This window comes from Orcinus orca, chromosome 15, assembly GCF_937001465.1.
Source record: "Orcinus orca chromosome 15, mOrcOrc1.1, whole genome shotgun sequence".
NCBI classification, from domain to species: domain Eukaryota; kingdom Metazoa; phylum Chordata; class Mammalia; order Artiodactyla; family Delphinidae; genus Orcinus; species Orcinus orca.
This window is the reverse complement of record NC_064573.1, coordinates 37,377,036-37,449,124: the sequence shown is the minus strand read 5'-3', so window position 1 is coordinate 37,449,124 and position 72,089 is coordinate 37,377,036.

Here is a 72,089-nt window from a genome sequence, read left to right as displayed (position 1 = left end):
AGCGGTATTTTAGCTGGGCAGGGGGCATCGTTGCCCTGAATAAAAACTGGACTCTATTACCAAGAAGAAAGGGGAGGATGGCTATTGAGGGGCGTCATAGCCTTGTAGACCCAAGCACCTGATGCTATCAAAAGTCAAAAGATGACCTCTCCTCCTCTGCATCCCAGATTCTTTTGAAACCTGAGCAAAATAAGAGATGGCCATAAGTATTGTAAAGGTAAAATTCTTGCTCAAACATGGCTTAGAGGGGAGGCTGGGGCACTCTCAGACCTGTAATAGGAAGTCTGGCAACATGGTGCACTGATCCAGGAATGAATTTTGAAAGTTGACTTGTAGAAATTTCAAGGGTCTAAAGAAAAGACATTGTCCAGACCTGGTATTTCTGTTTACCTCTGCTCCAGCCACTGAGGGAGAAACTTCTGCTCTGTGTCAAAAGGAAGACAGATGTCAGTTTGAAAAGGAAAGAAGCAGAGGGCCAGTTGCCACCTCTCACCAGGACCCAATTCACACTCAGGGAACATTTGATCCTCTGGGCTCTGAGGGAAGTTTAATTGAAATGCAAAACCCAAAGGTCAAAACCATGTAAAATTTAAAGGCCATTTTTACTATTTGACAAGGAACAAATTGTAACTTTATATTGCTTTTAGATGCAATTTTGCTCAGTGAAATTAGATTATGCTCAACTAAAGCACCTTCTTTAGAGCTTTTAGATTAAATATTAGAACTTATTAGAAGGACCTTGATTTCCTCGGTAAATACCAAGGAAAATATTTGGTGGGAAATGCGGCTGCCTAATTTGCATTAACACAAACGAGAACTATTAAGCTTAGTTGATTAGCATATTCATATGTACTGTAGTCCCCATGTATTTAAAATAGATTCTGCTAGATTCTGATTATAAACTCAGTGTATGTATAACGCTGTGAACCAGAGCCTTGGCAATAGATTGCATACTGACTGAGGGTGAGGGCGCCAGTGGGAGGTAAATTTCGAACAGAATACTGGTCTCAAGATTGTTTTCATAACCTGATACCATGCAGAGCCAGCCCCATCCTGAAGGCTCTAAGTAGCAAATGAACTGATGGATTGTAACCCAGGATAGAGCCTAGGGGAGCAAAATATGTCCAAATAGATATTTGTGAGTACATGCGTATTTCATTTATTTACTTGTTTGTTCCTTCACTAACTCAACACCTATTTATTATGTGCCCATCACACTCCAGGCACTGGTGCTGGTGCTGGGGTGACTGCTGAGAACAAGGCCCACCCTAAGAACAGGGTTCATTTCTTCAAGGAGCTCCAGGAAAGTACTGCTGGCTTGCCAGATCTGGAGCGGATCTTCTGTCTTCCCACCTGATTCTGTGACCTGGTCCTTTCACAGCTGGGGGTGGGAGGGGCCCGGGGAGACAGGGGCAAGGCAGACTACAGCATGTGGCTGCTCCTGTGCTGGGGGCCTGCAGATGGTGCCCAAGCTACCACTGCCCTAGGAGGAAAAGGCCCAGCCCGAGGAAACTGGGGAGCGGGCCATTTGAACCTGGCCTTGAAGGATGGACAGGATTCCAGAGGCCTCTCAGTGGGAACGAGGGAAGAACGTAAGCATAGGCGTGGGGAGAGAGCACAGAGTCCGGGCTGGGGGCTGCAGTGAAGGAGGGACTGGAAAGAGAAAAATGCCTGTTGGCACCAGAGATTGGCCCATGTCCCTTCCTGCCAGCTCCCTGCTGCTGGGGTCTGATTCGGTTACTTGAAAATCAGTTTATTCTTAGTTTGTGTAAACTGATTTTTTTTCTTTTGCAAATAAATTAATAATCTCCCTTGGACTTAAAATTTAATTCTAAGATGATTTAATTTTATTTCTGATAGATCTTTTAGGATCTCTGTTCCCACCCCCATTCATATCCAGTGGTTATTATATATATTATAAATATCCTGTATACATAGAACATATAACAAAATATATAATAATATTTTATAGAATAAATAATCATGCCCAATCCCTGATCTGGCATTTCCATCAAGTTTCCGAGAGCAGAGAACAAGGTTAGGCCTCCAGGAAACCTAGGACTGTGGTGGGTGTGACACTGGGTAGGCGTCCTGGGCTAGCTCTTTCATCTCTTCCCCTGCCCAGGCACATTCCCCATGACATATGGGACCCATGCAGTTTGGGACCTTATTCCCCCCCAGGAAGGTCACTTTGTGTTCTCTGTTCCCCCAAATGCATTTCTTCTGCGTTTCCTGTTTCAAGGTTATGACTTGAGGTGATGTTGTTGGTCAGTGAGCAGCTAGTACACTTAAATATGTTGATACATACAGCTCACAAATAAGGTCACTGCCCATTAACATATAAAGGTCAGAGCCCTCTGGGGAGGACAGCACTCTAAAGGACGTTGGCACTTCCTTGTCCCTGTGTCTGTCCTGGTCCCAGGGCTTCCAGAGCACGCATGTGTCAGGTAACACCTTCTGAGATAGTGGGTAATGCTGGGAGCACACAGCAGGGCAAGAAGGTAGCAATCATCACTCTCCTGATGATTCCATTTATTTTCTCTTCTCTTTTGTGCTGTCACATTTCTGGGACCCAACCTGTGGAATTCTGGGACCCACCTGTGGATTTTTGGTGCCAGAAACAATTTTAGACATTTTATTCTACAGATGAAGAAGCAAAGGCTCAGGGAGTCCTGAGATGCACCTCAGTGATACAGTCCACCCAAATGTCACATCTGCTCAACCTCAGCCCAGAATGAGTTACTGATGATGCCCGGCCTTTACTTGGTTTACGTTGATCTAAGCTGCCCTGTGTGCATCGTAACGAGAAGTAACAAGTTTTAAAGCGTCCACAGGAAGAGAAAAGCTCCACAGTTTGTGACTTGCCTTGATTCTGGACATTCGTTCATCCACTCATTCCTTTATTCTTCTAACAATACTTACTAAGCACTTCCCATGTTCTAGGTTCCAGAGATGAAGCCATGAGCAGAAAGAAAAAGCCCTGGGCTCGGCAAGCTTACCTTCTAATGAGTGAAGCAAGGCAATACAAAGGTAGCTGCCAGGTGAGGATAACTGCTCTGAGGAAGGATCCAGAAAGATAAGGACGGTGGACGGTGAGCAGGATGTTGTCCTGAGAGGGGGGTGTACAAGGCATTATTAGGAAGCATCTGAAGGTAATGAGGAAGGAGACATAAGGCTACCTGGGGAGAGAGGGTTTCAGATAGAGGCAGAAGACACAGCTGGTGGGGCAGGGACAACTAGGCCGGGGGAGGGGAGAGAAGGAGGACAGAGGGCACCAAGGAACAAGGACCAGATCACGGACGTGCATGTTGGGGGGACAACACATGATGCATTATCCAGTGGGTGCCTTTTGATAGTGAAAGGGTGTGGTGTTTGGAATCACACAAGGACAGACATAAACGATAGGGTCCTGGGCAGGCTGGGGTGCACGGCATCTGCTGTGAAGATCGGTGTGAGGCCCTGGCTCCTGCTGTGGGTGCATGAGGAACTGCCATCCTGACAACATGCTGAGGAGGGGCGGGGGCAGAGGCAGGGAGAGTCAGGATCATTGCAGTGATTCAGGAGGGAGATGAGGGGCTGGGAGCAGACGGGGCATGGAGGGGGAAGAGTGGTTGGATTTCAGGTACATGTAGATGGTGGGGCTGATGGGATTTACTGGCAGGTTGATGGAGGGTGGGAGAGAAAGGAAGAGTCAGGAATGACTTCATGCCTGAGTGACTGAAAAGACAGTTGCCTCTACTGAGATGCTAGGATACTGTCCAAAAATCAGGCTTGAGGAGAAATGAAGAGGTTGGCTTTCTCCAATGCAGCAGACTGAATATTTGCATTCCCTCAAAATTCCTATGTTGAAACCTAATCCCAAATGTGCCAGTATTAACAGGTCTTTGGGAGGTGATTAGGTTGTGAGGGTGGAGCCCTCATGCATGGCATTAGTGCCCTTTTACAGGGTCCCAGAGAGTTCCCTAATCCCTTACACAATGTGAGTTTACAGCAAAAAGACAGCTGTCTATGAACCAGTAAGCAGGCTTTCATCGGACACCGAATCTTCCAGTGCCCTGATCTTGGACTTCCTGCTTCCAGAACTGTGAGCAATAAGTTTTTGTTGTTTGTAAACCAGCCAGGCTGTGGTATTCTGTTACAGCAGCCTGAATGGATTAAGACAACCATATTATCTTTGATGCAACATCAAAGTGAAGGTGTCATATGTAGTAGAGGTAGGAGGCATCAGGATATATATTTGGTATTGGAAGTCCCCAGGGACTGGATGATGTCCCTGGGAGAGTGAGTCTAGACAGGAAGAGAGGAAGGACTGGGCCTGGGCTCTGCAAAGTTTACAGGTTGGGAGAACCAGGGAGCCCCAGGAAAAAAAAGGCTGAGAAGGAACAGACAGAGGGGTAAGTAGGAAGCAGGGGATGTGTGTCCTAAAGTCAAGTGAGGAAAACACTTCTGGTTTCCATCCTTATCTACTCACTATGGCATTGCTGTCACTGGGACAGTGACTTGGGGGCAGGATTTAGTTTTAGGAAGAGGAAAGCAGCGAGAGGTCAGCCCTGAGGCCTGAGCCATTGGCCATCCTGAGAGGACAGTGACTGCTGTGTCATGAGCAATGTGTACATCGCGGGGAGGGAGGATGGAATAAGAGAAAGTGCCTTGAGCTAACTTCTCCTGGGGGAGCAGGAGTGGTGGGTGTGGAATGTTCCATCTGGTTGACCAGGTTGCAAACATTCCTTGTTCTGTGGACCACTAGCATGCTATGATCTGACCCGAGTTGCACCTGTAAAGTGTGCCTGGCGGAGAATGAGAGCTTGTGAGTAAGAGGCCAGACAGACATCAGGCCCCTAACTCTCTGGAATAAAAGAGTGGAGGAGAGATGGTGTCAGGCCTATAGGGGCAGGGCTAAGAAACAGCACTGGGAATTACGGGCAAGCACCAAGACCAGGAACTTATAAAATAAGGAGAATATGGGGTTCAGATTCGAGGACCAGATCTAGCTTTGCCACGTCCTATTTTGGCCTTTCTGAGCCTTTGTCCCTTTGTCTCTAGAACTGGGTATATTCCTGCCTCATCTGGGTTTCTGTAAGAGTTAAATGGAATAAATTATGCTAAAATCAATCTATGTACACCCAATTCATTATAAAAATACAATCATTCATCTTCTTTGTCATTGTAATTTGTGTTACCTCTTTCTGTTTAAATTGAAACAGATGTGGGGGCTTGTTTTCTAAGGGGAAAAAGAAAACAAGCAACGGGGGAAGTAGTCGTTGGTTGGTGGGTAATGGAATCTCAGGGGAAGAAAAGGAAAGTGATTACAACTCCAGTAAGATCACTTCCAGTGCAGGGTTGACAGTGGTGGTGAAGATGTCATATTTATACGTAGCTTTGTGGCTGTCAACAGGCTCCTTTACACTCTGTCTCATTAAAGGAGGCCGGCTCTAATACGCCCTTCCAGAGAGCCTGTGATGGAAATAATGGTGGGGCCCGAAGCTAGAACAGCTTGCCGAGCAGAAGTCTAGTTCATTCCCCCATGCTTAAGAGGGTCGCCTAGACGCCCCCATCTCCCTCCTTCTCTCATGACACCATCTGAGGCTGCCTATGAGAGGTGATGGCTCTGGGAGCCCCAGCCCTGCCTTCCATTCTCACGTAGGGGTGGGAGGGGGCACAGCCTATGAAGTGAGCAAGCCCTCAATCCCAGGGAGCGTATGCCCAAACGCAGGGACACGGTGGAATGATGGACTTCCCACGTGTTAGAGGATGGCACGTAGCCCTCTTTGGACTCTACCACTAACCCACCCTCAGATCCTGCGGCCTTTGACACCAGCAGGGTCTCTAAGGAATATGATAACCAAGGTGACGTTCTGACTCAGGAAGGCTTAAGTAGGGGCATCAGCCTGACCCAAATCCCCACCCTGGGGGTCCAGGGCAGGGGTGTTTCACTGTGGGCAGCAGGGAGGGGACTTGGTGGTGGACTCAGACTCTGGAGTGTACAGCCTAATAAGGCCTAAACAGGAAGGTCAGAAAGGTCAGGCTTGTAACAATGGGCCTCCCAGGATGGTGGCTGAAGCGAGTTTTCTCTGACTAGCGCCTGCCTTGCACATGGCAGTGCCCCGAGGCCTAGGTTTCCCTATGAGCACAGGGTTCTCCTTTGGTCCTTCTTGCTGGAGCTGTATGATGCTCACAGCCTGCAGTGTGCTCTCCCAGGGCTGGCCTTGAAACCCCTTCTGGTGCAAAATTCTGCATGGCTTCTCCCACATGTGCAGTGATCTCCTGGGTCAAACTCGTCTCTTCCAGCTCCAGAGGCAACAGGTGTGTCTCCCCTTCCCGGTGTGCGTCTCCCAGCAAGTCTGGCTCAGGGTGCAGGAAGCATCCAGGAACGTGAAACCCTGAGGCAAGGTGGTGAGGCTCCACTGTGACAGCTCCAGCAACAGCGAGCAGGTGGTGATGGTGCCAGGAGAAGAGGGGATTTTAGGTTCCACTGTGTCAGAAATCGGCCCTCGTGGACCCCTCCTCCCTTCTCCACCTATGGCCCAGGGGCCTTGTGTTCGCTCGGGGCTGGATAAAGCCCAGTCGGGAAAGAGACTGGTCCCCTTCCCAGACAAGACCACCAGGGGGCAGTGGAGCACACTCGCAGACAGCCTGCAGCCGCGGGACCAGGAACCGGGAAGGTCCGCAGAAGCTTCTGACACAGGGGAGACAGGCCTGGCAACCCGGCGGTCAGAAACCATCCTCAGAGCACACTGACCCCTCTCAGAGAATGGGAAAACTGTGCTTTGGCTTCAAATCAACCAGCTTCTGTTTTACACAGAAACTGGCCATCCTTAGTAACCTCATCATCATTTTGCTCTGGACCGTCACCCTTATTTCCTTGCCGTGAAGAGCCCAGAGAGGTTGTGTAACTAAACTGAAGACACACAGCTATGAAAACTCGGTTTTTCACGGTGAGACTTTGATCCCCCGGGACCTTCCTTATTGCTTCCCAAAGATGAATCCAGTCCTCACCTGGGAATCAGATGAGGTGATTTATACCTATTTATACCTCTACCAGAATCTCTTGGTGGGAGGGAATGGTTGCCTGGAATCTGCATTTTTTTTTTTTTTTTTTTTTTTTTTTTTTGCGGTACGCGGGCCTCTCACCGCTGTGGCCTCTCCCGTTGTGGAGCACAGGCTCCGGACGTGCAGGCTCAGCGGCCATGGCTCACGGGCCCAGCCGCTACGTGGCATGTGGGATCTTCCCGGACCGGGGCATGAACCTGTGTCCCCTGCATCGGCAGGTGGACGCTCAACCACTGCGCCACCAGGGAAGCCCTGGAATCCGCATTTTTAACAAGCTCTCCAAATGATTCTGATAAACATGCTAAACGGAACCCTGCCCTTGTGGGGAGACCTGACCTGAACCAAATCGTAAAGAAAGTGAATTTTTCCTTTAGTCTCCCTGCACCCCCTCCCCACTCATGCAGCGCTTACTGTCACCCTGCTCCCGCCAGCCCAGGGTGGCAACTGCTCACCTCTGAAATCCCCCTCCGCCAAGGGCTTGTCTCCACCACTCCCGGCGTCTCTCCCCACCCCCCGCCCCCACCAAGGCTGATGGTGAGCCGCCTTTTACCACCATCCCTTCCAAAGTGACAATAAGTTAATCTGTTTAGAAAACTCAATTCTAGTGGGATTAAGATAGAAAGTGGCCCCAACAACTGGTCAATACCAGTTATCATGGGAATTTAAAGCAGGGCTTTCTGGACAGAACATCACAGTCTGGGCTCTTAATCCGGAAGTGCTGGATTACATACAGTAATACAATAAGGATGGGAATTTTGGGGATGCGTAGAGATGCATTCTGAAAGATAGAGATTCTTGACATGGGGGTCGGTGTTTGAAGGGTGTTTTACCTACCTTGTGGAGGCAACTTTTGTTGAAAAGAGTATGTATTGCTTTTTTCATTACAGAGATAATATATGTGCACGCAAAATAGCCACACAACATAGAAAATTATAAAGAGAAAATTAAATAACAATTGCTATCATCCAGCTGGGTTAAGATATGAGACAACATCTGTCCAGATGTCTCTCTATAAATGTGGACATGATGACAATAGCTGGACCACTTTGAGCACCTACTATGTCAGAAATTGTGTTAGGTGCTTTCCATGCATTCTATTATCTAATCCTCACATGGCCCAGGGGCTGGAGGTGACAGTTTTATTTTTAATGGATGAAGAAACTAGAAATAGAGGAGTTGTCTAATCTCTCCATGTTGCACTATTATGTGACAGGGCAGGAACCTAACCCAGGCTTCCTTCACTCCTGAGCCCAGGTACTTATTCACCTTCTGATCTTACTACCTAGGCAGGCACCTGCACACCCTGTAGACACACACATAGAACTTGCACAACCTGGCAGATACACATGCAGGTCTCATACACACACCCTGCAGACAACCCTGCCCCCCGCAAGAGACACACAGAACTCACATGCAGATATACCACACATGCACACACAGAACTCACACACCCCACAGACATGCCCCACAGACACACAAACACACCCTGCAGATACACACATACCACACACAGCAGTCCCTTACACCCTGCAGACACACAGAGAATTTACACACAGACACTCCCGACACATACAGAACTCACACACATGCACAAGATACACACACACGCACACACTGCAGACACACATAGATCTCTCATACACATACTGAAGGTATGCATGCAGAACTCACACACATGAACCCATTGCAGATAATCACAGAAAACTCACGTACACCACAAATATACACACAGGACACACACAATGCAGACATACACGCCACACAGACACACCCACACCAGACATAGTCACATCCACACAGAGATGCATAGACCCACAATACACACACAAGCTCTTCTGAAATCTGTGGGGTTTTTTGATATTCAATATGTATATAGATATTTTATTCTTTTGAAAGCCTGCATAGTATTCCATTGCATAGGTCTACCATAATTCTGATCAAATCCTATTGATGGCTATCCACATATAGGACAAATATTTGAATTCCAATAAGCGGACAATAATGAAAAGTTACTGAGTTTTCATTATGTGTCAGATTACATGCATTATATTGTCTAATCTCCACAACAAACCTGTCTGTAACCCCATTTTGCAGATGCAAAAATGAGTTTCAGAGGGTTTTAGAGCTTCTAAGTGACAGAGCAGGAACCAGAGCTAGAAAATATCTCCAGACTTACCCACAATATGAGTTGGCTTTCAATGAATATCCTTGTTCATACATGTCCCTGTTGGAAAAATTCCTAGAGGAGGAACTCCAGGTCCAGGGTTGTATGCATTCTCCATTTTATACACGTTGCTAAATTGACCTTCAGAGAAGTGTACCAATGAGTAAACTCCTTAAGCCCGTGTGCAAATGCTTTATTTTCCTTTAATCTTGCCAGGACTGGGCATTTTTAATCTTTGTCTATTTGTTAGGTGAAAAGTTATGTCTAAGTAACAGACAAATCCTTTTAGGGAATCGGGTTTTGACTGACACGGTCAGAGAAGTGGAGGAACAATGTGTGGGCATTGAAAGAGGAGTATTCTTTTATTTGGAGACAGGGACAGTGGAATTAGCTAATACTGTACGGTTCTTAGTGGTCTCAGGGCTTCGAATGTGTTGAGTTGCACGTAGAGGCTCTTGAAGCTTTCTTGTTATAGTGACACTCTGTCCTGAGGCTCAGTGTTTGGAAGTTTGCATCCTGTAGACATAGACCCAGTGAGTTGTAGGAGGTGGAGGAGAGCATGTGAAGGTGCCGCCCACCTCATCTGTGACACTGTACCCGGAGGTCTCCTGGACACATGGAGGGTGACATAAGAAGCCACCTCAAAGGCACATTGGTGGTGATTTTGGACTCTGGGTGTGGACCATTTATTCTTGGCTGCTTCTCAGGCTCCCTTGTAAAGCAGGCATTACCAGAGCAGCTCCATGGTACTAACTGCTTTTGCCCTCCAGCCTGAGCTGGTTGCTGCCAGCAGATTCCATCTTGCTGTGTGTTTCAGGCCTGCACCTCACACAGGTAGCTGCTCGCTACTCAGGTTTTACTAGACCATGATAGAATGGTATAGGCAGCTTTGGAGGTACAGCTGGGTCTGTGTCACATCCCCAGCCTTCCCCTTGCCTCCTCTTTGGAAGGTGCCTGTACTAGCCTTGCCCTGTCTTCATCACCACCTGCCAACCTCTTTAGCTCAATTCAGCACCCCTAGAGCTGGGCAGTGCCAGGCAGCTCCCAGAGTTCGCTCAGCGGTTGCAGGTTTGACCCACAATCGAAATTGCAGCTATTGCCGTCTCAAATTCGACCTTGCTGAGCTTTACTTGCAGCTTTTTCTTCTAGATTTTTCCTGCCCAAGAGATTGGATTTTCTGCTTCTGTTGTAAATTACTTCTAAGCGGGTTCCTTTGCTGTGGTGGAAGAGAGAGCAGAAAGGAAAGTAAATGCCACCAGGGAACCGTCCCTTCCATAGTCCAGGTGGCCTGAAGACTTGCATTTCTACAGAGAGAGGCTTTTGTCCCAAGATCTGGAGCCCCAGAAAAGAAGCTGAATTACAGCCAGGAGAGAAAGCATAAATTCTTTCTCCAGTGTCTGAAAAAATATGTCAAGGACTCCAGAGAAGTAGGCAGCAGGAGTAGATTAGTTAGCTTTCCTTTCTCCTTGGGCTTGTCTTAGGAGGGGCTCTGCAGCCCTTGACTCCAGGGGTTGATCAGGGCTTCACATTGTCCAGCCTGGGTGCTGAGAGTGGCTATGTCTGGTGCACTTCTGGCCACCCTGGTAGTTCCATAGGAAGGGGGGGGGCGGTCCCAGAAAGCATGGAGTTCAATATTTTTCTTAAATACAATGGACTCTCTTCATTCACATGAATGTTATTCCCAATTTCTCTTTCATATCTTTTGTATTATTTTTATCATACATTTTACTTTAACATATGTTGTAACACAATTCATTGCTACTACTTTTGCTTTAAACAGTTATCTTTTAGAGCTATTAAAACAAGAATAAAGAAAAATTTATTTTACTTTATTAATTCCATTTTCATCCCTCTTCATTTTATCTTGTGTTGAGTCCAGTTTCTGTGTGGTATCATATTCCTTCTGCCTTTACAAATTTCTTTGATCTTTCTTCAAATATAGGTGTTCTAACAATGAGTTTTCTGTTTTGCTTTGAGAAATATTTGTCTCATTCATTTTTAAAAGACTTTTTCTTTGGGTGAGTATAATGAATTGACAGTTTTTTTCAGTACTTTAAAATGCCATTTTATTTTCTTCTGGTTTGTGTGGTTCTGATGAAAAGTCTATTACTGTTCTTTTCTTTTTTGATTTGATTTTATTTATTTTTTTACACAGCAGGTTCTTATTAGTTATCCATTTTATACATATAGTGTATATATGTCAATCCCAGTCTCCCAATTCATCACACCCGCCCCCCCCCACCCCGCTTTCCCCCCTTGGTAGCCACAGGTTTGTTCTTTACATTTGTGTCTCTATTTCTGCTTGCAAACCAGTTCATCTGTAATATTTTTCTAGATTTCACATATATGAATTAATATACGATATTTGTTTTTCTCTTTCTGACTTACTTCACTCTGTATGACAGTCTCTAGGTCCATCCAGGTCTCTACAAATGACAAAATTTTTTCCTTTTTATGACTGAGTAATATTCTATTGTATATATGTACCACTTCTTCTTTAACCATTCGTCTGTCTATGGGCATTTAGGTTGCTTCCATGTCCTGGCTATTGTAAATAGTGCTGCAATGAACATTGGGGTGCATGTGTCTTTCTGAATTATGATTTTCTCTGGGTATATGCCCAGTAGTGGGATTGCTGGGTCATATGGTCTGCCCATTTTTGGATTGGGTTGGTTTTTTAATATTGAGCTGCATGAGCTGTTTATATATTTTGGATATTAATCCTCTGCCCATTGATTCGTTTGCAAATATTTTCTCCCATTCTGGGGGTGGTCTTTTTGGTAGGTTTTTTAAGGGATTATTTTTAGGTCTTGTCAGCAACATCAAAAGCAAAAGCTTTTAAGTTTCATTAGGTCCCATTTGTTTATTTTTGTTTTTATTTCCATTACTCTAGGAGGTGGATAAAAAAAGACCTTGTGGTGATTTATGTCAAGAGTGTTCTTCCTATGTTTTCCTCTAAGAGTTTTATAGTGTCCAGTCTCACATTTAGGTCTCTAATCGATTTTGAGTTTATTTTTGTGTATGGTGTTAAGGAGTGTTCTAATTTCATTCTTTTACACATAACTGTCCAGTTTTCCCAGCACCACTTATTGGAGAGACTGTCTTTTCTCCATTGTATATCCTTGTCTCCTTTGTCATAGATTAGTTGACCATAGGGGCATGGGTTTATGTCTGGGCTTTCTATCCTGTTCCATTGATCTATATTTCTGTTTTTATGCCAGTACCATATTGTCTTCATTACTGTAGCTTTGTAATATAGCCTGAAGTCAGGGAGTCTGATTCCCCCTGCTCTGTTTTTTTCCCCTCAAGACCACTTTGGCTATTTGGGGTCTTTTGTGTCTCCATACACATTTTAAGATTTTCTGTTCTAGTTCTGTAAAAAATGCCATTGGTGGGGTTCCCTGGTGGCACAGTGGTTGAGAGTCCACCTGCCGATGCAGGGGACACGGGTTCGCTCCCCGGTCTGGGAAGATCCCACATGCCGTGGAGTGGCTAGGCCCGTGAGCCATGGCACTGAGCCTGCACGTCCGGAGCCTGTGCTCCACAATGGGAGAGGCCACAACAGTGAGAGGCCCGCGTACCACAAAAAAAAAAAAAAAAAAAAAAAAAAAAACCATTGGTAATTTGATAGGGATTGCACTGAATCTCTACATTGCTTTGGGTAGTAGAGTCATTTTCACAATGTTGATTTTTCCAATCCAAGTACATGGTATATCGCTCCACCTGTTTGTATCATATTTAATTTCTTTCAGCAGGGTCTTATAGTTTTCTACATACAGGTCTTTTCTCTCCCTAGGTAGGTTTATTCCTAGGTATTTTATTCTTTTTGTTGCAATGGTAAATGGGAGTGTTTCCTTAATTTCTCTTTCAGATTTTTGATCATTACTGTATAGGAATGCAAGAGATTTCTGTGCATTAATTTTGTATCCTGCAACTTTACCAAATTCATTGATTAGCTCTAGTAGTTTTCTGGTGGCATCTTTAGGATTCTCTAAGTATAGTGTCATGTCATCTGCAAACAGTGAGTTTTACTTCTTCTTTTCCAATTTGTATTCCTTTTATTTCTTTTTCTTCTTTGATTGCCATGTCTGGGACTTCCAAATCTACATTGAATAATAGTGGTGAGAATGGACATCCTTGTCTTGTTTCTGATCTTAGAGGAAATGCTTTCAGTTTTTCACCATTGAGAATGATGTTTGCTGTGGGTTTGTCATATGTGGCCTTTATTATGTTGAGGTATGTTCCCTCTATGCCCACTTTCTGCAAAGTTTGTATCATAATTCGGTATTGAATTTTGTCAAAAAATTTTTCTGCATCTATTGAGATGATCATATGGTTTTTCTTCTTCAATTTGTTAATAAGGTGTATCACATTGATTGATTTGTGTATATGGAAGAATCCTTGCATGCCTGGGATAAATCCCACTTGATCATGGTGTATGATCCTTTTAATGTGTTGTTGGCTTCTGTTTGCTAGTATTTTGTTGAGGATTTTTGCATCTATATTCATCAGTGATATTGGCCTGTAATTTTTTTTTGTAGTATCTTTGTCTGGTTTTGGTATCAGGGTGATGGTGGCCTCATAGAATGAGTTTGGGAGTGTTCCTTCCTCTGCAATGTTTTGGAAGTGTTTGAGAAGGATGGATGTTAGCTCATCTCTAAATGTTTGTTAGAATTCACCTGTGAAGCCGTCTAGTCCTGGACTTGTGTTTGTTGGAAGATTTTTTTTTTTTTTTTTTTTTTTTTTTTTTCGGTACGCGGGCCTCTCACTGTTGTGGTCTCTCCCATTGTGGAGCACAGGCTCCGGACGCGCATGCTCAGTGGCCATGGCTCACGGGCCCAGCCGCTCCGCGGCATGCGGGATCTTCCCAGACCGGGGCATGAACCCGTGTCCCCTGCATCGTGTTGGAAGATTTTTAATCACAGTTTCAATTTCATTACTAGTGATTAGTCTGTTCATATTTTCTATTTCTTCCTGGTTCAGTCTTGGAAGCTTATACCTTTCTAAGAATTTGTCCATTTCTTGCAGCTTGTCCATTTTATTGGCATAGAGTTGCTTGTAGTAGTCCCTTAGGATGCTTTGTATTTCTGCGTTGTCTGTTGTAACTTCTCCGCTTTCATTTCTAATTGTATTGATTTGAGTCCTCTCTCTCTTTTCCTTGATGAGTCTGGCTGATGGCTTATCAATTTTGTTTATCTTCTCAAAGAAGCAGCTTTTAGTTTTATTGATCTTTACTATTGTCTTCTTTGTTTCTATTTCATTTATTTCTGCTCTGATCTTTATGATTGCTTTCCTTCTGCTAACTTTGGGTTTTGTTTGTTCTTCTTTATCTAATTCCTTTAGGCTTAAGGTTAGGTTGTTTATTTGAGACGTTTGTTGTTTCTTGAGGTAGGATTTTATTGCTATAAACTTCCCTCTCAGAACTGCTTTTGCTGCATCCCATAGGTTTTGGATCATCTTGTTTTCATTGTCATTTGTCTCTAGGCATTTCTGATTTCCTCTTTGATTCCTTCAGTGATCTCTAGGTTATTCAGTAATGTATTGTTTAGTCTCCATGTGTTTGTGTTTTTTTATGGTTTTTTCCCTGTAATTGATTTCTAATTTCATAGTGTTGTAGTCAGTAAAGATGCTTGATATGATTTCAATTTTCTGAAATTTACTGAGGCTTGATTTGTGACCCAAGATGTGATCTATCCTGGAGAATGTTCCATGCTCACTTGAGAAGAAAGTGTAATCTGCTCTTTTTGGATGGAATGTCCTATAAATATCAATTAAATGTATCTGGTCTATTGTGTTCTTTGAAGCTTCTGTTTCCTTATTAATTTTCTCTTTGGATGATCTGTCCATTGGTATAAGTGAGGTGTTAAAAGTCCCTCACTATTATTGTGTTACTGTCGATTTCCTCTTTTATAGGTTTTAGCAGTTGCCTTATGTATTGAGGTGCTCCTATGCTGGGTGTGTATGTATTTATAATTGTTATTTCTTCTTCTTGGATTGATCCCTTGATCATTATGTAGTTCCCTTCCTTTTCTCTTGTAACATTCTTCATTTTAAAGTCTATTTTATCTGATATGAGTATTGCTACCCCAGCTTTCTTGTGATTTCCATTTGTATGGAATATCTTTTTCCATCCCCTCACTTTCAGTCTGTATGTGTGCCTAGGTCTGAAGTGGGTCTCTTGTTGACAACATATCTATGGGTCTTGTTTTTGTATCCATTCAGCAAGCCTGTGTATTTTGGTTGGAGCATTTAATCCTTTCAAGTTTAAGGTAATTATTGATATGTATGTTCCTATTACCATTTTCTTAATTGTTTTGGGTTTGTTTTTGTAGGTCCTGTTCTTATCCTGTGTTTCCCACTTAGAGAAGTTCCTCTAGCATTTGTTGTAGAGCTGGTTTGGTGGTGCTGAATTCTTTTAGCTTTTGCTTGTCTGTAAAGCTTTTGATTTCTCCATTGAATCTGAATGAGATCCTCGCAGGGTAGAGTAATCTTGGTTGTAGATTCTTCCATTTCATCACTTTAAATATGTCATCCGCTCCCTTCTGGCTTGTAGACTTTCTGCTGAGAAATCAGCTGTTAACCTTATGGGAGTTCCCTTGTATGTTATTTGTCGTTTTTCCCTTGCTGCTTTCAATAATTTTTCTTTGTCTTTAATTTTTGCCAACTTGATTAGTATGTGTAGGCGTGTTTCTCCTTGGGTTTAACCTGTATGGGACTGGGACTCTCTGCCCTTCCTGGACTTGGGTGGCTATTTCCTTTCCTGTGGTAGGGAAGTTTTTGACTGTAATCTCTTTAAATATTTTTTTGGGTACTTTCTCTCTCTCTTCTCCTTCTGGGACCCCTATAATGCGAATGTTGTTGCATTTAATATTGCCCCTGAGGTCTCTTAGGCTGTCTTTATTTCTTTCCATTCTTTTCTCTTTATTCTGTTCCACAGCAGTGAATTCCAGCGTTCTGTCTTCCAGGTCACTTATCCGTTCTTCTGCCTCAGTTATTCTGCTATTGATTTCTTCTAGTTTAATGTTCATTTCAGTTATTGTATTGTTCATCTCTGTTTGTTCTTTAATTCTTCTAGGTCTTTGTTAAACATTTTTTACATCTTCTCAATCTTTGCCTCCATTCTTTTTCTGAGGTCCTGGATCATCTTTACTATCATTATTCTGTATTCATTTTCTAGAACGTTGCCTATCTCCACTTCATTTAGTTGTTTTTCTGGAGTTTTATCTTGTTCCTTCATCTGGTACATAGCTCTCTGACTTTTCATCTTGTCTATTTTTCTGTGAATGTGGTTTTTTTCCCCACAGTCTGCAGGATTGTAGTTCTTCTTGCTTCTGCTGTCTGCCCTCTGGTGGATGAGGCTATCTAAGAGGCTTGTGCAAGTTTCCTGATGAGAGGGACTGGTGTGGGTAGAGCTGGCTGTTGCTCTGGTGGGCAGAGCTCAGTAAAACTTTAATCCCCTTGACTGCTGATGGATACAGCTGGGTTCCCTCCTTTTTGGCTGTTTGGCCTGAGGTGACCCAACACTGGAGCCTGCAGGCTCTTTGGTGGGGCTAATGGTGGACTCTGGGAGGGCTCACACCAAGGAGTACTTCCCAGAACTTCTGCTGCCAGTGTCCTTGTTCTCACGGTGAGCCACAGCCACCAACCACTTCTGCAGGAGACCCTCCAACACTAGCAGGTTGGTCTGGTTCAGGCTCCCCTGGGGTCACTCCTCCTTCCCCTGGGTCCCAATGTGCACACTACTTTGTGTGTGCCCTCCAAGAGTTGAGTCTCTGTTTCCCCCAGTCCTGTCACAGTCTTGCAATCAAATCCCACTAGCCTTCCAAATCTGATTCTCTAGGAATTCCTCCTCTTTTTGCTGGACCCCCAGGTTTGAAAACCTGGTGTGGGGCTCAGAACCTTGACTTCAGTGGTCAACTTCTGTGGTTTAAGTATTCTCCAGTTTGTAAGTCACCTACCCAGCAGTTACGGGATTTGATTTTATTATGATTGCACCCCTCCTACCATCTCATTGTGGCTTCTCCTTTGTCTGTGGATGTGGGGTATCTTTCTTGATGAGTTCCAGTGTCTTCCTGTCCATGATTGTTCAGCAGTTAGCTGTGATTCCGGTGCTCTCGCAAGAGGGAGTGAGAGCACGTCCTTCTACTCAGCCATCCTCTATTATTGTTCTTATCTTCATTTCTCTGTAGGTAAGATGTCATTTTTCTCTGGTGGCCTTCAACATTTTTCTTTGTATTTGGCTTCTAGTAGTTTTGATATGGCATGTATGGTTTTATTTTATTATTTTTTTCCCTGCTTGGTGTCATAATTATCATTAGTTTTGGAAAGTTCTCAGCTCTTTTTTTTTCACATGTATCTTCTTCTGTCCCATTGTCGCTCTCTTTTCCCCTTCTCTGTACTCCTTTTTTTTCATTTGTTTGTTTTGTTTTGTGTTTTTGACCCTCCTCCTCCTCTTCTACTACTATTACTTCTATTACTACTACTAATCTTACTACTTCTACTACTCTTACTACTACTACTATTACTACTGCTACTACTACTTCTACTACTACTACTACTACTACTACTACTTCTCCTACTACTAGAACTTCTACTCCTACTGCTACTATTGCCATTACTACTGTTTTATTCTCTTTCTGTTTCAATTTGGGTATTTTTATTACCCTATCTTCAAGTTCACTGATTTTTTCCTCAGCTCTGTCAAGTCTACTGATGAGTCTTCATGTCTGTTACTGTGTTTTCATTTCTAGCTTTTCCATTTGACTCTTTTTTCTAGTTTCCATTTCTCTGCTAAAATTACCAATCTGATATTGTATGTTATACATCTTTTCATTAGAGTCTTTAAGGTATTAATTATCATTATTTTAAGTTCCCTGATTGTTCCAACATCTGTGTTATGTGTGTTTCTGCTTCTGTTGATTGCACTGTCTCTTGATAGTTTTTTTTTTTTCCTTGCTTTTTGGGGAAAAGATATATCTTTTTTTTGTTGTAGTTCTCATTCAATTCTTTTTAATTAATTAATTAATTAATGTTTTAAACATCTTTATTGGAGTATAATTGCTTCACAATGGTGTGTTAGTTTCTGCCTTATAACAAAGTGAATCAGCCATACATATACATATGTTCCCCTATCTCCTTCCTCCTGCCTCTCCCTCCCTCCCACCCTCCCTATCCCACCCACCCCAGGTGGTCACAAAGCACTGAGCTGATCTCCCCACGCCATGCGGCTGCCTCCCACCAACTAACCACCTCATGCCCAGTAGCGTATATATGTCCATTCCACTCTCCCACACCATCACAGCTTACCCCTCCCCCCTCCCCATATCCTCAAGTCCATTCTCTAGTAGGTCTGTGTTTTTATTCCCATATTACCTCTAGGTTCTTCATGACCTTTTTTTTTTTTCTTTAGATTCCATATATATGTGTTAGCATATGGTGTTTGTTTTTCTCTTTCTGACTTACTTCACTCTGTATGACAGACTCTAGGTCCATCCACCTCACTACGAATAACTCAATTTCGTTTCGTTTTATGGCTGAGTAATATTCCATTGTATATATGTGCCACATCTTCTTTATCCATTCATCTGATGATGGACACTTAGGTTGCTTCCATCTCCTGGCTATTGTAAATAGAGCTGCAATGAACATTTTGGTACGTGACTCTTTTTGAATTATGGTTTTCTCAGGGTATATGCCCAGTAGTAGGATTTCTGGGTCATATGGTAGTTCTATTTGTAGTTTTTTAAGGAACATCCATACTGTTCTCCATAGTGGCTGTATCAATTTACATTCCCACCAGCAGTGCAAGAGTTTCCTTTTCTCCACACCCTCTCCAACATTTATTGTTTCTAGATTTTTTGATGATGGCCATTCTGACCGGTGTGAGATGATATCTCATTTAATTTTGATTTGCATTTTTCTAATTATTGATGATGTTGAGCATCCTTTCATGTGTTTGTTGGCAATCTGGATATCTTGTTTGGAGAAATGTCTATTTAGGTGTTCTGCCCATTTTTGGATTGAGTTGCTTATTTTTTTGTTATTGAGCTGCATGTGCTGCTTGTAAATTTTGGACATTAATCCTTTGTCAGTTGCTTCATTTGCAAATATTTTCTCCCATTCTGAGGGTTGTCTTTTGGTCTTGTTTATGGTTTCATTTGCTGTGCAAAAGCTTTTAAGTTTCATTCACCTTATCTTTGATAAAGAAGGCAAGAATATACAGTGGTTAAAAAACAGCCTCTTCAGTAAGTGGTGTTGGGAAAACTGGACAGCTACATGTAAAAGTAAGAGATTAGAACACTCCCTAACACCATACACAAAAATGAGCTCAAAATGGATTAAAGACCTAAATGTAAGGCCAGAAACTATCAAACTCTTAGAGGAAAACATAGGCAGAACACTCTATGACATAAATCACAGCAAGATCCTTTTTGACCCGCCTCCTAGAGAAATGGAAGTAAAACCAAAAATAAACACATGGGACCTAATGAAACTGAAAGATATATCTTGTTGAAAGACATACCTTGTGTAGGACACTTGAGGCTGAGGTAAGTAGTTTGAATGCTTGAACATAGGCATGGCTTTTTTCTGTTAAAACTTTGGCTTGGGGATTTGCATAAATGTAGTTAGTTCATCTGGATTTAAGATTCATTGTTGCTATGGTTACCTTCCATACATCACATGCTTCCGATTCCTCAAGCACTGCCCTATCTTGAGTTTGGGTGTTGATTTACTGGAGAATTTTTCTCAGTGTCTCATCTACTCTTAGCTTTGGGCCTTCCCTTTATACTATGCTTCAGAGAGAGTTTCTTTTCATGTTCTTGTCCGTCTGCCAACAGTATTCAACTATCACTTGTTACCTGACGATTCCTAGCCTGTGGTGGGGAGCAAGTGTATCCTCTGTTCTTCTCATTAAGTTTCAGTCTTACAAAGGCACTGTCCCTGGGCCTCAGGGCTGCAGTCTTCTCAGTGTTCCTGTCCTTCTCTGGGGGGCCGTTCTGGGCCTACTTCAGATCTTTGCTCCTCTCGTAAAGGAGAAATTGTTTTGTTTTCTCTGTGCTCTTCCCCCAGATGCAGGGGAAGCCTTCCCCATTGCCCTAAGTAAGATAGTGTGTGTTGCCTTCTCCCAGCAGTTTAAGACTTTTATTATGAAGAGGTGCCAGGCAAGGAGACCCTGGATGGTGTTTTATGACTTTCCTGTAGCTGCTACTGATCTCTTTCCTCAAGCTTGCACTACAAGGGGACACTTCTTCTGGACTCTCATCAATCTTTTTTGTGATCACTGGTTAAGTGCATACAGCAGAGCCTGAGAACAGCTGCATATTTCCCTTATATCTACATCCTCACAAGTTCTGTATGCTCTTGAGACCCATCACTTGGCCTTAACAGTTCAATAAAAATTTCAGCTGAATTCTCATGCATGTCCGGCAGCATTTGACCCAGTTAAACAAGTGCTCATGTTCTATCTCTCCTTGTAAAAATACACTTGTATTTACTTAGATTTCAGATTAATTGTCTGTTCTGCAAGCTCAGATAGCTGACAAGTTCAAGCAAAGTTATAAATTTGTAGATTGTGCAGCATTTTTTGTTGTGAGAGTGGGAGTTATGCTTTTTCTAGCTTTCTACATCTCAAGCAGAAGCCAGAAGTAGCACTATTGTTAATACTCCTGAACTGGAAACTACAAAAATGCCCATTGGTAGTCAGATGGGTAGATATATGGTGGGACATTCACCCAAAGGACTACTATATAGCAATGAGAATGAATGCAGTGTAACTACATAAAACAATGTGGATATAACTCATACATAAATTTGAGCTAAGGAAGCCAGTCACGAAGGAGTACATACTGGATAATTCCATTTATATAAAGTACAAAACTAATTCATGCTCTTAAAAATCAGGGGAACAATTAATTTTGGAGGGCCAGAGGCTAGAATGGAGGACAAGAGGTCTTCTGAGATACCAGCAATGTTCTGTTTCTTGACATGCTTGCTGTTTCTATAGCTTTATATTTCTGAAAATATAATGAGATATACATGTACCACTTTCTGCATGTATATTATACTTCATCAAAATATTTAAAACATTATCTATTAATACAATTAAAACATGGATTTATAACATTTTAGATAGCTAGAAAAAATAAAAGCAGCTAAATTATAATCCAGCAAAAGATAGGAAATTAAGTGAATGCTAAGAAATCTTATAAAGTGCTAAAGCCTAAGGACATCAATTATAAAATAAATATAAATGCTTATAAATGTTCCCCATTAAAAGATAATAAAATACAATAAAGCTCATATATGTTTTTAATGATGTGCAAATGTAAAAAGGACTATAGGTGAGCATTTTCCTCCCTAGTTTCCATCTTCTCTTCTCAAATTATAATTGTCATCATGATCTTCTTGAGACAATGTACCTAATTTATTAAACGGTAGATGGGACAAGGATTTTTGAAGACTGGTAGGAAAGGACAAGTCAGTGAGGGTGATAATTTGGGACACATAAAAAAATGTATAGCCTCTGCAGATCGAGCTGGTTCTGAGCTGGACCACCCTTGGAATGTCAAAGGGAAATTGTTTTCATTAATTTAATAACAATCTCCAAACCTCCTGACCCTCACCTCAATTGTCCACACTCCAGAACACTACCTCCATGACTCTCAGAGAATTCTAACTCTATGAATGAGACTGGGCACCAGAAGATAATGCCACCCTTTTCTAGACCCCAGGAAGGGAGAGTCTCATAGTGTGACTATTACATAGGGAAGTGTAAGTGGAGAGATGGAGAAGTCAGGCCTGGAGGATTTGGCTCAAGGGAGATGGAGGCTTTATAAGGGAATTAAATAGACGTGTTTTTTCACCTAGTCGGGAGAGTCCATGGAAGTAGACATAACAACTATTCTTATCAGGAATTGTTCTGTGAAGACAGTGTAGATTTGGGGTGTGTTTTCTCACAGTAATTGTTCAAAGACATCCAAGAAAATGGAGACGTAGGTGAGGCTTTGAGTAATAAATTGATCTTAGAATTCAATTGCTCCATTTTTCAAAATGGAAAAGAAAGTGATTTGGGGAATTTTTTTCAAGACATTAAAACATCTTACTTAAAAAATTGATCATTATAACTTTCTAGAAAATTCCACATCCATTATCTAATTGAAGTTATGTGAATTATCTCTTTAGGAATGTACAAATTATGTGCATTTCGGATGTTTCTTAGATCAAATTATTATTATTTGACAAATACATTTGAGATCCCAACTATGTGTCATATACTAAATAAGGAGCCTTATAACAAATCTCTTGTCAAGAAGTTCAAAATCTAGTGGCAGAGATAGACAATCATGAGGATAACAAGAACTCAGTGTTATAAATACCGTTATTGCAGAAAGTTGTGTTTTGGAAGACAGATCTCAACGGGTCTCTCAATTTTGTACATGTCTTTTAAGTGAGGCACTCACTGTCTCTTGTTTGGGGCTATCTTTTCAAGGATGTTAGTGTAACACGCAATCTTGGAAGATAGAGAATCTCTTCCTCTGGGGCAAAAGGCAGGTGGGTTTACAGCCCATTATAAAATATTGGGCTTCCTTAAGATTTGAGTTCTTCTCCTATAACATCACCCACTATGTTTGTAGATGCCTTATAGCCCCCTTTGAGGTACCCTATAGGAATTGGAAACTGGAGCAAATGCTGATACTCTGGCTATTGCAATGTTATGAGTGATAAACTGTCCCTCATTATTGACTCAAAGTCTTATGTCTCCTCCAAGCATCCATGAAACTGTGGCAGGCTAACTTGTTAATTTGCAGATAGGATAAAATTTCAGACCCTTCAGAGGTCTTGACACATGCTACTGTGAAAATACGAAGAAGGTGTACCTATTTTAGCTAATACAGTAGCAGTAATATAGTAGGATATGAAGAATGTTAGGAAAATTGAGTATGTGAAAATGTTGGTAGGAAAAAAGCAGGGAAAGAAGAAAAGTAAAAATCCAGCTAGAGGAAATAGTATTAGTAAGGGCCAGGTTGTGAGGATAGGGATTTTGAGGGCTGTTTTAATTAACCAAGAATGTGGATGTTTTCGTGAAGGCAATGAAATTGAGGGATATTAAATAGAAGATAATATCTTAGGTTTAAGTTTTGGAAATGTCACTTTGATAATAGTAGAGAATGAATCGGCAGGGCTAAGACAGAGTCAGGGATCTCCATAGACCAATTGGGAACCACTGAAGTAATCCAGATGAAGCATGGTAAAAGTTTAAAATAAGGGAAATGGATACAGAGGAGGAAGATTTCAGAAAATATTATGGAAGTAGAATCAACTGATGGTGTTTACAGAGTAGATTTTGGGGTTTCTCTAGGCTAAACTTATCTCTGATACCTGAATAAATAATGGGGACATCTATCATGGTAGATTGTGGAGGAATAAACGCCATAGCATCCATAGGGATACTTGGACTTAACATACATATATCGGTATTTGGTTTAGAAAGAATGACCACTCTAGGAGGGAAGAGTGTGTATTACTCTCATTTGACAATTAAGGAAATTGTGGTCCTGAGGGTTAAGTGGATTGCTGAGGGCTATATGTCAGTCAGTTAATAGTGGACCTGGATAAAACGAATAATCCAGTAACCTTTTCATTCTGTTTACTAGAGCCAATTGTCAGCACTGTCACAAAGTTCTTATCCATTTTCAAAGGATGTTGGCTTTCTCTGGGAGATGAAGGAAACAGAAGGGAGAGAAAGCTAGGAAGTATATATTTTCTTTCATTTGACAGATATATTAGATCTGTTGGTTCATTGCTAGAAGAAAGGGAATAGAGGATTTGTATTCGACAATGTGGGTCAAAGAGAGTCACCTTATTAATGAAATAGCTCCCCAAAGTACATTCTTAGGAGTGCTTATCTTAGATGGCTCAAGAAGAAATATGTTCTGCCAGAAAGCAGATACTCATATTTGAATATCCAATCATTAGACTAAACTTGTTTACAATTGCAGAAGTCTAGAGTACTGAGTTTGTGTCTACACAATCTTAAAACGTCCCATCAAACAACTCAGTGAAGACAGTGAAAGGCCATGTAAGTCATATTTCTTGTTTGAGTTTTGCTGTTATGGACAGAGATTTATTACTGGTTCCAAACCTGAGTTGTGGTATGACTTCAAGAAAGTCAGTTGTTCTGTTTGGGCCTCGGTTTGGTACCTGGAACACAGTAGGGTTTCACAGGGCATTCACAGAATTGTAAGATCTTTTTATCATTCTAACACTCCAAAAGTGGCTGAGTATTCCAGGGAAGACTATGCAAAGAGTAGAGACAAGGACCAATGTCAAAACATTAAAGACATCCACATTTTGTTACTAAGAGGACAAAGAGGAACTTAAAAGAACCAGTGAAGAGGTCAGAGAATGAACATGAAAAGGGTATTTCCATTTGTCTTTTTCTAAAGAAAGTATGCTGCTAGGTATCAATGAACTTTATGAATTGGTTGGTTTTCCATGTCTGTAGAGGGTCGTATGAAAGAAAATTAAAGCCTGGGAAATTTGAGTTGGGTATAAAACATTTAAATTTCTGTTTAACATAAGAAGAATGAGAAGTCTTACTACCATTTTAATGACTTATTACTTGTTTTTAAACAAGATAATTTTCCAGTCTCTCTACTATTACTTACCTTAGAATTTCTTCAGTCCTGGCTGTGTTCCTCTTTCATTGGCTATGTTTTCATTACTGGGTGTCTTGTTTTTCCAATAAAGATGTCAATTTCTTAAAAGCAGAGTGCCAGCACATATTGAGTGAGCAATAAATGTATTTTAACTTATTTGTTTAGAAAATTCTCAGTCTTCTGAGAGTGATGGAATCAAAATTGGAGCTGAAGACTCAAGAGAAGTGGAAATGTTTAGAGTTCACTTGACTAAAGGCAAAGTGCTTTTAAGGTCTTTGAGGCTCTGAGAACATCTGAAATAACTCAAGTGGACCTGAATTTCCAGAGTCTCAGTTTGCTGCATGAACTGCCCATCACCCTCTTGCCTTCTATGCATCAGTACCTCTGAGAGAGGCAGCCTGCTTTTTCATTTTGTAGGAAACACAGTCTCAGAAAACAGCTGCACTCAACTGTGGGACTCTAATAGTACACATCACTCTTGGTCTTTGGCAGGAGATGTCCTTGGCTCCCAAAATAACCTTAACCACAGGGTTAAGACTTTCCCATAATTGAAGTGTACTGAGATAAAGAATCAAATGCATGAGGGCTGATGGACATTTAATCTCACTGTACTCAACAATTTGGACTTCATTTGTAGTCACATTGGTTATGGCAGCCAAGGCTTAACCTCTTGGGATCCAGGCTCCCACCATAGGAAGATGAGGAGTCCTACAGAGAGCTACCACTTTGAGAGAGGTCTCAGTCAGTGACGGAGAGCAGTCACATAGCAGGATGGCTGAGTAAGACCTTCCATTTTGAATCAGAATGTATAGTTGTAAGTAATGCTCTCATACTTGGGTCATTCCAGCACATTGAGTCTTAAGGTTTACTGATTTCACATTAGTGAATGCCTTTAAGGTCTCCTTGGTTTCCTGCTCCTTGACCCCTTTTTGAGACATCTCTCTCTTTCTTTTCTTGGGTATTTGGTAACATACACTATTCTTCCCTACTTCAAAACCTCCTTCCATGTTCATCCTAAGAACAAAAGCCTGGAGAGCATTATATAGCATAGCTGTATGCGTATATTTGCATTTTAATAAGTGAAGTTTTGAGCAAAATAAATGTGTTGGCCTCTAGTGGTGGAGTAATTGTCATCAGAGAGCTAGATAGGCATCTTGGGTAAGGGGACTTCTCAAATGCATATTAACTTAATTTCTCAGCCTTTCCCCCCATTATCCTCCTATAGGTATCCTATGAACACATACTGGATTTCAGACTCCAGTGCTTTTGCTGGAGCTGTTCCTCTGGAAAGCTATTCTCACCATTGATAACTCCTACATTTTACCTTTCAAAAGCTAGTTCATTTATCCAATCTCAGCTCGGAAAATGCTACCTTGAACGATTTTCAAGTTTCTGTACTTGGACGTCTTCATTTCTTTCTCTTAATTTCCACACTAACGGGTTCCTCTCTCAGGGTTTGCATCCCTTTCTACATATTCTTTCAATTATTTGCATCATATTTTGTGGCACTGCACTTACAGAATCTAACACACTGTCAGGCACATAGAAGCAATTTCACTTTGTATGTAAAATTACCTTTGAGCCTAATGTGCCAGTCACTGTCCTAGGTGCTTTTTTTTTTTTTTTTTGGTACTCGGGCCTCTCACTGTTGTGGCCTCTCCCATTGCGGAGCACAGGCTCCGGACGCGCAGGCTCAGCGACCATGGCTCATGGGCCCAGCTGCTCCGCGGCATGTGGGATCTTCCCGGACCGGGGCACGAACCCGCGTCCCCTGCGTTGGCAGGCGGACTCTCAACCACTGCACCACCAGGAAAGCCCTGGTGCTTTTGAATTCATTATCAACAAATGTGTGCTGATTTGGGTTGAATTTCTTTATCACATCCTTTATCATTAGGAACCCTCATTGTACTATACGTGTTTGCATTTGTTTATATTCAACTCAGTAGTCATGTATTATGATGGTGCTTAAATGGACGTACCCATTTGTAAAAACTCATCAGATTTTATACTCAAAATATGTGTGGTATATTTGGGTAAGTTATACCTTAATAAAGTAGCTTTTAAAAATGGAGATAAATATTTCCTCTGTTGAAGCTGACTTGTGAAGGATCAGGAGATCATTTCCTCCTCACAGTCAGCTCACCAGTTACCCAGACAGGGAATATGCACGGCCTGACTTGGCAACAGGGAACAGAATTTTACAGATTAGACCTCTGCCTGAGAAACCTTTGCCTGGAAGCAAAAGACCCCTCAGGTTCAAACATCTGAAATGTGCAATTGTTAACTGAATCATGTGTTTGTTTATAACAGAACTGTTTTAGCTTCTAGTGTGCATTGTATATTATATATAATGATTATAGTTACAACCATTTAATTTTATTTTAGTAAAGCAGTTAAATATAAATCATCTGTTTTACTAAGGATAATTAAAATTATCAAAATAATTTATTATTATAATATATGGATTCCCTGTGTTTTAACCATCGTGTTATTATTTGAAACTCAGATTATAGTTCTCTATAGAGCAAACAAAGTCCCAGTCAAGAAGAACCTGAGTCTTAACTAGTGGATCCCTGCTCAGGGTATCTGTTCCTTGCTCTGGGCCATTCTTCCTGGGGCCAGTTGAGGCCACTGCACCTGTGAGGTACCTCTGACTCCTGTGCTACTCCCTTAGGGCAGGGTCTGCTGACCTCCCTCCAAATGACTTGTTGCATGGGTATCCAGACTTCTCAGTGTCCAGCTTTCTGTTCAAATTCCCTCTTGTTACTCACTTCTACAAGGTGAGCCCCAATCATCTGCCCATTCTGACTTATGTTTCCAACTTCCATTTCCCTTTTTTCCTCTTTGGCTTGTTCCCAAACTGCCAGTACCTCAGTTGATCCCAGTTTAAAATAATGCATCTTTCTAATTTCATTGACTGCATGTATCTACTTGGCAAAAAGCAATCCTAGCACTGTTGTTTATCAGTCATACAGATGGGAACGAATGACCTAACTTCACTGCTGATGATAATATTAGCTCTCTCTTTAAGGTTTATTGTGAAGATTACATAGGTTGATCTCTGTAAAGCAGTTAGAACAGTGTCTGGCATTTAGAAAGTGCTATACAAGTGTTTGTTGCCATTATTATTATTATTAGATTCAGTGACTCATTATTAAATATCAAACACAAAACATACATCTCATCTGTGGGATGATGAAAAAATATTGGAATTCATTACATAATGAATGATCTTGATGCCTGTCTGAGGTTGGCCACATAAATGTTTTGGAAGTCCTTAGGAGATGAAAGGAAGGAGATGACTTTGGAGGATGGGACACCAGAGAAGGGATGTAGACAGGGTGATGCCACAGGGGAGGGAGAGGGCATACACATTTCATGATTTTGTTTAAGGTCTTAACTTCAGTTATTTCTTATGTTAGTAAGACTAATTTTTCTTGTCACCTTCAGCCTTTGGGCTGAAGGTTTGCTGATGCCACATGCCTCCTTGGCTTTTATGAAAAAGTTCCTCCACTAAACTCTGTCCGTGGCCTTGAAGAGCAGGTTTCCAAACGGGGCCTGATCCACGACAGACGGAAAATGTGACAAGAAGGTTGGTGTGATATTCACATCATGTGGTATTCACACAAGTGTGATAATCACACATATGTAAAGTGCAAAGCCAAACCCTGAATGAAATGCCAGAACACGAGATATCCTGGAGAAGGGGGGTCAGCCAGGAGTGACCAGCTGGGCTGAGAGACACTTCAGTCGGTCCAGCCATGTTTATTATATCTTAGAAGAGAATGCATGTCCTGGGAAGGATTAAATTGCCTTTCTTGGGGTGTCATCAACCAATGAGTTGGGGGTATGACTCGTGATGCTTCTCAGTTACCAGCAGCCCCTGCAGGGAAGAAAAATAAAAGCTAGTTCTTATTGGCAAAGATATTTGGATACAATCCAGTGATCTACTACTTACTAATAACCTATGAGGTGGGGCTCAGTCTGTGGCACTGAAAAGAAGAAGAAAGCATGGTTTCTGGCCCCCAGTGGGAGCTGTCCTTAAATAAGCACAGAATGGCAGAAACGTGGTGGACATTTAGTAGTCAAGACTCCATGGATTTCCGGGAAAAAAACCAAGCTCAAAGTAGCTTAAGTGAAGAAGCTTAATTTATTGGATCCCCAAACTGGGAAAACAGGGGTGGCTGTCCTTAGGGACTCATGAGATGCACACAATTCTCTCTGTCTACTTTCAAGTGCTTTCCTCATTCTATCCTGATCTGAGGGGCTATTGCCATGCACTGGGGTGGCCACTGCAATTTCAGCTATATATCACGCCAATTTAGCAACATCAGAGGGAAGAGAAAGCACCTTTTCCTCAGAGTTGATATATAAAATTCCAGAGAATGGCCCATGTTGGAGTAGCTTGGGTCATCTGCTCTTTCCTGGTCAGTAATTGTAGTCAGTTTGTTGAACTACTAGGGTAGGCGGGCGTGGGGCATGGGACCACTCTTATGAACTGGAAAATAGGATTCTGCCCACGAGAGTCACCTGGAGTGGGAGAAGGACAACTCTCTAAAATAAAAAGTGGGGACTCTTGTTGGAGGAAGGGGTACAAAGACCTGGCACATCCTGAAAGAGCAGGTGCTCTGTCAACAGGCCGTGAGGGCTTAGCAGAGGGGAACACATTGTGAGTTAGTGAAGGCAGGATGACATCCTGTGAAAAGTGGTGCCTTTGGAGGGGAAGCTGTGTTCCTCTTCTCATGCAGGGAGAGCAGAGCAGGAGCAGGGAAGCTGGCCCTCTCAACCAGCAAGTGGTGGTTATCTAATAGGGGTCCCTGATGAAGCCACTTAGCAGCATGCATGCTAAGCGTTGATGACCTCCAACCCCAGAGCCAGGGCACCCTGGCGAAGGCAGCCTGTCACCATCCAGAGTGTAATTTGTCAGGGACATAAAGGTTAACATTTTTCTTCACAAAAAACATCTTTAATGACCATCAGCAATCAGGACCTCCGATTTCTGTCTCATTTGAAAGCTTTTAGTGCTTTCAGAGGGATAGATGGGGTGACCGAATAGGTCTCTTCCATCTCTGATTTCCTATGACTAATGAAGTTCAATTGTGCAGAATAAAATGGTGAGTTTCTTGGTGTCAGTTCAGCTGTATTCCCTTTCCTCCTCCCTCTTTCTTTCCCTATTTCTTTTTAAAGACAGATAATAATCATACACATTTTCTCTTAATGCTTCAGGGGGAAAATGGACTTTTTTTCTGAGCCAGCCTTTGAAAATGTCAAGGTGGGTGTATTTATCTGTGGGGTAAATTGTTGCCGAATGCCACAAACCATCCCTCATTTCCCCACCCCCAGGAGAGATTGGGGCCTGCATTAAGGGCACTAGGAACAGTGTAAGTGCGAAAACATGTTGTATTTGTAGAGTTTATTAGACTTTTTTTTTATACAGCAGGTTCTTATTAATCATCCATTTCATACACATCAGTGTATACATGTTAAGCCCAATCTCCCAATTCTTCACACCACCATCCCCATCCGCCACCGCTTTCCCCCTTTAGTGTCCATACATTTGTTCTCTACATCTGTGTTTCAATTTCTGTCCTGCAAACCAGTTCATCTGTACCATTTTTCTAGGTTCCACATATACGCCTTAATATACGATATTTGTTTTTCTCTTTTTGACTTACTCTGTATGACAGTCTCTAGATCCATCCACGTCTCTACAAATGACCCAATTTCATTCCGTTTTATGGCTGAGTAATATTCCATTGTATATTTGTACCACATCTTCTTTATCACTTTGTCGATGGGCATTTTGGTTTCTTCCATGACCTGGCTATTGTAAATAGTGCTGCAATGAACATTGGGGTGCATGTATCTTTTTGAATTATGGTTTTCTCTGGGTATATGCCCAGTAGTGGGATTGCTGGGTCATATGGTAATTGTACTTTTAGTTTCTTAAGGAAAGTTCATACTGTACTCCATAATGGCTGTATCAATTTACATTCCCACCAACAGTGCAGGAGGGTTCCCTTTTCTCCATACCCTCTCCAGCATTTGTTGTTTGTAGATTTTCTGATGATGCCCATTCTAACTGGTGTGAGGTGATACCTCATTGTAGTTTTGATTTTCATTTCTCTAATAATTAGTGATGTTGAGCAGCTTTTCATGTGCTTCTTGGCTATCTGTACATCTTCTTTGGAGAAATGTCTATTTAGGTCTTCTGCCCATTTTTGGATTGGGTTGTTTGTTTTTTAATATTGAGCTGCATGAGCTGTTTAAATATTTTGGAGATTAATCCTTTGTCTGTTCGCAAACATTTTCTCCCATTTTGAGGGTTGTCTTTTCATCTTGTTTATGGTTTCCTTTGCTGTGCAAAAGCTTTTAAGTTTCATTAGGTTCCATTTGTTTATTTTTGTTTTTATTTCCATTACTCTAGGAGGTGTATCAAAAAAGATCTTGTGGTGATTTATGTCAGAGTGTTCTTCCTATGTTTTCCTCTAAGAGTTTTATAGTGTCCAGTCTTACATTTATGTCTCTAATCCGTTTTGAGTTTATTTTTGTGTATGGTGTTAGGGAGTGTTCTAATTTCATTCTTTTACATGTAGCTGTCCAGTTTTCCCAGCACCACTTATTGAAGAGACTATCTTTTCTCCATTGTATATCCTTGCCTCCTTTGTCATAGATTAGTTGACCATAGGTGCCTGGGTTTATTTCTGGGCTTTCTATCTTGTTGCATTGATCTATGTTTCTGTTTTTATGCCAGTACCATATTTTCTTGATTACTGTAGCTTTGTAGTATAGTCTGAAGTCAGGGAGTCTGATTCCTCCAGCTCTGCTTTTCCCCTTCAAGACTGCTTTGGCTATTCAGGGTCTTTTGTGTCTCCATACAAATTTTAAGATTTTTTTTTCTAGTTCTGTAAAAAATGCCATTGGTAATTTGATAGGAATTGCACTGCTTCTGTAGATTGCTTGGGATAGTATAGTCATTTTCACAATATTGATTCTTCCAATCCAAGAACATGGTATATCTCTCCATCTGTTGGTGTTATCTTTAATTTATTTCATCAATGGCTTATAATTTTCTGCATACAGGTCTTTTGTCTCATTTGGTAGGTTTATTCCTAAGTATTTTATTCTTTTTTTTGCAGTGGTAAATGGGAGTGTTTCCTTAATTTCTCTTTCAGCTTTTTGATCATTAGTGTATAGGAATGTAAGAGATTTCTGTGCATTAAGTTTGTATCCTGCAGCTCTACCAAATTCATTGATTAGCTCTAGTAGTTTTCTGGTGGCATCTTTAGGATTCTCTATGTATAGTATCATGTCATCTGCAAACAGTGACAGTTTTACTTCTTCTTTTCCAATTTGTATTACTTTTATTGCTTTTTCTTCTCTGATTGCCATGGCTAGGGCTTCCAAATCTATGTTGAATAATAGTGGTGAGAGTGGACATCCTTGTCTTGTTGAGTTTATTAGACTTTTTTCTAAGGACCTTCCTAAGATACATTTAATAATGTGCTGACTTCTTGTCTTTTGGGGTACAAGTGATGGACTTTAATACCTTCTTCTGTTGAAGGGAAACTGGGGTCCAGAGCAGTGATGGGGCTTGTTCAGAGATGCCCTGCTTGGGGAAGGTGCATGCCTCCCCTTGGATTCCACTCTGCCACAACTGGGGATTTTAGTGCAAGTTTTTAAAGCATCTCTTGAGGAAAATTCTAGAGTAATTCAGTCAGGCCTGTGGTCTTCTTTGCAGCCTGCAGATTTTTCTAGGCTGAAAATCCTCTGAATTATGAAGAAGCAGACATCTAGAGAACTGTCTCGGGAGCTGGAGGTTTTTCACGCTCACACACTCCTTGCTTTTGGAGGAAAATACTTCAGGAATGGGATTTGTTTGGGTCTGTGTATTTAGCTTCTGTCCTGGTTAAAGGGCACAGATTGGTCTCCTCAGGATTCCTGGATGTGCTTCTCAACATGGAGGGCAGTAAGTGGACTTCAGGCAGAATTCCCTCTTAGGAGGGGCAGAGACTCACTGGCTTTACATTCCTGCCGCCTAGGAGTCCCGGGGCTGTCTTAGAAGGAGTTGACGTCTTGATGTGTAAAAAAAAAAATCTATCCAAACAAACACCCCAAATGGCTGAATTAGACTACTTCTTTGATTTTGAGATCCTGGAAAGTCACAAGAGAAAAAAAAAATGTCCAACATCTCATCAGTCAAGGCACTCTAGCATGAGTTATTCTAGATTCCAAGCAATGGGGTACATGTCCTGACTTTTCACCATACTTTCTCAAATACCCTACCTGAGCTAACCATGCCTAATAAGACATGGCCATGGAGGGAGTCCTTCAGCTGACCTGCATTCTGGGGATGGTTCCTCTCTCATTAGAGGGTGAAAAGACCTCTTTTGGGTCTGTATCCTGGGGAGGAGTCAGCTTGTCTACACCCAGAGCTCACTCCTTTGTGCCATGGCTTTGGAGTCACCTCCATGTAAGTAATATAGGTGTGAAAGCTCATCTCCACAGCTCTGCCTCTTTGTAGCATGGAGCCCTGTTGGGTTTAGAAATGAAGCAGGTATTGCTGCTTGAAGCTGCACAGAGGGGTGTCTCTTTTTTATGTTGGAAACTGGAAGTTGCTCCAGTGGTACGGCCCCTAGTGGGGAAGGTCAAGTGAATGGAGCCTGGTGTCCATGGAGAGCTTCAGTGAACAGTTTCTAACTGAGAGATTAGGCAGGAGGTAAAACCAGAGGCCAGGTCTGGGGAAACAGGTACATCAGGAGGATCTTGTTATGCACACTGAAAGGACTAGTTCAAGGTGTTGTTCAAATCTGCTACTTCTGTGAACCCTGCCTGAGAACTGCAGTCTACCTTCCAGTCTGTACTGCTCACCTCTCTGACCTGTAGTATAGGACCAGAGAATATAGAATAGCACTAAGAGTAAAGTTTCTCAGATGGGTTCCTGAGACCACTGGCATTTTAATCAACTTGAGTGTGTGTGTTAAATACAGTTTCCTGAGTGAGACTCTGGATGGGCCTGCTGAGCTAGAATCTGCAGAGGTGGGTCTCTAGGATCTGCATTCAGCTAGTTCACCTCTCCCATAATGATTTTGCACACCCAGGTTTGGGATTGATGGACAGGAGTTTTTATTTTTTAATAGGATTTTTTATTGTGGTAAAATATACATAACAAAATTTACTATTTTAGCCATTTTTAAATGTACAGTTCAGGGGCATCAAGTCCATCCACATTGTTCTACAACCTTCACCACTACTATCTATCTCCAGAACTTTAAAAAAATTTTGAAACTGCATGCACTAAACTCTATCTCCCCACTCCCCTTCCTCTCCTTCTCTAAGCCCCTGGCAACCACCAATCTACTTTCTGTCTCTATGGATTTGACGACTCTAGGTGTCTCCTATAAGTGGAATCACATAGTATTTGTCCTTTTGTGATGGGCTTAATTCACTTAGCATAATAGCTTCAAGTTTAATCCATGTTGTAGCATGAGTAAGAATTTCCTTATGAAGGCTGAATAATATTCCATTTTATGTACATACCAGATTTTCTTTATCTATTAATCTGTTGATGGACACTTAGGTTGCTTTTGGCTCTTGTGAATAATGCTGCTGTGGACATAGGTGTAAAAAGATCTGTTTGAGTCCTTCCTTTCAATTCTTTTTGGTATATATCCAGGAGTGGAACTACTGGAGCATATGGTAACTCTATGTTTAGTTTTTGAGGAACTGCCATACAGCTTTCTACAGCAGCTGCACCATTTTACATTCTCACCAGCAAACCATAAGGCTTCCAATATCTCTACATCATCACCAACATTTTCTGTTCTTTTGATACTTGCCACCCTAATGGTGTCAAATGATACCTCATTGTGGTTTTGATTTGTATTTCCCTAATGATTACCTATGTTAAACATCTTTTCCTGTGCTTGTTGAGATGGTGATGAATTTTGACCATATCTGGCTTGATGATGCTCAACTCAAAATCATTGGTTGCGTATTAGAATCTCCCTTGGAATTGTTTAAAAAAAATGGTGATCCATCAATTAAATCAAAATCATGTGGGGTAAGGTTTAGGCATCAGCGTTTTTATAAGTAGGGTTAGGGTGCTCTGGGTCTCACATCACAGGACCTGAGTAGAGTCTGGACCTATCACTCAGTATTATCCTAGTTTGGGCAGATACTTTTAAACCATCTTTATTATCAAATGGGAATAATAACAACAACTATCTGGCAGAATTATTTTGAGTTTTAAATGAGATAATAATATCCTATAACAATAAAAAGTATTACTTCTAGCAGATGCATATCATGGGAGAAAAGGGAAGGGGCATCTGTGCTATTCTCTGCACTTTGATAATAATGATGAGAGACATGAGCACCTTGGAAGAGAGAGCAAGACACAATGACACTGACAGGGACCAGAAGCAGTAGTTCTTATCCTGGCTACACATTCAAATCACCTGGGGATTTTGAACTCATCTGTGGAGTCATTCATCCACCTGCTTTCCACAGAGCTCTAGAGTTCTGGTCTACGTCCTGAGGATAGAGAGGTCACAACCTCCTGGGTCAGATGAGGGAGAGTTTGTGTTCTCTGCTGTCACAAGAAGTAAATCTCATTGTAGAACCGCAGGAGACAGAGAGGTTGCTTCAACCTCAGAGGGCTTCAATTTAAAAAATAGCCCAAAAATAATATGAAGGGAAAACAGTGCTAGCCACTCTCTAAATCTCCTGGGCTTTAATGTCTATTAGTCATAATGCAGGTAAGTAATTGATTTAATCATATGATTTCTCACTTTATACAATATTCTTTTAATTTCCAATTCCTATCTTGCAATGCTTTCTCGTATGTTTGGGCTAATACCACTATTATTATTCTTTAGTCTTTTAGTATGACAAAGAACCAAATAGCTTGATTTAAATCAAAAATTAAATTTAGGCTCTTTTTGTCTATTACACGCATTCAGAAAGGATTTCCTTTGATCTCATAAGACAATTATTGGGTTTTAATTGATAGGTGATAATGAGAGCAGTAATTTTTGGAGTTTTACGCCTCAGTTCTACAAAGCTTAAAAAAAATCTACAATGCTTTCTGGAAAACACTACATTTCATACCCAACCAATGGAGAGTCTGTTTCAGATATATATATTTTTGACAGCTAACCAGCAGTAATCAAGCAAAAGTGTGTTCTGAATTACATTCTTCTGCAGTCCTGTTTACCTCCTTTTTGTGTTCAGTTCCTTTTTAATTAAAAAAATGTTTGTGCAGATGGATTTTAATCAGAAAGATTCTGGGGATAAAAGCTGTGCCCAGAAACAACTCTTGGCACAATTGGAAAATGGGTCCTGTTGGCCTTAATCACACTCAACCAAAGCCAACCTCCAGCACCTTCCTTCTTCCTTGTTACCCACTCACTTCAGACCCACAGAGCCTCAATTTGTGGTTTACTGTTAAACCAGTCTTTTTTTTTAAAGCAAGTCTCAATTTATAGTAATTACTGATTTCCATTGTATAAATACTCCTCATACCAGGGCTGATTTCAAGCTACCGCCTTGACTTCACTGAGGAACAGGGAAGGGACATGCATATTTGGCTCCTGCAATCAGATCCTGTGAGAGCTGGCTACAGCTTATTGCTGGCCTAATGCTCTCCATTTCTCTTGCCATCTATGTCAAAACTCACTGTCTGAACAAGATTGTATATCAGTCATTTACATTTTAGTGTGAATTTCAGTGTCTTAGCTCTCTGTCTCAGACAAAGTGCCTTTCTACTCTGGCAGAGAAAGAGGTCAATGAGCAGGTGGAGAAAGTCTTCCAGGGAATATGAGAAGACTGACTTTCACAAACACATAACCAAGTTGTGTGGAGAAAAGAACATATAAAAAGAAGTCATGAAGGCTGGGTTCTCATCCTGAGGCTCTTGCCTGTGTGACTTTGGACAAGGCAGCCTCTTCTTTGGTCCTCGGGTTTGTCATGAGGGAGTGAGCCAGCTGACCTTCCAGTTCTAAGTTATCATTCCCCATGGCACCTGACTCCACCAGGCTTAATCACAAAGCCAGCAGCCGAGGTGCCCTGTGGCAAAAGGGACCAACCGGATTGGTCTAATTGTGTTTGTATAATCGGTCGAATATTTTTGATGTGAAAAAAGTGAAGAACTGTGTGAGGGAGTAAATGAGAGAAACTCCACCAACTTTGTAATATTTTCCTCCCGTCACTGGCATCTGTTAATGCTCAGGGAAACTCTTCCTTGGAATCAAATGGCATGTATTTATCATACAGCCATTACCTTATTAAGCTATAATAAATGCCTAGTTAAGTGCATACAGGCCATTTCTGTTGCAATTTAATTACCAGCACAGTTAATTAGGCAATATACTCTATCACCATTTTTATTCAAAGGGTTTCTTGACTTTATTAAATAGTTTTGAGAAAGACTGGTGGACCTAAAACCCTTAGTTAGGAGAGGGAGAAAGAACCATTAACCACTGCTATCTATTGAGTGCCTACTGTGTGCCAGCACTCTATAGAAACCACCTCCAAATCTTCACAATGACTCATTGAAGGACCTTGGACAGGAAAAATGTGTGCTAGAGTGTCCGTGGTCACTCTAGGGTCAGTGACACTTGCACCTTCCTGTCATGGGTGGCAGCTGTGCTTGGGAACTGTAGGGAGAAGATCTGGGTATCCACACCTCGTGAACCTCCTCCCATCTGGGCTGTGGCTGGAGACCCCTCTCAGGGGTTCTTCGGAGTTCCTCCCAGGGCTGTATTTTCCTGAGGGGTGTTTTTAGGAACCACAGGGAAAGCTCAAATGTATCAACATTTCTCATACAACTGGAGAAAAACAAGTAAAATTCCATCATTAAAACTTCTGGCCCTATCGTAAGTTCTGAAGGATGTCAAATAAGTCTGCCCTTAGGAGACTGGGTTTTGCAGCTGCTATCAATCCATTGGGCCTCAGGAGAATGAAGGACCTTAGGGAATAGATACTGACTGATAGGGGAGGGGAATGTGGATTGTGGGAGATTGGGTGGGGGTGGGTGAGAGGAGAGGGGGAGCAAAGACAAATTTCCAGACTTCATACTTGTTCTGAGTGACTGTCCTTAAACAGCATGACAGATGAGCTCTGAATAGAAAAGACTGGAAAATTTGTGGCAGGACTCATCCAGGAGACTAGTAGAAGGCACAGGGCTTGGAATCTGACCATCACGTATTTGAATCCTCACCTGATTACTAAAAGCAGAGGGACTGCTTTCTGATACTTGGTTTCCTCTTCTTGAAAGGAGCCTGGGAATTCCTTCCACTTACAACAGCAGTGAGGGTTAAATAGAGCAACATGTAGTAGGTCTAAAGTGACTCATTCCTTCCTACCAGCCCCCAAATGGATGCTCCATACACATAGGGTAGAGGCCAGTTCATGCTCCCTGATTTGTCGTTTTCTAAGATGTGTAGTTGGTTTTACAAGAGTTGTGTAGTTCCTTGTGAGGCCATTAAGCATTTAAAGCATTTAAGAGAGTATCCTATATACATATGAGCCATTTATTAAATATACTTGACTTTGTTAATTAATCATAAATTCGTATTGATCACTTCATAATATGATCTGTTATATAGTATTTCTAAAATAATATTTTATTTTCTTATCCATTCAATAGCAATCTATTTCTGAACTATTTATTTATTTTCTTGTTTAGTATTTTTTGGGGTGGGGGGGAGGGATCTGTATATTCATGAGGGTAGGGGCCTTGTATAACTTGTCAACCATTGTGTTTCAATCATCTAACACAAGGTCTGACACACAGTAGACACTCAACACATATTTGTTGAATAAACACAATTTTTTCCTGGAGTGACAATTATGTAAAGGTCATGAGATCTTCAGGTATGGGGAGAAAGTATGTTCATATTTAAACAACTCACCTGAAGCCAAACTGACAAGGTGAAGCACGGAAAGGGACTAGGAAGTACTCATGTCCAGGTATGCTCTGGGCCCTGGGATGTAGCAATGAACTAATCAGACAAAAATCCCAGCTTTTATGATACTTACATCCTAGGGGGAGAGAGATGATAACACACTATAATTATATGGAGAGGAAATAAGAGGGGAGATGGGATGGGAAGTGATGAGAATATTTGGGAGTGGAAATTATGATTTTAGGGTTCCAGGGAAGACATCCGTTCATCAGAGGACTTTTGAACAAATATATTACTGAAAGGAAATGAAAGAGTGATCTGTGAAGGTATCTGGGAAAAGAACATTTCTTTCTCTTTCTTTTTTTTTTGATGAAGGATGTATTTATTTTAAACCATTACAAAAGATCCAGCTTAAGAATCATAAATGCTCCTCGCATTGTAACATGAATTTTTTTTGAATTTTATTTATTTTTTATAAAAGAACATTTCTGAGTAAAGGAAGAGCAAGGGCAAAGACCCAGAGATAGAAACATGCTTGGCATATTGAGGGAACAGTGAGGATACTGATAGAAGTGGAGTAGAGTGAGTGAGGGGAAGGGTGACCAGAGCCCAGATCACATAGGTCACTGAAAGGACTTCGGCTTTTACCTGAGCAAGATGGGGAGACACTGGATTTTGAGCAGATAAGTGGCATCAATTTAACAGGATCACTTGGGCTTCTGGATTAAGACTGGATTAGAGGGTGGACAGGATAGACTCAGAGGGCTGAGTTTAGAGAGAGTAATTGATGTAAGAGGTGAAGGTAGTGCTGACCAGGCGTGTAGCAGTGGAGATGGTAAGGAGTAGTGAGAGTCTGATAGACCTTGAAGGCAGAATTCACTGGATGCTCTGATATTGTGGGATGAGATTTAAAGAGAGGAGACAAAGATGACCCCGAGATTTCTCACTTGAACAATAAGAAGGGTTGTGTTTACTGAGTTGGGGAAGATTGTGGCAGAAGCACGTTTTGGGGAATTGGGGCATTTTTAGGATTTCAGTTTTATACCTTTAATTTTGAAATGTCTTTTTAGTATCAAAGTGAAGATGTCAAGTAGGTAGTTGGATGTATGAAATTAGAATTTAGTGACAAGATATGGACTAGAGATAAAATTAGAAATGCACCAGTATTTAGGCATCATTAAGCCATGAGACTTGACTTGTGAGATTACCAAGGGGAATAATGGTAAATAGACAAGAAAAGTAACCCAAGAACTGAACTCTGGCACATATGAGAGAGTTGAGGAGAAACTAGGAAAAAGACAGAAAAATCAGTGAGGTAGGAGGAAACCCATAAGAAACCCATTAGTGTGTCAAGGAGGTGGGAGTGATCAACTGTATCCAGTGTTGTTGATGTGTCAAGTAAGATGAGGACTGAGAAACCATTGTACTTATTGTATTTAGAAAAGAGGAAGATACTAGCATCTTTGTCAAGAGCATCTTTATAGGAATAGTGAGAATAAATTCTTGATTGATATGTGTTCAAAAAATTGAGGAGAGAAATTAAGGACAAAATTTTCAAGAGATATTGATATAAATAATTGTACTGCTACAATTGGTTTTCTATGTGGAGATAAATTGGATCGCAATTTCATATCAAGAAGAAACAAAAAAGTTATGTAGATTACAGACAAAATGTAGAAATCAAGCTTTAGTGCTTGTAGAAGAGAATATAGAAGTATATCTTTATGATATCGGCATAGGTAATGATTCCTTAAACAAGATGTATAAAATAGAAGTCATAAAGAAAAAATCTTTTATTTTTCTAACATTGAATATTAAATTTGTATGACTGAAGATACCATATACAAAGTTCAAAGATAAGCCACGCATGGGAAGACGTTTGTAATACTTTTAATCAATAATCAAAAAAGTGGTAATCAGAAGGTATAAAGAAGTCCTACAAACCAATAAGAAAAGCTAAACAGTTTAACAGGAAAATGAGCTAGGGAAATGATCTAACAGTCAACGCAAAAGGAAACTAAGATAGCCAGTACACATGAAGAGGGGTTGAAACGCATCAGTGATTAATAAAAATCATCTTCTTCATATGTCAGTCAAAATGTTTAATAATTCCAAGTCATGGTGAAGATCTGAAGGCCAGGTATTTTTATATACTATTTATAGGAGAATAAATAGGTAAAGATTTTGGAGAGCAATTTAGCAATGTGCACTAAAGTCAAAAATACTTTATGACCTCACAATTCTACTACTTAGGGTATACCTTAGAAAACTCAGACTCAGGTATAGAAGTAGATGTCTACAAGGGTATTTTTCAGCATGACTTGTAGTAGCAAAAAATTGGAAACAATATACATGTCTATCAATAAGAGAGTGGATAAATTGTATATCATAAATTATATGTTCACCTAATACACTTACACATCCATCATGATGAATGGCTTGCATACATGTGAATGATCTGAAACCTTAACACTGTGTAAAGAATGCAATACATATAGATGAAAAACTTGCAAATAATGTGTATGTTTTTATGGCTATGCACATGCAGTAAAAGTCAAGTCCCAGGGAGAGAGCGATGTGGTACATCTGGGGATCCATTCAGATGAGTGAGGGAGTTATGCAGGGCACCTCACCCGTATCTGCAACCATCTATTTTCTCAGAAAAAGAATCATCTGAGGCCAATATATAAAAATATTAATATCTATAAGATTTGGATAGTGAGAATACAAGTGAAATTTTTTTTTCTGAAAAATATCACAATTTGGATAAAGATGTGGTGAGTGAATAAATTACAGAAATTTTAAAAGGAAAAAAAATCAGTGAAGAGAAGTGAGGAGCATTGAACATCTAGACAATTCAGCCTTATTAGTGCTTTCTCACAAATGAATGAGCTTGCTGTCCCTGCGGGTTGCCAGACAGGCACTAAATGACCTTTTATCACAGATGCTACTGGGATTCTTGCTTTGGGGGAGCTCCTTTTAGATGGCCTGGAACTTTCCCTACAATTTAAAGTGCTAGTAGTAGGTCTTTGGAAAAAGAATATCTGTGGGTATTCCAGGTATGAATATGACAGTAGCAGTGGGTGTGATTCTCAGGATTATGTGAGGGCAGCAGCCAGCCTGAGGTAGGAATGTATGGGTGTGAGGAAGGGATCTGTAAGAATGTTTGGGGCCATCCAGAAGAAAAGGCTCTGCCTTGGTCCCCTGCTTGCTCACTGGTAATCAGAGCCTCTGTCCTCTGTTGTTCCCTCCACAGTGTCTTTTGCTGGCATCCATCCTCCTTACCCCCGGTACTTTTCAGGAGCCAGGTTGTATAGAGCTTCACTGCGTGTCACCAGGTGAGGAGGTTAAAAGCTGCTGAGTTAGAGACAGGAAGCTGTCTGAGTTACTGAATTCATCAACACTTTGATTGCAAATGACAAAAAATCACCTCAAACCAGCTTTCTTCAAAAATAAAATGTGTATATGTGGGGGGGGTGCTTCTTTTGGATCACATCACAAAAGGCAGACCTGGAACAGAGCTGGCCTTGGGGATGACTGGACCTGGGGACAGACCTCATCAGGAACCTCTATCTCCTTTCTGTTGTTTGGGTGATGGCCAAACCAGCCTTCTCCTAAGGTAAGAATTATGGCTACAGGCAGATCCTGACTTACATCCTGCCAGCCTCACTCTGGAAAAGGAAGAAAAAGATGTGAATGGACCTAAATGGCACACCCACGTTGGGCAGTGCAGCCCATGCATCCTTTTCTTTCTTGAACAAGTCTGGAAAAATTCTAGGAAAGATCTCTGATCAGCCTATCTTAGGATACATTCCATACACTAGCTGTGAGATCATGTGTAGGTTTACTTAATTTCTACTTGCTTTAATTTCCTTTACAAAGGAATAATAAAGGGAGACAATAATAGAATATCCTTCATAGGGTTATTGGGATGATCTAGGCAAAGCATTTAAAACTGAACTGGGCTCAGAGTAAAGCTGTTTTAAAAACAACAAGACTTGGGCAGATGTGATAAAGCTGGTGAAGAGCTCTGATTGGTTGAACCTGGTTGAAGATGCCCCTCCCAGTAGCAGGAGGCTGCAGCCTATTCCAGAAGGATGCTGGGCAGATCTGAAAGATGGCTGCAGGCCACAGGTGCTCGCTCAGGGTTTTCCGCTTCTTCGGTTGCATGTGTTCTCTTGTTTCTTGAAGAACATTCAAGGTTCCAATTCCACTCTTTCCTCTGGCATCTGATTTTATCAGGCCTTCAGAGGGTCTGACTGACCATTATCCTAAACTCTTTTGATTTGAGTGCACAGCTCTGTGGGTTCCAACTCTGCAACCCTCCAGTGATGGCCCCAAATGGTCCCTGTATTCCACAATTATGAAGACATCTCTGGTCCATAAGTCTCTTCTGCTAACCCTTAGCACCAGCTCCTAAGGCTTGGCAGCTCAGTGTTCTCTTAACCATACACCTCTGAGAAGATAAAGCAAGAGGTGGGGGAAGGCTATCAGTTTTGGCAAGGAACTCTGGGTATACAAGTATTCATTCAGTTAACCAGACAGGTATAGGTTTTCTGTGTACCTGTGAAAAGGACTGTGCTGAAAGGGACTGAGGAAAGATAAAGGAGAAAACTGAAAGATGAAGAAGAAAATTATCCTGTGGTGATTGTTTTCACAGTACTTCCATATCATATTATTTAACTTTGCAAAGAACCTCTGATGAAAGCATGTATGTTCCCATTTGCTGATGGAGAAATTAAAGCTCAGAGCAGATAAGTAATTTGCTCAAGGTCACAAACTGGAGGAGAAACAGGAGAGGAAGATGAGAATGAGAATGAGGAAGTATGGTGGAGGCCTCATGGTATCCTTGACTTCAATTAATTTTCAATTATTTATGCAGTGTTCACTAAGTGCTAACTATGTAAGGTCAAGAGGGAGGAAGTTAGCCCACCTGCCCCCCAGGTCCCATCTGCTGACTGGCCTCTGCATGTTGCACAAAACATAAAAGTAGACATCCAATGTGGTACATTTATACAATGGAATACTACTCGGCCATAAAAAAGAATGAAATGATGCCATTTGCAGCAACATGGATGGCCTTAGAGATTATCATACTAAGTGAAGTAAGTCAGAAAGAGAAAGACAAATATCATATGATATCACTTATATGTGGAATCTAAAATATGACACAAATGAACCTATCTATGAAACAGAAACAAAATCAGGGACATAGAGAATAAACTGGTGGTTGCCAAGCGGGAGGAGGGTAGGAGACGGTTAGATTGGGAGTTTGGAGTTAGCAGATGCAAACTGGTATATATAGAATGGAACAAGGTCTTACTGTATAGCACAGGAAACTATATTCAATATCCTGTGGTAAACCATAATGAAAAAGAATATAAAAAAGACTGCATATTTGTATAACTCATTCATTTTGCTGACAGCAGAAATTAACATGACCTTGTAAATCAACTATACTTCAATAAAAAAAGGAAAAATGTGAATACAATCATAGTTACTGTATAATATAAACAAAGTTCTTATTTTTTTTAAAAAAGTAGACATCTCTTTTTACAATAGCCAGGAGATGGAAGCAACCTAAGTGTCCATCATTGGATGAATGGATAAAGAAGATGTGGCACATATATACAATGGAATATTACTCAGCCATAAAAAGAAACGAAATTGAGTTATTTGTAGCGAGGTGGATGGACCTAGAGTCTGTCATACAGAGTGAAGTAAGTAAGAAAGAGAAAAACAAATACCGTATGCTAACACATATATATGGAATCTAAGAAAAAAAAAAGGTCATGAAGAACTTAGGGGTAAGACAGGAATAAAGACACAGACCTACTAGAGAATGGACTTGAGGATATGGGGAGGGGGTAGGGTAAGCTGTGACAAAGTGAGAGAGTGGCATGGACATATATACACTACCAAACGTAAAATAGATAGCTAGTGGGAAGCAGCCGCATAGCACAGGGAGATCAGCTTGGTGCTTTGTGACCACCTAGAGGGGTGGGATAGGGAGGGTGGGAGGGAGGGAGACACAAGAGGGTAGAGATATGGGAACATATGTATATGTATAACTGATTCACTTTGTTATAAACCAGAAACTAACACAGCATTGTAAAGCAATTATACTCCAATAAAGATGTTAAAAAAAATAAAGTAGACATCTACTGTGTTGAACAATTTGGCTTTACAGAAGATCCCCTCCCCTGATTCCCTTAAATGTCTCTCTGGATGCAGCCTCCCATCTTACAAAGCCAGGTTCATGAATCCCAGGAAAGAAGGGGAATAAGGGATGGACATTCCATTTTTCATTGATTCAAACTTCCGTTTTGCAAGAACAAAGGTCAGCTTCTATGGACCAAGAACTATTATTTTGCTGAGAAAGCTGTTCTTGAGACTAAAGATGCTGACATTCCATGGGGGAAAAAAAAACCAAATTCATGCCTGGAAGCAAATTTTTTTAAAATATGCTTTTGTGTTGCCTAGGCAGAATTTTCTCTCATCTCTCCCCCTACCCATTTTTTCTCCCCACTTTCACCACCATGCATGTTCTTTGGGGGGAAATAGATGTAACTAATCCCAGAGCTAATTAATGAAAGGCATATTTCAAAAAAAGTGACTCACTGTTTTTGGTTGGACATATGTCTTTCCTATCTTCTTAATTTATCCATGTAATCATGCATAGAACATGACCACTGTGGTAGCCAAGAGAAAAAACTCTATGCACATTGCTAATTATCTGTTTATTTGAGGTATTCACTTTTCTTTTCTGTGTGCTTTGCCTCGGTTTTCCCATATGTGAAGTGACTCTTAACTGGTTTTCAAACCAGGTTCTGCAGAAGCTTCTTTGGGGCCCCCCAAGGGAGAGCGGGAGATGTAGAGGGTGAAGTGCATGAGGCTCCAGCCTCCTTCACCCTTAAACACTGCTTTGGGCAGAGAAGATGTGCTTTTACCTGTTTGATAAAGTTATGCTTCTGATAAAATTACATTTGAAGAAAGGGTTTTGCCTCTCTGTCTCTTCCATTGTAACACCCCATGGCTTTAGGTCTCCAGAGTTTCACTAACTTTTTTTTTTTTTTGTGGTACGTGGGCCTCTCACTGTTGTGGCCTCTCCCGTTGCAGAGCACAGGCTCCGGACACGCAGGCTCGGCGGCCATGGCTCACGGGCCCAGCCGCTCCGCGGCATGTGGGATCTTCCCGGATCGGGGCACGAACCCGTGTCCCCTGCATCGGCAGGCGGACTCTCAACCACTGCGCCACCAGGGAAGCCCCACTAACATATTTGGATCTGCCACTGCTATGAAACAGATTGTTCCTTCCTCAGCTGAGTTCATCACCAAATTCACTTCATCACTGAATTCATGGGGGCTATAGGTTTGGGCTTCAGAAAAAAGAGGGAGCGTCAGTGTTCAGAGCTGTCCCTGGAAAGCCTTATGGAAGACGTGGAGATGGGACTGTAGGAAGTGATTTGATAACACAAGTTGAATTCCCACCATGGCCAGCTGAATCACAAGTGCAGCATGGGCAACCTGATGTGAGGGATTTTCGGAAGTCCACTCTGCCCCAGAAAAATTTTACCCTGCCCGCCTCTGTCTGATGATTGACATGCCACTGGTGGGAGTTGAGCTTATAAATTTAGGTTTTAATCTCATTGAACATGTTAATAGCCCTGTGGGTGAGTCCCTAGAGAGTGAAGCACACATGTGCTCTTTCCTAGTTACTGGATAACTGAGAACAGGAATTTTCAGGGGCACTAGAGAACTGAACAAAAGACACCCAAAATGGACACTTCCCAGTTTACTGATCCCTTCTATACAGCCAAATTTCAGTAATTAGAGACTCATGGACTCTCTAACAGAAAGACCCCTTGGGGCATGTTCTCCAACCTCTGACCAGCCCTGAATACTGTCCTGATACATAGTGACCCTGGTTGTGCAAACATCCTTGGTGGAATGGAACTCACCATCTCACAGTCAAGACTAGTCCATTTAGGGAGCATTCTAGCTAAATGGAAAGTTCTTCTTTATTTTGACTTAAAACTTTCAGTATTTCAGTAATTTTCACCCTTTATCCTGGGAGTAATGCAGGATTAATCCACCATGCCTCCCAAAACAATCTACCCAGGGGCTTAAAAGGAAGCTTCCATCATGTCCCCCTTGGCTATGCTCCTCCATCTTGTGTGGATTTTCTACTCTAGTTAAACATTTCAGTTTTCTTCTATTTTCTCTCCTGACCAGGCTTCTGTCTCTCACCTCCTTCGCCTTGAGTTTGGATTCACTTATCTTGGGTTGTCAGAGTCCCTTCTTAAGTTCCGAGCCCAGAGCTCAGTATAACAACCCAGAGCACAAGGAACGCCAGAGTCTTCCTCTGCTGGGGCCGACATGATGGTTATGCTTTGCTAGCCTAGGACTCCATTAGCTTTTCTTTAGCAACTGCATCCAACTGTTGTTAGGCTTGTACTTGAGAGAAATGTCTCAGTCTTTCTTTATGTGAATGGCTCAAATCAGTTTTGGCTAACTGTGTTCCCAAGGGGGTGATTTTTAAAATTTAGATAGATATTGTAAGGGTTAATTTTATGTGTTAACTTCACTGGGCCATGAAGCACCCAGGTATTTGGTTAAATATTATGTCTGGGTATCTGCAAGAGCCTTTCTGGAAGAGAATAGCATTTGAATTAGTGGACTAAGTAGATTGCCATCCCTAAAGTGGGTGGGCATCATCCAATCTGTTGAAGGCCTGAGAAGAACCAAAAGGCAGGGGAAGGTTGAATTAACTGCCTGAATACTTGAGGTGAGGCATCCCTCTTCTCCTGTCCTTGGCCTTGCTGGTTCTCAGGTCTTCAGACCCAATCTGGAATCTAAACCATAGGCTCTCAGGCCTTCACACCACACCACTGGTTTTCCTGGGTTGCCAGATTGTAGATAGCAGGTTGTGGGATATGACCCAATACCTTATAATAAATTATAAATGTCTCTTACTGTTTCTTTTTCTCTGGAGAACCTTGACTGTTGCAGATTTTGCTACATTTTCTCCTATTAATCTTAGTATTGTTAATTGTCAGTCAGTGTCTTCAGTTTAGGGTACCAACCTGTTCACTGCCTGGATTCCTTTCAGGCAGATGCCTGAGGAGCTCACTTTCTGTGAATATGCTCTGGTTGCCATACCCTGGGTCCTTAGAGCAGTGCCTGGCCCAAGGGCAGGCCCTTAGTAAGTAATTGTTGGAGTAATAAACAGATGAGCGATGAATGGCACTCATCACATAAACAGATGAATGTTTGACACGTTCATCTTGACTTAAATGAAAGATTGGGTCAGGAAGAACCTTTATGATCCACGTCCAACAACTGTGGGTGTGGTCAACATGTACAGCCATGAATTCTCTTCTTGCATCCCTGGGCTAAATGCCACCCCATATTTCTCTATCTTATCTTCAAGAATATCATGAGCTATTTTGTTAAATCACATACAAAAATTAAAATATGCTTTATCTAAGAAGAAAATGAGACTGTTTTTACATTTTTTTTTTAGTTAACTCACATAGGATTTCTATGATCACTTGTTTATAGAAGAGATCCTGATTGTTTTCTCTGCCCTGGGGTAGAGTTTCAGTCTGAGCCCAAAGATTTGAACTCATTTAAAGGGACTAAATATTAAAATTCTAATTAAATGCACGCACACAGTCACACACAGACATACACAATGATGGTGTGATAGAGAAATATAACTAGTATTTACTAATGTTCAGCACCGAACAGTGACTTGGGCATGTTTTTTTTATTTTCTTCTTTCTACCTTTCTCTTTTATTCCAGTTACCTTATTTTGTCTATGAACTACCCATTTTACAATATGACACAGGGATTTTTTAAAAGTGGATATGTGCTTTACCACCATCCTTTTACTTAAATTGGGCTATAATTCCTTCTTAGTTACATTATTCTACCTCTCAGATTAAAGGTTATCAACATTGTCAGAAGAAACAGAGCAAAAGAGAATATTAGAGATTGAGATTTTTCACTACTCTCTCTTAACCTGATATTATCTTCCCAAAGCAATACACTTATCCCTCTTCTGTTGTCTTTGAAACCACACTTGCTGTATTTGTGGAAGTTTCTAATATCTTCAGTCTCCTCTAAGCTGTAGCCTTCCTGATACTAGTTTACCAGTTATATAGGTTCATGGAATTCATAGGACACATAGGTCATATATATATAGTATATAAAAATATATGTATTATATATATATAAATATAAATAATATATATATATATATATATATATATATATATATATAACTGGTCAGGGGACATAGTTATGGAGCATGAGGTCTGCTAAACTCCAGGCTTATAGAAGATCTAGGAAAAACTGTGGTCTCTAACATCAGAAAGCATCCCGATTAATTGAGTGGTAGGACTTCTGAATCAGGAGCCATAGTGGACCATCCAACAGTGTACAATCAAGTGTGAGATAGTGTAAGCAAACCATACATTTTCCCAAGAAAAAAAAAATTCTCATGATAAAGCTCAAGGAAAGAAATATTAAACCTTCAGGTGATCATGAGCAAATTTTGGAGAGGGTTGAGGGTCTTTTCCTAACATCCTGATGAGATAGAAAGAATAGCTTAGTTACTGTGATTCATTATATGAAGAAACATAATCACAGAGAAAATATCTTAGTTGGTCAAATATTACACAGTGGCACATGTGGAAGTGGACAGGATCCAGGATTCCTAGGGTAGCATTATTGCCACTTCTCTCCTCTGTGTTACACACACACACACACACACACACACACACACACACACACACACACACAGCTCTATCCCCACTCTCAATTCTGCTGTTTCTCCTTCAAGTTCTGTGCCCTCCTGCCATATATTGTCACCTGTCTTTTCTCAAAAGGCTATGGTAAAGTTACATAGCTGAGCCCGGCAGGCGCCTGCCCCAGGCCAAACAAACAAACAAACAGAAGAGAAATCTTTCAGGCTGGACACCAGGGAAAAGTGATCTTGATGCCGTCTGTGGCATGAGCCGAGACAATTGATGACTTGGCATTCTGTCTCCGAGTCATCAATCATACAGAATCAATCTCAGCTCCCTCAGGAGCTGGCCCCAGCTCACATAATTCTCTCTCCCTGCCACCAACCTGAACAGTCTGATCCCAGTGGTGGGAACTCTTTTCTTCTGCATTCAGCATTGATTCACTTGGCCTTCAGTAGTATTTCCTACATTCCTCAGAAATGTCACTTAATTTATCCTCTCCGAGATGGCTAAGTTGCCTGGGTCTCACTGCATCAAATGGGGCAGGAGAGCAAAGAAATGTGTCTGGCTTTGCATCAGAGGCACAGGCCTTGGGCTTCTAGACCTGAAGGTTCAGACTCTGCTCTCAGGCTCCTGTGTTCTCTTCCGAGGATGGGGCAGGGAGTTGACCACAGGGGACAGGGTCTGTAATGTCCCAAGGCACTGAGTTGTTTCCATGGACTCTGCCACTTCAGAGCTGGGTGATCTTGACCATGTTACCTAATTACTTTTTGCCTTGGTTTCCTCATCTGTTAAATAGTGATAATAATAGCACCTACCTCATGGAGTTATGGCATTAAATTAGACCATGGCAAAAGTACTTAGTATGGTACAGGGCAGTGTGATCAGTGAGTGTAAGCTATTAATACTGTGATCATTAGGGCACAATTAGGATGGGTAGGATCGACGATACATATTATAAAGTTGGTGGCCATCAGGGAAAAGGCCTTGAGAAAGTGGCCAGTCCAGAAAGAACTACTCTTCTAATTTATCTCAGAAGCCAGTATCTGACCAGCACTCACTTAGCTCAATATCTCAGAATATGAGTCTGCCATAGACTGAATTTATGTCCTCCCAGAATTCATGTGCTGAAACCTAATCTCCAATGGGATGGTATTTGGAGGTGGGGCCTTAGGGAGGTGATTAGGTCATGAGGGGGGAGCCCTCATGAATGGGATTAGTACACTTATAAAAGAGACCCTATAGAACTCCCTAGCCCCTTCCACCATGTGAGGACACAGAAAGAGACAGTCATCTATGAACAAGGAAGCAGGCCCTCAACAGACACCGAATCTGCCAGCACCTTGATCTTGGACTTCTCAGGCTCCAGAACTCTAAGAAATAAACTTTTGTTGTTTGTAAGCTACCCAGTCTATGGTGTTTTATTATAGCAGCTTGAACGGATTAAGACAGAGCCCTTCTCTTCCAAGCAATAGGGAGTGAGCCTTATAGAAACTGGCTTAACAGTTTGTGGCATGTGCTGGATGGACCAGAAGGAGGAGGTAGAGGAAGTTAAACTTTGTGAACTTCATGAGTTTTCTGCAGGCTAGCTCAGAGGGATGTGGACAGATGAAAGGGAGTCCTCATTCCTTCCAGGCATGATCCCTTCCAGGGATCCTCTTTATCCCTCTTTGTAAAAGGAGAAGAAGAAGAAGGAACCTTGACTGTAGGTGATGGGGGCCTTTCCTGGACCAAGTTGGGAGGAGAGGAAAGACAACGGGCACAGGAGGGGGTCAGGCTGCAAATACCTGGGAGGTGGCACTGCCCTGGGAGAGGCAGTGGGTCCCTACCTCTCAGGCTAGATCTCAGTGTGTCTCTACATCTGTCTGTCCCTCTCTCCTAGCAACTGGAATCAAGAGATTCTGAGGGCTGCTTTATTTGTTAGAAGACAAGGAGGCACTAATAAATTCCTCTGTGTGAGGTATTTAATTACATAATAATGTGTACACTAATCAGGGTAAATGTGTTTGCGAAAACACCTTGATATGGGAACAGTTAATCACCCAAGGCATTGCTTCTTAACACACCTTGGAAGTTAACTTAATTAAATTAATTAGAACAATGAAAACACTGAACTGTTTATTGGTCCACAATGGCCTGAAGAAATGCTTCCCCTAAAATGCAGGAACATCTCCCACACTGCAAACTATTTTTCCCCAAATCGTCAGCCCTTATGGTTATGGTTACACCTCAGGAGCTTGCAGCCGGCCCAGCCTCCCCCTGTGCCTTACCTTGGAGTCATTTCCTGTCAGAGACAGAAGGCAATCCATCTACGTGTCTGCAGGTCTTCATGTGTACATGCATCCACAAGCACGTGCACACGTACACACGCACACACACACACTCATACGCCTCTAGTGCACTTTACCAGAAGCTCAGGGAAATCAGGTAAGCTTTTACCTGGATTCCTCGAGTGTACGCTTTGCCGTCAACCACTGAGCAGGCCGGACTGTGCATTCTAAAGAGAGGAAAGAAAAAATGTTTTCTGAGGGATTATTATAATCATCATCATTGCCATTCCCATCATCATTATCTGTTAATAATGACAGTGTTAATAATCTAAATTTGCATAGTGTTTTTTAAAAACGAACCTCTCTACTTCTTAACCCCATCTCCCTCTCTACTTGGGCTTTGTATGAGGTGACAGAAAACACATGGTCTCTGCCCTGAGGAACCTATAGGCTGTGACACCTAGCCCCCAGTGAAAACAAACTTAAAAACCATTGTGACAACTGAATAAGCATTGAATAGTGTGCCCATGATATCAATCAATGAAGAGTGAGCTTTCACAGCAGGTATGCCGAGGGCTGTTGGGGGTGGGGGTCTTATTTTGAGAGAGGAGTGCTCACAATGATGGGAGTCATGAGAACCCTAGAGATTGCACCCCAGATCCAGGAACAGGAGACCTCAACAATTTGGTGATTTGCGTATATCATAGTCAGTTTCTCCCTTAAGGAGTATTAGATTAGCAGCATCCTTGACTTTGACACTACCACAAAAGAATGACTGCCTAATGGGCAGTGGCTAAATGAGCTACTTCTATAGCCTAAATTTCCTACTATGAGAATAAGAGACTTGATGTGTATGGCCTGGAATTACTTTTTACATGTGTCTTCTCTTTCCCTGTTTCGAAAATTAGAACAGTAATAAGTAACAAAGCTCTCATGGGTCCAGCACAAACTTTCCTTTCTGAAATGCTTATTAACTCCAAGATAAGAACATGGATGAGGGGAAAGTGCAGAGAACAGATCTTCTCCCACAAAGTGCAAGGCCTTTGTGGGAGAAGTGCATGGTTTGCTTGCTCTGAGATTTTCCACTGTGCTCATCATAAACTTATTGATGCAGCTTTCAGGATTTTATTTGATTAGTTAAGATGGAGGCTTCATGGACTCACAGATAGAGAGAACAAACTAGTGGTTACCAGAGGGGAGAGAGAACAGGGGAGGGGCAACATAGGGGTAGGGGAGTAAGGGGTTCAAACTATTAGATATAAAATAAGCTACAAAGATATATTGTACAACACAAGGAATATAGCTAATATTTTATAATAACTGTAAATGGAATATAACCTATAAAATTGTGAATCACTATATTGTATACCTGTAACTTATAATATTGTATATCAATTATACTTCAACTTAAAAAAAGATGGAGGCTTTAGATTCTGAGCAAGTTATAGAAACATGTCTCCACCTAGCTCAAATGCTCCAATATCCCAGTGCTGCTCTGTGTCATTTCAAAGATCAGGGTGGTCATGGATAATCCTTTTTCTCCCTGAACATTTTTTGGATCAATGAGATCTTCTGTCAGTCAAGGTCCTTGCAGGAAACAGGGATGGGAATCACCCAGATGGGGTGGGTGGTTTGACAGCATTAAGGAAGATCAACAAAAGGTGTTGAAGTTCCCCAGAGCTGTCAAGAGCAGGGACATTACCAGCATTAGTGACTCAGGCCTGAAGGAGCAAAGCAGTTGCTGGGTTCAGAGAGACTTGTAGCTGCAGTTGAAGAAAAGGAGGTTTCATTGGGGAAACGCAATGACTGCCAGTGTGCAGAATTCAGGGAGGAATACGCCTTGTCTGCTGTCTCCTCTCACCCCTTCCTCTCTTGCCAGGGGCCCAGGAACCAGAGTGTTAGAGAACCTGGGTGATTCAGTCCATGAAGGTCGGCCTGGGGCCAAGCAGTGTGATGGAGGGTGGAGAGTGGAGCTCAGACCAACTGATATTGTTGCAGGAAAATGGGTCACGAGAGAATGGTCATGTCCCAGGTCTCGGGCGAGTCCCTGGGATGGGTCCCAAGTCAGGATCCTTGGTTTTATGCATGAAAGGATTTAAAAGCAAGCTGAAGTAGAGTGAAAGCAGATTTATTCAGGGAGATACACTCTCCATAGACAAAGTGTGGACTGTCTCAGAAGGTGAGAGGTGGCTGCAGGGCATGGGGTCATCTCGGAAGTTGAGTGTGCTTCGAAATATGGGGTGGTTAGATTTATGGACTGGGTAATTTCAGAGGCTAGTAAGTGGGAGGATTATTCCAACTATTTTGGGGAATGAGGCGGGGATTTCCAGGAATTGGGCCACTGTCCACTTTTTGGGGTTTTATGGTCAGCCTCTGGCCTTGGAACTGTCATGGCACCTGTGTTGGGGGTGTCATTTGGCAGATGCTAATGTATTACAATGAGCATATAATGAGGCTCAAGGTCCACTGGAAGTTGAATCTTCTGCCATCTTGGGTGTAATTGGATCTAACCAATTTATGTCAAAGGCTATGTCATTCTTTTAAGGGTTGTGTCCTGCCCCCTTCCCTCCTGACAGATTATGAGAGAAATAAAAATATCCTATAAAAAGGAAATCAGGCAGGGACCTTCAAGATGGCAGAGGAGTAAGAGGTGGAGATCACCTTCCTCCCAACAAATACAACAGAAATACATCTACATGAGGAACAACTCCTACAGAACACCTACTGAACGCTGGCAGAACATGTAATACTTCCCAAAAGGCAAGAAACTGCCCACATACTTAGCCATGTGGCTGACAGGGTCTTGGTGCTCTGGCTGGGGGTCAGGCCTGAGACTCTGAGGTGGGAGAGCCGAGTACAGGACTTTCGTCCACAAGAGACCTCCTGGCTCCATGTAATATCAAATGGTGAAAGCTCTCCCAGAGATCTCCATCTCAATGCTAAGACCCAGCTCCACTCAGTGACCAGCAAGCTACAGTACTGGACACCCTATGCCAAACAACTAGCAAAGCAGGAATACAACCCCACCCATTAGCAGAGAGGCTGCCTAAAATCATAATAAGTTCACACACACCCCAAAACACACCACTGGACATGGTCCTGCCCACCAGAAAGACAAGATCCAACCTTATCCACCAGAACACAAGCACCAGACCCTCCACCAGGAAGACTATACAACCCACTGAAACAAACTTACCCACTGGGGACAGACACCAAAAACAATAGGAACTAAGATGGTGCAGTCTGTGAAAAGGAGACCCTAAACACAGTAAGTTTAGCAAAATGAGAAGACAGAGAAAAACACAGAAGATGAAGGAGTAAGGCAAAAACCTACCAGACAAAGCAAATGAAGAGGAAATAGGCAGTCTACCTGAAAAATAATTCAGAGTAATGATAGTAAAGATGATCCAAAATCTTGGAAATAAAATAGAGAAAATACAAGAAATGTTTAACTAGGACCGACAAGAACTAAAGAGAACACAAACAATGATGAACAACACAATAAATGAAATTAAAAATTCTCTAGACAGAATCAATAGCAGAATAACTGAGGCAGAAGAATGGATAAGTGACCTGGATGATAAAATAGTGCAAATAACTACCACAGAGCAGAATAAAGAAAAAAGAATGAAAAGAATTGAGGACAGTCTTAGAGACTTCTGGGACAACAAAAACACACCAACATTCCAATTATAGGGGTCCCAGAAGAAGAACAGAAAAAGAAAGGGACTGAGAAAATATTTGAAGAGATTATAGTTGAAAACTTCCCTAATATGGGAAAGGAAATGGTCAATCAAGTCCAGGAAGTGCAGAGAGTCCCATAAGAGATAAAAGCAAGGAGAAACATGACAAGACACATATTAATCAAACTATCAAAAATTAAATACAAAGAAAAAATATTAAAAGCAGCCAGGGACAAATAACAAATAACACACAAGGGAATTCCCCATAAGGTTAACAGCTGATCTTTCAGCAGAAACTCTGCAAGCCAGAAGGGAGTGGCAGGATATATGTAAAGAGATGAAATGGAATAACCTACAACCAAGCAAGGATCTCATTCAGATTTGATGGAGACATTAAAACCTTTACAGACAAGCGAAAGCTAGGAGAATTCAGCACCACCAAATCAGTTTTGCAACAAATGCTAAAGGAGCTTCTCTAGGGAAGAAACACAAGAGAAGGAAAAGAACTACAATAACAAACACAAAACAATTAAGAAAATGGTAATAGGAACATGCGTATCCATAACTACCCTAAATGTAAACAGATTAAATGCTCCAACCAAAAGACATAAACTTGCTGAATGGATACAAAAACAAGACCAACATGTATGCTGTCTACAAGAGACCCACTTCAGACCAAGGGACACATACAGACTGAAAGTGAGGGGATGGAAAATGATATTGCATGCAAATGGAAATCAAAAGAAAGCTTGAGTAGCAATTCTCATATCAGACAAAATAAACTTTAAAATAAAGACTGTTACAAGAGACAAAGAAGGACACTACATAATGATCAAGGGATCAATCCAAGAAGAAGATATAACAATTTTAAGTATTTATGCACCCAACATAGGAGAAACTCAATACATAAGGGAAATGCTAACAACTATAAAAGGGGAAATAGACAGTAACACATAGTAGGGGATTTTAACACCCCACTTTCACCAATGGACAGATCATCCAAAATGAAAATAAATAAGGAAGCACAAGCTTTAAATGATGCATTAAATAAGATGGACTTAATTGATATTTATAGGACATTCCATTCAAAAACAGCAGAATACACTTTCTTCTCAAGTGCTCATGGAACATTCACCAGGAGAGATCATTACTTGGGTCAAAAATCAAGCCTTGGTAAATTTAAGATAATTGAAATCCTATCAAGTATCTTTTCTGACAACAATGCTATGAGACTAAATATCAATTACAGGAAAAAATCTGTAAAAAATACAAACATATGGAAGCTAAACAATACACTACTAAATAACCAAGAGATCTCTGAACAAATCAAAGAGGAAATCAAAAAAATACATAGAAACAAATGACAATGAAAACACGATGACCCCAAACCTATGGAATGTAGCAAAAACCGTCCTAAGAGGGAAGTTTATAGCAATACAATCCTACTTTAAGAAACAAGAAACCTCTCAAAAAAACAACCTAAGGTTACATCTAAAGCAATTAGAGAAAGCAGAAAAAAAAAAAAAAACAAAGTTAGAAGAAGGAAAGAAATTATAAAGATCAGATCAGAAAAAGTGAAAAAGAAATGAAGAAAATGATAGCAAAGATCAATAAAACTAAAAGCTGGTTCTTTGAGAAGATAAGCCAAACTGACAAACAATTAGCCAGACTCATCAAGAAAACAGGGAGAAGACTCAGATCAACAGAATTAGAAATGAAAAAGAAGTAACAACTGACACTGCAGAAATACAAAGGATCGTGAGAGATTACTAAAAGCAAAGATATGCCAATAAAGTGGACAACTGGGAAGAAGTGGACAACATTCTTAGAAAAGCACAACCTTCTGAGACTGAACCACGAAGAAATAGAAAATATAAACAGACCAATCACAAGTAATGAAATTAAAACTGTGATTTAAAATCTTCCAACAAAGAAAAGCCCAGGACCAGATGGCTTTACAGATGAATTCTATCAAACATTAGAGAGGAGCTAACACCTATCCTTCTCAAACTCTTCCAAAATATAGCAGAGAGAGGAACATTCCCAAACACATTCTACAAGGCCACCATCACCCTGATACCAAAACCAGACAAAGATGTCACAAAAAAAGAAAACTATAGGCCAATATCACTGAAGAACATAGATGCAAAAATCCTCAAGAAAATACTAGCAAACAGAATCCAACAGCATATTAAAATTATCATATACCATGGTCAAGTGGGGTTTATCCCAGGAATGCAAGGGTTCTTCAATATATGCAAATCAATCAGTGTGATACACCATATTAACAAATTGAAGGAGAAAAACCATATGATAATCTCAATAGATGCAGAAAAAGCTTTTGACAAAATTCAGCGCACATTTATGATAAAAACTCTTCAGAAAGTAGGCATAGAGGGAAACTACATAAACATAATAAAGGCCATATATGACAAACTCACAGGTAACATCATTTTCAATTGTGAAAAACTGAAATCATTTCCTCTAAGATCAGGAACAAGACAAGGTTGTCCACTCTCACCACTGTAATCCAACAAAGTTTTGGAAGTTTTTGCCACAGCAATCAGAGAAGAAAAAGAAATAAAAGGAATCCAAATTGGAAAAGAAGTAAAACTGTTACTGTTTGCAAAAGACATGATACTATATATAGAGAATCCTAAAGATGCTACCAGAAAACTACTAGAGATAATTAATGCATTGGGTAAAGTAGCAGGATACAAAATTAACACACAGAAATCTCTTGCATTCCTGTTCACTAATGATATAAAATATGAAAGAGAAATTAAGGAAACACTTCCATTTACCATTGCAACAAAAAGAATAAAATATGGAGGAATAAACCTACTTAAGGAGACAAAATACCTGTATGTAGAAAACTATAAGACATAGATGAAAGAAATTAAAGATGATACACACAGATGGAGAGATATACCATGTTTCTGGTTAGGAAGAATCAACATTGTGAAAATGACTATACTATCCAAAGCAATCTACAGATTCAATGCAATCCCTATCAAACTGCCACTGGCATTTTTCACAGAACTAGAACAAAAAAATTCACAATCTGTATGAAAACACACAAAACCCCAAATAGCCAGAGCAATCTTGAGAAAGAAAAACTTAGCTGGAGGAATCAGGCTCCTGTATTTCAGACTATACTACAAAGATACAGAAATCAGGAAAATATGGTACTGGCACAAACACAGAAATATAGATCAATGGAACAGGATAGAAAGCCCAGAGATAAACCCATGCACATATGGTCACCTTGTCTTTGATAAAGTAGGCACAATATACAATGGAGAAAAGTCTCTTCAATAAGTGGTGCTGGGAAAACTGGACTTCTACATGTAAAAGAATGAAATTAGAACACTCCCTATCACCATACACAAAAATAAACTCAAAAAGGATTAAAGACCTAAATGTAAGGCCAGACACTATAAAACTCTTACAGGAAAACATAGGCATAGCACTCTATGACATAAATCACAGCAAGATCCTTTTTGACCCACCTCCTAGAGAAATGGAAATAAAATTAAAAAATAAACAAATGGGGCCTAAAGAAACTTAAAAGCTTTTGCACAACAAAGGAAACCATAAACAAGATGAAAAGACAGCCCTCAGAATGGGAGAAAATATTTGCAAACAAAGAAACTGACAAAGGATTAATCTCCAAAATTTACAAGCAGCTCATGCAGCTCAATATCAAAAAAAGAAAAAATCCAATCCCAAAATGGGCAGAAGACCTAAATAGAGATTTCTCCAAAGAAGATATCCAGATTGACAACAAACACATGAAAGGATGCTCAACGTCACTAAACATTAGAGAAATCCAAATCAAAACTCAATAAGGTATCACCTCACACCAGTCAGAATGGCCATCATCAAAAACCTACAAACAATAAATCCTGGAGAGGGTGTGGAGAAGAGGGAACATTTTTGCATTGTTGGTGGGAATGTAAATTGATACAGCCACTATGGAGAACAGTATGGAGTTTCCTTATAAAACTAAAAATAGAACTACCATACGACCCAGAAATCCCACTACCGGGCATATACCCTGAGAAAACCATTCAAAAATAGTCATGTACCACAATGTTCATTGCAGCTCTATTTAAAAAAGCCAGGACATGGAAGCAACCTAAGTGTCCATTGACAGATGAATGGATAAAGAAAATGTGGTACATATATACAATGGAATATTACTCAGCTATAAAAAGAAATGAAATTGAGTTATTTTTAGTGAGGTGGATGGACCTAGAGTCTGTCATGTAGAGTGAAGTAAATCAGAAAGAGAAAAACAAATACCATATGCTAACACATAGATATGGAATTTTTAAAAAAATGGTTCTGAAAGACCTAGGGGCAAGACAGGAATAAAGACTCAGATGTAGACAATGGACTTGAAGATACAGGGAGAGGGAAGGGTAAACTGGGACTAAGTGAGAGAGTGGCATGGACATATATACACTACCACATGTAATATAGATAGCTAGTGGGAAGCAGCCACATAGTAGAGAGAGATCAGCTTGGTGATTTGTGTCCACGTAGAGGAGTGGGATAGGGAGGGTGGGCGGGAGATGCAAGAGTGAGGAGATACAAGGATATATGTAAACATATAGCTGATTCACTTTGTTATAAAGCAGAAACTAACACACCAATGTAAATCAATTATACTCCAATAAAGATGTTAGAAAAAGGGAAATCAATAAAAATGTATCATGAATTTTATTCATTATTTATTATTATATTATTTACATATTTATATTACACATTATATTATTTATTATTATTGTTTATGATTCCTTCTCCATTAGGATCATAAAGATTCTTTGCTATACTATTATTTAAGTGCTCCATATTTCTTAAACATGAAACAGATACTCATGTTAAGCTAAAAATAATTCTATTTTTACTACTTCTTTCCAGATAATTCTCTGTGTGTGCTTGAGCATGTTCATTGGAGAGGAACTTGCACATAGAGATTTGCAGGGAACCACTAAGATGGCTGGCCCCAGACTCCAGTCTACAAAAGATACAAAATAAAGGAAGAAACTCACTATGTAGAAGAGTGTGCTGAACATCAAGGCACAGGGGGTGATAAGCATTTTGCTCACTTTGGATCTTTGGGTTTTCAAGTTCCTGAGTTAGATCAGATCTGCAAATTATAGTCAGACCTCTACCTACCATGCCTGCCAAACATACCTCCTATCATTCATTAATAGGTTAATTAATCCAACTAGCCTCTACCAAATTTCTAATCTGGGTGAGGTTTATGTTAAGGACATTGTGCGTCTTAGGGTCTAGTAAGGAATTTAAGTGAGGGAAGTAAATAACTTCAGCATAGGGCAGTATACAATCCACACCTTGAAAGGCATGAAAGCAAAGTGTTACCAGAGTTCAGAAGAACTAGAAGACTCTCTTAGCTGGGATAACAAGGAAAATATCCATGGAAAATGGAATATTTGAGGAGGTCTCAAAGGATGGAAGTTGTCAGTGGAATTTGCCCAGTGCTCCCGCTCTTGCCTCACTCCCTTCAATTCACTCGCCTTTATTCATTCTGTTATTATGCTACCTGGAAAGCCAGCTCCATGTCTTCCTTTTCTGTGTCCAGGGAGCTTTCCCCTACTGAGCCAAGCCACACTATGTCCCCCTGCCCAAAGCTGAGCTTCATCCTTTGCTGTGCTGCCCTCTTCATGGGGTGAGACTTGTTTTTTCCAGCCACACTGTGAGCAAGCACCATACTTATTTCTTAAGTAGCTTCCACGTTGCCCATCTGTGTTCTGGAAGAGAGCACTGTCCAAATGGGGTCTGGAGTGGGACAGACATTTCAGACTGCTGTCTTTTTTCTCAGCAATATACCCCAGCTCCTGAAGAAGCACACCCATAGGAAAGCCGAATCTTCTGACCATGAGACAGGTGGTTCTGGATAAACTCAGCCCAGTGGCAGGGACTCAACACCCACTGAGCTGATTATCTGAGTTTCCGAGCTGTTTACCCATCTCCAAGTTAACGTTTCTCTCAAAGATGATTACAGAGGAAAGATGTGAACGTAAGCAGAAAAGGTCCTCCATGCCTCATCAGCTCAATCCTCCCATAATTACAGCCCCACCAGATGGGAAGGGCAAACGTATTCCCAGAACGTGATTCCTCATTCATCATTCTCGGCCCCTGGACTCCTACCCTTCCCCTTCCCCTGCAGCTCCTCCTTCCCTTCCCAGATCTTGTTCTGATTCCCTTCCTGCTTCTTCCAGGACTTGCCCCAGGACCTGAAGCCCCCAGCCCCTCCTTATGGGCAAAGTAGGAGCTTCAGGGCTGGTCGGTGTTGTCACTGTCCTTTTCTTCATGAATTGTTGATAGCTTTCCAATGCATTATGCCCCTCTAGGAGGACAAAAGGCAGAAGCCAAAAAATAATAATAATAATAAAAAGAAAGAAAAGAAAAAGGAAAAAGGAGAAAAAGATCTTTCATTTCTTCCACACAGTTGGATGTTTTCCCCTGAAGTTCATACATAAAACTCAGAACAGCATGTGGTGCAAGCAGATAACATATGCCCAGAGGGGGCTGTAGGCCAGCAGAGGGAAGGGCTGACTCCTGTGACCCTAGATGGTTTATCTGATGGTCACACACCTTCACATGCCTCCCACGATTACAGAAATTGTTGGGTAACCTGGGTTTTTCTGACTCTACAGTTCCAACTGGGCCAATGCTGATCTAAAAGTCTGTGTGGAATTTCCCATCTCTTTAGCTGGATTTCATCCATACCTGTTTACTTTTCTATGTTGCAATTCAGTTCTGTTCATCCCATTTGATCCTGTTCAATCCAGATGTATACTGAAGTCTGACATTAAGAATTTTTCATGTTGTTTCACCATTGCCAAGAAGTATGGTGGCAGTGAAGGCTCTACTGCACAACCTGGTTCTTCTCTGAGTCCTGGGTCTCTGCCTTTCCTCCTAAGCTAGATACGTGGCTGAACAAACAAAAGGGGATCAGAATACTTTTTCTTGACCTCTGTCTTTTAAGCCTGCACTTACAGTTGGTGCAGAATTCATTCATTGATTCCCCGTGTCCATTAATTGATTGCTCACAGCTTCATGGATCCAGACAGCTTGCGTTAAGTAGTGACAGTCACTGTGCTAAGTGCTAAAGGTTTAATGATGAATGTGAAAAGGATTTTCCTTCATGGGACTGGGACAAATCCATGAATTTCTCTTTTTTCGATCAACTGTTCCCCTCTACCTCTTAAGGGACTTGCCCGGCAGCCCCTACAGCCCTCCTGATTTTTAGCCTTCTTATTCCTCCCTGAAGTTGCATGTCATGCTCAGGGGTGTGGAATTTGCCCCTGAGTGGAGGAGCAAGTGATAGCTCTCCCTCCCCCAACTGAGGATGCAGCCTTTTTATTCTCTTTAAATCTTAGTTGCTTGACAGCCAGACAGAGCATCTTTTCCCTTTCTGAGTTGGCTTCTTATACTGTCTTCCTCTTGGTGGACCTTTGATTCTTTCTAGATTGCACTGGAAGTCCAATGAAGCAGTGAGGCTCTGGGGTTACATTTACTCTTTATTGAGTGTGTCTTACACAAGGTGCCATACCAGAGCAGGGGGTTTGAGGATAAATAGGACACAGAGTCTGCCTCCAAGAAACATGATTTAGGTGGAGAAAATCACACATACACACCAAATAATTTTTTTTTAAAAAGGCAATTAGTAAAAAGAGGAATATAGTTGAATTTCTGTTTTTGGTGTATCTATCTATCTATATAAAATTGAAGTAAAGTTGATTTACAATGTTGTGTTAGTTTCAGATGTACAGCACAGTGCTTCAATTATACATACATATATATATATATATATTTAAAAAAAATTTTTTTTTCAGACCCTTTTGCCTTATAGATTACTCTAAAATACTGAGTATAGTTCCCTGTGCTATACAGTAGGTCCTTCTTGGTTATCTTTTTTTTTTTCCTTTTTTGTGGTACGCGGGCCTCTCACTGCTGTGGCCTCTCGCGTTGCGGAGCACAGGCTCCGGACGCGCAGGCTCAGCGGCCATGGCTCACGGGCCCAGCTGCTCCGCGGCATGTGGGATCCTCCCGGACCGGGGCACGAACCTGCGTCCCCTGCATCGGCAGGTGGACTCTCAACCACTGCGCCACCAGGGAAGGCCGGTTATCTATTTTATATATAGTACTGTGAATATGTTAATACCAAACTCCCAAGTTACCCCTTCCCACCTTTCCTCTTTGAAATATAATATAGTTGAAATTCTTTATTAGTTTAGGATAAATGGTGAGACTTTTCAGGACTTTAGAGAGGTATAGGGTTTACTCAGATCTTGAAGGATATTTAACGTAATGGAGAGAACAAATCAATGCTTCCAGCCTTCTTCCCACATCAGTCCTCCATGCTTCTGCACTCCCTTCTCTTTTTTTTCTATTTATTCAATACTGCCTCTTCTTATCTTTTTGTTTTCGAAATTTATTTCATTTTAAATACAGCAGATTCTTATTAGTTACCTATTTTAAACATATTAGTGTATATATGTCAATCTCAATCTCCCAGTTCATCCCACCCACCCCCCACAACACTTCCCCCCTTGGTGTTCATATGATTGTTCTTTATATCTGTGTCTCTATTTCTGCTGCTTGCAAACCAGTTCATCTGTAATATTTTTCTAGATTTCACATATATGCGTTAATATATGATATTTTTCTCTTTCTGACTTACTTCACTCTGTATGACAGTCTCTAGGTCCATCCAGGTCTCTACAAATGACCCAATTTCATTCTAATTTGTGGCTGAGTAATATTCCATTGTATATGTACCATATCTTCTTTATCCATTCTTCGGTCGATGGGCATTTAGGTTGCTTCAATGACCTGGGTATTGTAAATATTGCTGCAAAGAACATTGTGGTGCCTGTGTCTTTTTGAGTTATGGTTTTCTCTGGGCATATGCCCAGTAGTGGGATTGCTGGGTCATATGGTAATTCTATTTTTAGCATTTAAGGAAGGTCCATACTGTTCTCCATAGTGGTTCAGTCAATTTACATTCCTACCAATGGTGCAAAAGGGTTCGCTTTTCTCCACACCCTCTCCAGCATTTATTGTTTGTATATTTTCTTATGGTGTCCATTCTGACTGGTGTGAGGTGATATCTCACTGTCATTTTGATTTGTATTTCTCTAATAATTAGTGGTTTTGAGCAGCTTTTCATGTGCCTCTTGGCCATCTGTATGTATTTTTTGGAGAAATGTCTGTTTAGGTCTTCTGCCCGTTTTTGAATTGGTTGTTTGCTTTTTAATATCGAGCTGCATGAGCTGTTTATATATTTTGGAGATTAATCTTTTGTTTGTTATTAGTTTGCAAATATTTTCTCCCATTCTAAACATTGTCATTTCCTCTTGTTTATAGTTTCCTTTGTGGTGCAAAATCTTTTAAGATTCATTAGGTCCCATTTGTTTATTTTTTTATTTATTTTATTTATATTTTTAACATCTTTATTGGAGTATAATTGCTTTCAGTGGTGTGTTATATAACACATCTGGTCTGCTTTAAAACAAATGAACCAGCTCTACATATACATATATTCCCATATCTCCTCCTTCTTATGTCTCCTTCCAGGCCTCCCCATCCCACCCTCCTAGGTGGTCACAAAGCACTGAGCTGAACTCCCTGTGCTATGTGGCTGCTTCCCATTAGCTACCTATATTACATTTGGTAGTGTATATATGTCCATGCCAATCTCTCACTTCGTCCCAGTTTACCCTTCCCCCTCCCCATATCCTCAAGTCCATTCTCTACATCTGCATCTTTATTCCTGTCCTGCCTCTAGGTTCTTCAGAACTATTTTTTTCTTTTTTCGTTTAGATTCCATACCTATGTGTTAGCATATGATATTTGTTTTTCCCTTTCTGACTTACTTCACTCTGTATGACAGACTTTAGGTTCATCCACCTCACTACAAATAACTGAATTTTGTTTCTTTTTATGGCTGAGTAATATTCCATTGTATATATGTGCCGCATCTTCTTTATCCATTCATCTGTTGATGGACATTTAGGTTGCTTCCATGTTGTGGCTCTTGTAAACAGAACCACAATGAACATTATAGTACATGAATCTTTTTAAATTGTGGTTTTCTCAGGGTATATGACCAGTAGTGGGATTGCTGGGTCTTATGGTAGTTCTATTTTTAGTGTTTTACGGAACGTCTATACTGTTCTCCATAGTGGCTGGATCAATTTATATTTCCCACCAACAGTGTGAGATGGTCCCCTTTTCTCCACACCCTCTCCAGCATTTATTGTTTTCAGATTTTTTGATGATGGCCATTCTGACTGGTGTGAGGTGATACCTCATTGTTGTTTTGATCTGCATTTCTCTAATGATTAGTAATGTTGAGCATCCTTTCATGTGTTTGTTGGCAATCTGGATATCTTGTCTGGAGAAATGTCTATTTAGGTCTCCTGCCCATTTTTGGATTGGGTTGTTTGTTTTTGTGATATTGAGCTGCATGTGCTGCTTGTAAATTTTGGAGATTAATTCTTTCTCATTTGCTTCATTTGCAAATATTTTCTCCATACCAAGAGTTGTCTTTTAGTCTTGTTTATGGTTTCCTTTGATGTGCAAAAGCTTTGAAGTTTCATTAGGTCACATTGTTTATTTTTGTTTTTATTTACATTTCTTTAGGAGGTGGGTCAAAAAGGATCTTGTTGTGATTTATGTCATAGAGTGTTCTGCCTATGTTTTCCTCTAAGAGCTTTATAATGTCTAGCCTTACATTTAGGTCTTTAATCCTTTTTGATTTTATTTTTGTGTATGGTGATAGCGAGTGTTCTAATTTCATTCTTTTACATGTAGAAGTCCAGTTTTCCCAGCACCACTTATAGAAGAGGCTGTCTTTTCTCCTTTGCATATTCTTGCCTCCTTTATCAAAAATAAAGTGACCATGTGTGCGTGGGTTTATCTCTGGGCTTTCTATCCTGTTCCATTGATCTATATTTCTGTTTTTGTGCCAGAACCATACTGTCTTCATTACTGTAGCTTTGTAGTACAATCTGAAATCCAGGAGCCTGATTTCTCCAGCTCCATTTTTCTTTCTCAAGATTGCTTTTACTATTCGGGGCCTTTTTTGTTTCCATACAAATTGTGAAATTATTTGTTCTAGTTCTGTGAAAAGTGCCACTGGTAGTTTGATAGTGATTGCATTGAATCCATAGATTGCTTTGGATAGTATAGTCATTTTCACAATGTTGATTCTTCCAATCCAAGAACATGGTATATCTCTCCATCTGTGTTTATCATCTTTAGTTTCTTTCATCTGTATCTTATAGTTTTCTACATACTGGTATTTTGTCTCTTAGGTAAGTTTATTCCTCGGTATTTTATTCTGCTTGTTACAATGGTAAAAGGGAGTGTTTCCTTAATTTCTCTTTCAGATTTTATATCATTAGTGAATAGGAATGCAAGAGATTTCTGTCTTTTAATTTTGTATGCTGCTACTTTACCAAATTCATTGATTAGCTCTAGTAGTTTTTTGGTAGCATCTTTAGGATTCTCTATGTATAGTACCATATCATTTGCAAACAGTGAGAGTTTTACTTCTTCTTTTCCAATTTGGATTCCTTTTATTTCTTTTTCTTCTCTGATTGCTGTATCTAAAACTCCCAAAACTATGTTGAATAATAGTGGTGAGAGTGGACTACCTTGTCTTATTCCGGATCTTAGAGGAAATGGTATCAGGTTTTCACCATTGAGAATGATGTTCGCTATGAGTTTGTCATATATGGCCTTTATTATGTTGAGGTAAGTACGCTCTATGCCTACACTCTGGAGGGTTTTTATCATAAATGTGTGCTGAGTTTTGTCAAAAGCTTTTTCTGCATCTTTTGAGATTATCATGTTTTTTCTCCTTCAAATTGTTAATATTGTTAATCACATTGATTGATTTGTGTATATTGAAGAATCCTTGCATTCCTGGGATAAACCCCACTTGATCGTGTTGTATGATCCTTTTGATGTGCTGTTGGATTCTTTTTGCTAGTATTTTGTTGAGGATGTTTGCATCTATGTTCATCAGTGATATTGGCCTGTAATTTTCTTTCTTTGTGACATCTTTGTCTGGTTTTGGTATCAGGGTGATGGTAGCCTCATAGAATGAGTTTGGGAGTGTTCCTCCCTCTGAACACTTTAGAAGAGTTTGAGGAGGATAGGTGTTAGCTCTTCTCTAAATGTTTGATAGAATTCACCTGTGAAGCCTTCTGGTCCTGGGCTTTTGTTGGTTCAAAGATTTTTAATCACAGTCTCAATTTCAGTGCTTGTGACTGGTCTGTTTATATTTTCTATTTCTTCCTGTTTCAATCTCAGAAGGTCGTACTTTTCTAAGAATTTGTCCATTTCTTCCAGGTTGTCCATTTTATTGGCATATAGTTGCTTGTAGTAATCTCCCATGATCCTTTGTATTTCTGAATGTCACTTGTTATTTCTCCTTTTTCATTTCTAATTGTATTTATTTGAGTCTTCTGCCTTTTTTTCTTGATGAGTCTGGATAATGGTTTATCAATTATTTTTATCTTCTCAAAGAATCAGCTTTTAATTTTTTGATCTTTGCTATTGTTTCCTTCATTTTTTTTCATTTATTTCTGATCTGATTTTTATGATTTATTTCTGTTAACTTTGGGCTATATTTTTTCTTTTTTCTCTAATTGCTTTAGGTGTAAGGTTAGGTTCTTTATTTGTGATGTTTCTTCTTTCTTGAGGTAGGATTGAATAGCTATAAACTTCCCACTTAGAACTGTTTTTACTGCATCCCATAGTTCTTGAGCCATTGTGTTTTCATTGGCATTTGTTTCTAGGTATTTTTTATTTCCTCTTTGATTTATTCTGTGATCTCTTGGTTATTTAGTAGTGTATTATTTAGCCTCCATGTGTTTGTACTTTTTACAGATTTTTTCCTGTAATTGATATCTAGTCTCATAGTGTTGCAGTCAAAAAAGATACTTCATACAATTTCAATTTTCATAAATTTACTTAAGCTTGATTTGTGACCCAAGATATGATGTATCCTGGAGAATGTTCCATGAAAACTTGAGAAGAAAGTGCATTCTGTTGTTTTGGATGGAATGTCCTATAAATATCAATTAAGTCCATCATTTTTAGTGCATCATTTATTTAAAGCTTGTGTTTCCTTATTTATTTTCCTTTTGGATGTACTGTCCACTGGTGAAAGTGTGGTGTTAAAGTCCCCTACTATGATTGTGTTACTGTTGATTTCCCCTTTTATGGCTTATACATTTGCTTTATATATTGTGTTGCTCCTGTGTTGGGTGCACTAAATATTTACAACTGTTCTAACTTCTTCTTGGATTGATCCCTTGATCATTATGTATGTCCTTCTTTGTCTCTTGTAATACTATTTGTTTTAAAGTCTATTTTGTCTGGTATGAGAATTGTTACTTCAGGTTTCTTTTGATTTCCATTTGCATGGAATATCTTTCTCCATCCCGTCACTTTCAGTCTGTATGTGTTCCTAGATCTGAAGTGGGTCCCTTGTAGACAGCATATATATGGATCTTGCTTTTATAATCATCAGCTAGTCTATGTTTTTTGGTTGGATAATTTAATCTGTTTACATTTAAGGTAGTTATAGATATGTATGTTCCTATTACCATTTTCTTAATTGTTTTGGGTTTGTTATTGTAGTTCGTTTCCTTCTTTTGTGTTTCTTGCCTAGAGAAATTCCTTTAGCATTTGTTGTGAAGCTGTTTTGGTGCTGCTGAATCCTCTTAGCTTTTGCTTGTCTGTAAAGTTTTTAAATTCTCCATCAAATCTGAATGAAATCCTTCTTGGGTAGAGTAATCTTGGTTGTAGGTTTTTCCCTTTCATCACTCTAAATATGTCCCGCCACTCCCTTCTGGCTTGCAGAGTTTCTGCTGAAAGGTCAGCTGTTAAACTTATGGGGATTCCCTTGTATGTTATTTGTTGTTTTTCTCTTGCTGCTTTTAATGTTTTTCTTTGTATTTAATTTTTGATAGTTTCCTTAATATGTGTCATGGCATGTTTCTCCTTGGATTTATCCTGTATGGGACTCTCTGCACTTCCTGGACTTGATTGACTCTTTCCTGTCTTATATTAGGGAAGTTTTCAACTATAATCTCTTCAAATATTTTCTCAGTCCCTTTCTTTTTCTCTCTTCTTCTGGGATGCCTATAATTCAAATGTTGGTGCATTTAATTTTGTACCAGAGGTCTCTGAGACTGTCCTCAATTATTTTCATTCTTTTTTCTTTTTTCTGTTCTCAGTAGTTATTTCCAATATTTTATCTTCCAGGTCACTTATTTGTTCTTCTGCCTCTGTTATTCTGCTATTGATTCCTTGTAGAGAATATTTAATTTCATTTATTGTGTTTTTCATCAGTTTTTGTTTGCTCTTTACTTCTTCTACATCCTTGTTAAACGTTTCTTGTATTTCCTCCATTCTACTTCCAAGATTTTGGATCATCTTTACTATCATTATTCTGAATTATTGTTCAGGTAGACTGTTTGTTTCCTCTTCATTTGTTTTGTCTAGTGAGATTTTGCCTTGCACCTGCATTTGCTGTGTGTTTCTCTGTCTTCTCATTTTGCTTATCTTACTGTGTTTGGGGTCTCCTTTTTGCAGGCTGCAGGTTTATAGTTCCCATTGTTTTTGGTGTCTGCCTCCAGTGGGTAAGCTTGGTTCAGTGGCTTGTGTAGTCTTCCTAGTATAGGGGACTGGTGCCTGTGTTCAGGTGGATGAGGCTGGATCTTGTCTTTCTGGTGGGCAGGACCACATCCAGGCATGTGTTTTTGGGGTGTCTGTGATCTTATTATGATGTTAGGCAGCCTCTCTGCTAATGGTTGGGGTTGTGTTCTTGTCTTGTTTTTTGTTTGGCATAGGGTGTCCAGCACTGTAGCTTGTTGGTAATTGAGTGGAGCTGCGTCTTACCATTGAGATGGAGATTGGTGGGAGAGCTTTTGCCATTTGATATTACGTGGAGCCTTGAGGTCTCTGGTGGACCAATGGCCTGAATTCAGCTTTCCCACCTCAGAGGCACAAGCCTGATACATTCCGGAGCACCAAGACCCTGTCAGCCACATGGCTCAGAAGAAAAGGGAGAAAAACAAATAAAATAAAGTTATTAAAATAAAAGATTAAAAAAATTATTAAAAATAAAAAAATAATAAAAAAAAGAAAGAAGAGAGCAACTAAAACAAAAAACAAATCCACCAATGATAACAAACACTAAAAACTATTAAAGAAAACCCCCCCAAAACAGACAGACAGAGCCCTGGGACAAATGGTAAAAGCAAAGCTATACAGACAAATCACCCAAAGAATCATACACAGTCACAAAAAGAAAAAAGGAAAACAAAATGTACATATAGGAATGTGAGAGATTTCTGTGCATTAATTGTGTATCCTGCAACTCTAACAAATTCATTGGTTAGCTCTAGTTGATTTCTGGTGGCATCTTTGGGATTCTGTATGTATAGTATCATGTGATCTGCAGTTGCAATTTTACTCCTTCTTTTCCAGTTTGTATTCCTGTTACTTGTTTTTCTTCTCTGATTGCTGTGACCAGGACTTCTAAAATCATGTTGAAAAATAGTGGTGAGTGTGGATATCCTTTTCTTGTTCATGATCTTTAATGAAATGCTTTCAATTTATCACCATTGAGAATGATGTTGGCTGTGGGTTTTTCATATACAGCCTTTATTATGTTGAGGTAGGTTCCCTGTATGCCCACTTTCTGGAGAGTTTTTGTTTTTGTTTTTTAATAAATGGGTGTTGAATTTTGTGAAAAGATTTCTCTGCATCTATTGAAATACAATTTTTATTTTTCAGTTTGTTAATATTGTGTATCACATTGATTGATTTATGTGTATTGAAGAATCCTTGCATCCCTGGGATAAACCCCACTTGATCATGATGTATGATCCTTTTAATGTGCTGGTGAATTCTGTTTGCTGGTATTTTGTTGAGGATTTTTTCATCTATGTTCATCAGTGATATTGGCCTGTTGTTTTCTTTCTTTATGAAATCTTTGTCTGGTTTTGGTATCAGGGTGATTGGCTTCGTAGAATGAGTTTGGGAGTGTTTCTCCCTCTGCTATAGTTTGGAAGAGTTTGAGAAGGATAAGTGTTAGCTCTTCTCTAAATGTTTGATAGAATTCACCTGTGAAGCCATCTGGTCCTGGGCTTTTGATTGTTGGAAGATTTTTAATCACAGTTTCAATTTCAATGCTTGTGATTGGTCTATTCATATTTTGTATTTCTTCCTGGTTCAGTTTTGGAAGGTTATACCTTTCTAAGAATTTGTCCATTCCTTGCAGGCTGTCCATTTTATTGGCATAGGGTTGCTTGTAGTAGTCTCTTATGATGCTTTGTATTTCTGTGGTATCCATTGTAACTTCTCCTTTTTCATGTCTAATTTTATTTTTCTTTTTCTTGATGAGTCTAGATAAAGGTTTATCAATTTTGTTTATCTTCTCAAAGAACAAGCTTTTAGTTTTATTGACCTTTACTATTGTTTTCTTTGTTTCTATTTCATTTAGTTCTGATCAGATCTTTATGATTTCTTTCC